Source organism: Cervus elaphus, chromosome X (genome assembly GCF_910594005.1).
Source record: "Cervus elaphus chromosome X, mCerEla1.1, whole genome shotgun sequence".
In the NCBI taxonomy this organism is placed as follows: domain Eukaryota; kingdom Metazoa; phylum Chordata; class Mammalia; order Artiodactyla; family Cervidae; genus Cervus; species Cervus elaphus.
Window position 1 is genome coordinate 77764377 of NC_057848.1, and position 53363 is coordinate 77817739.

At 47.3% G+C, this 53363-nt stretch overlaps 2 protein-coding genes and 2 pseudogenes across 2 annotated transcripts; 2 read left to right on the plus strand and 2 right to left on the minus strand.

Annotated features, from left to right (window-relative positions):
• Positions 1-6906: 6906 nt before the first annotated feature.
• On the plus strand, positions 6907-8551 carry LOC122689948 (heat shock transcription factor, X-linked member 3-like). Its single transcript, XM_043896798.1, has 2 exons — positions 6907-7454; positions 7846-8551. The coding sequence occupies exons 1-2, from the start codon at positions 6945-6947 to the stop codon at positions 8437-8439; spliced, it is 1104 nt and encodes a 367-aa protein (XP_043752733.1). The 5' UTR covers positions 6907-6944; the 3' UTR covers positions 8440-8551.
• Positions 7200-10783, minus strand: LOC122689949 (EOLA-like protein). Its single transcript, XM_043896799.1, has 3 exons — positions 10531-10783; positions 9719-9821; positions 7200-7267 (listed from the first exon to the last, which is right to left on the minus strand). The coding sequence occupies exons 1-3, from the start codon at positions 10781-10783 to the stop codon at positions 7255-7257; spliced, it is 369 nt and encodes a 122-aa protein (XP_043752734.1). The 3' UTR covers positions 7200-7254.
• Positions 10784-36382: 25599 nt separating this feature from the next.
• LOC122689498 lies at positions 36383-37860 on the plus strand (annotated as a pseudogene).
• A 1115-nt stretch (positions 37861-38975) lies between these two features.
• LOC122690367 lies at positions 38976-40933 on the minus strand (annotated as a pseudogene).
• Between the last annotated feature and the right edge of the window lie 12430 nt (positions 40934-53363).

Here is a 53363-nt window from a genome sequence, read left to right on the forward strand (position 1 = left end):
AGTTCAACCCCAGTCATCCTGCATGGGGTGCATGAGCTCCGCCAGCCTGAGAGAGTCTTTCATGATCCAAGAAAGAATGAGGGTCTGATGGAGGCACACTTCTTTTGGGGTGAGGTGGAGGAGGAGGAGTTGGAGAAGGAGGAGGTTGAGCAGGTGGAGGAAGGAAATGCAGCTTCCTTTTCCTCCTCTCTCCTGGTCTGGGGCACCCTGGAGGAGGTGGCTGCTGCTGCAACAGCCAGTCTCCCCCAGAGCCCTCTGGGTGTCTGCCCCTCTCCCACTGCCATGGCTGCCACTCTGGGGAGCCAATATGAAGACTATGAATTCATCAGGCAAGATGAAGTGCCAAGCACCTTGCGTGACCAGGAAGACACCAGATCTTCCCTCCAAGATGCACTATGGGTGAAGAAGAATGAGCTGGGGCAATTCCTGCTCAGCAGGTATCTTGCCAAGGAGCCAATCACAGAGGCAGAAGTGCTGAATAGTGTCCTCCAAGATTACCAGGACCACTTCCTGGCGGTCCTTGATCAAGTCTCAGAGTACCTGCAACTGGTCTTTGGTTTGGAGGTGAAGGAGGTGGGCCCCAGTGAGCACACCTATATCCTGGTCCCCACCCTGGGCCTCACCCTCAATGACATGCTGAGGGAAGGGCAGAGGTTGCCCATGGCTGGCATCCTGGTGGTGATCCTCTGCCTGATCACTGTGGAGGACAAGTGTGCCCCTGAGGAGCAGGTCTGTGGAGCACTCAGCAAGATGGGGGTGTGTCCTGGTAGGGAGCACTTTATCTATGGTGAGCCCAGGGAGCTGCTGACCCATGTGTAGGTGTGAGGGTTCCCTGGAGTGTACCGGCAGGTGCCTGATTGCGACCCTCCTCGCTACAAGTTCCTATGGGGTCCCTGGGCCTATGTGGAGACCAGCAAGTTGAAAGTCCTGGATTATCCGGACAGAGTCAGTTGAAGGGTCCCAGATACTTTCAGCCCCTCTGCAGAGGCTGCGAGGGAAGAGGAAGGGGGACTCTGAGCCAGAGCAGCAACCAGGCTCCTTCCAGGCCCACGTCCAGCAGCTTGTCCTGAGGGCAGGAAGGGAGGCTGATCCTTCCCTCTGTGACTGAAGAGGGAGCAGTCAGCCTTCTCAGCAGTGAGAGTCTGGGCCCGTTGGGGAAACCCGGTGTGTGGCATCTTCGTGTTCCTGTTCTCTACAATGACATGGAGACTCATCTCTGTTTTCTTTAGGAATTTCTCACATGTTATTCCTTTTTATGGAAGACAATGCATTCCAGTATCTAACTATGTCATTGGTGCTGATCACACTGTGTTTGTACTTATCCAGTTCAAGAACAAGAGTTTTCTTGTTTGCCATATGATCCAGCAATCCCACTGCTGGGCATACACACTGGGGAAACCAGAATTGAAAGAGACACGTGTACCCCAGTGTTCATCACGGCACTGTTTATGATAGCCAGGACATGGAAGCAACCTAGAAGTCCAACAGCAGATAAATGGATAAGAAAGCTGTGGTACATATACACAATGGAATATTACTCAGCCATTAAAAAGGATACATTTGAATCAGTTCCACTGAGGTGGATGAAACTGGAGCCTATCATACAGAGTGAAGTAAGGCAGAAAGAAAAACACCAATCCAGTATACTAACACATATATATGGAATTTAGAAAGATGGTAATGAGAAAGTCCTTTCCTAGGCAGGTTGATAAGAAGTCTATGGGTCCCAAAGGAGAGAGAGGTCTGGAATTCTCAAGGAGGAAGAAATGACAAACTTTTTTATCCCTCTACATTCCTTGGGATTATATAACAATAATGTATCCTGCTTGAGGACAGTCTCTGGAAAAAGCCTTCTGGCTAATCCTGTTATCTTAAGGTGTGAATTATGGGAGTTGGGTCTAGTGAGGTTTTTACAACCTCCAGACATTCTTTTGATTCACTGTAATAACTAATTAAAGAGTATATAATTCCATTGCTAACACTAGCAAGGGGGTACTCTTTCTGCCCCCTTCTGATGTCTATGTCAGAAGCTTTCTCTATCCCTTTTATGCTTTAATAAACTTTATTGCACAAAAGCTCTGAGCAATCAAGCATCATCTCTGGCCCTGGATTGAATTCTTCTCCAGAGGCCAAGAATCCAGGTGTCTTTCCCAGGGTTCAGCAACAAACTTTCAGTAATGATAACCCTGTATGTGAGACAGAAAAAGAGACACAGATGTATAGAACAGTCTTTTGGACTCTGTGGGAGAGGGCGAGGGCAGGATGATATGGGAGAATGGCATTGAAACGTGTAAATTATCATGTGTGAAACGAATCACCAGTCCAGGCTTGATGCATGAGACAGGGTACTCAAGGCTGGTGCACTGGGTTGACCCAGAGGGATGGGATGGGGAGGGAGGTGGGAGGGGGTTGAGGATGGGGGACACATGTACACCCATGGCAGATTCAAGTCAATGTATGGCAAAACCAATACAATCTTGTAAAGTAAAATAAATAATCAAATTAAAAAAAAAAAGTTTTCCTGTTTGGTAAAACAGACTGGGAACACTTTCATTTTATTTCATGGTCCTGCACAAGATAATATGGAATTATAATTAGAGCAATTTTAGAAATGCGAATTTATTTAGCAGTGATATAATTCATGGAAGAATTAGAAAATAAAAAGTAATAGTAGTGAATTATTGCTTGTTATACTTTTTATGTGTCATTTTGTACAGCTAAGGGATCTTGGTTTATTTGGATTTTCCTGGGTTATCAATGGAAGTAGCAGTTAATCTGAGTCAAGCAGCCCCCTCCTCACTGGCTCATTTATTCCAAAGACTTTTATGGAGCCTCTGCTCCATGAAATGCCCTGTGTTAGCAGTGGGGACACTGGGAGAAGCAGGACACCCCCACACCTAGAGCGATGGTCTAGGAGCCACAGTCACATGAGGTGCATCATGGGAGTGAGGGGAAATGGGACATTGCTATAAGGTGTCCTTTTGGATCTTGGATAAACCCCAGAGAGGTCTCTCTCTGCTGCAGGATGGAAGGAGTCCTGGCTCTTGTCACATTGCTGCTGACTACAGGGACAGAGTAGGTGTTTTCTACCCCATATCTGCTAGAAATCCTGCAGAACTGCTGTCACACTCCCTTGAAGTGATGCCCAGAAATCCATCCTCTCTTTCCTGGTCCCAGGGACCCAAAACTCAAGGTGTTAACTAGCTTTTAATTATCTTCATTGTAAAGGACATTGTAATCAAAGTCTCAACATTTATTGGCAATGCAATAATGGGAAAAAAAGGAGTTTGAATGGAAAGCCAGCTGGGAGACAGGCAAAGAGTGGTTCTTTCTGCTATTTTCTGGACCAGCTTGACTCCTGCAGGAACACTGCTCCACACCCAAACTTCACAGGTCCTCTAACTGGAAATGGGCCTGTCCAGGTAGCCCATACAATGAAGAATTTGCTTGCATTGTGGGAGACCTGGGTTCAACCCCTGGGTCAGGAAGATCCCCCTGGAGAAGAGTATGGCAACACACTCGAGTATTCTTGCCTGGAGAATTCCATGGACAGAGGAGCCTGGCAAGCTACTGTCAATGGAGTTGCAGAGTCAGACGTAATTGAGCAAGTGACACTATGGTCCACTGTGGCCTAACTAGAAAAGTTTCTTAGTTTTATTTATGAAACATCTTGTTTGGTTAATTAGGAATTCCACATCCTATTGAGGTGAATATTCTCTGACCCACCCTGGACAACAAAACAGCCAACCCCATCCAGTGGAGAGCGGAGGAGTGTCTGGGGACAACAGTGTGAGAAATTCCTGTCCTGTCATCACAGGACCAATAGCTCCCCAGCCCTGCGAGCTCTGTCTCATCCCTCACGCGCATCCTGCAGCCCAACACACAGGGCTCCTCACACCCGCTCGCCTCCCAGATGAAGAACTGAGGCCACGGGGCTTGGGCTTCTTCCCAACACCACATGCTAGTGAGGGCCAGGGTTGGCTCAGAGCCCTGGTCTCAATTCCTCTGGAGACCCCACCCTTCCTGCCCACCCCAGGCCATGGCTCGACTTTCTGCCTTCTCACATCTTCCTCTTCTCAGTGCTCCATGATGTCTCTGAGGTGACAGAAAGGAGGCCTGTGTAAGAAAGGGGACAAGGAGAATCAGAAGCACTGTGGGGTTGCTCTGTGATTTGCTGAGAACTGACTCTGCCAGGGGCCAGCATCTCTATCCAGTCCCAGTGTCTCCCACATGAGGGTGATGCCCTGTCCCTGCTGCTGCCACGGGGCTTCCTGCCCAACTGAACCTGCAAGGCTGACCAGCTCCTCACTGAGTGGGGGGATGGAGGACCTGACTGTATGGTCCCAGTGGCCACGGGGATAAGGCCCGTACAGGACCCTCCTCTGATATGGGAGAGAAGGGAACAGAGGCAGACCACTGAGGTTCCAGGTCTCCCCAACAGCAGCGAGGGAGGGGAGCAGCTGGAGGGCCTCTGGTCTGGGGAAACCAGGGCAGGGACACCCAGCACATGGGCAGGAGAGTGAGGCTGAGAAAGGCAGGTCTTGGGCATCATGGTGTTGGAGAAGACACTTAAGAGTCCCTCGGACTGCAAGGAGATCCAACCAGTCCATCCTGAAGGAGATAAGTCCTGAGTGTTCATTGGAAGGACTGATGCTGAAGCTGAAACTCCAGTACTTTGGCCACCTCATGCGAAGAGTTGACTCGTTGGAAAAGACCCTGATGCTGGGAGGGATTGGGGACAGGAGGAGAAGGGGACGGCAAAGGATGAGATGGCTGGATGGCATCACCGACTTGATGGGCACGAGTTTGAGTAAACTCCGGGAGTTTGTGATGGACAGGGAGGCCTGGCGTGCTGCGATTCATGGGGTCGCAAAGAGTCGGACACGACTGAGCGACTGAACTGAACTGAACTGGGCATCATGAGGGCTTGTGTGTGCACTACACAAGTGTCTGAGCCATGGCTGACAAAGACCCCCTTGGTGCCACACAAACCCACTGCCAGGGCCCGGGTGGTGCCTGGAGGAGTGGGACCAAAAAAGCCAGCTCCGTCAAGACCCAGGGGGCGAGGAGGGACCCCGAGCATGGAAGGGGCAAGAAAGGCCACCTAGCCAGGCTGCCCGCAGATGCCATGACCTTCTGTTCCCTTTGGAGGAGTCACCAGGGACCCTCACTGACATTCACAGCCTCCAGAGTCATATCCCAGTCAGAGGAACTGAAGAAAGGCCAGGGGAAGCCCAAGTTGAAGCCTGGAGCTCATCCAGGCCGCCAGTCCTTAGGCAGAAAGGACCCTGGGAGAGCTTCTTCCACACCCTCTTAGCTCTCCCCTTTAAGACACCAGGGACTGGCCCTCACAGAGGGAAAATGACCCTGCTATTGGCAGAACTGGGAGACAGTGTCCTAGGGTCCTTGAATACGGGCCTTTCCAAGGTGCCAGTCTGTTTCCCACATGGTGATTTTCAAGAACAGTGGCCCAGAAGTCCCAGAGAACACGCATCTCCAAACCCACTGCTCTACTGTTTATGTGCAGTGAAGACTGCTGATTCTCACTTGGGTTTCATCCAGTCCTGCACCCAGGCTCTCATCCTTTTTCAAATACAGTTAGACGGGGGTTTCCTTTGGTCACATCTAGCTCAACAAGTCAGACATGTCCCTGGGAGTGAGTGTGTGTAAAGGAGGGCCCTTGAAAAGTGCCTAACCCATAAGCCAACAAAATCATTTCATGGACCTGCCATCTGGGTAACCGAGAACAGGTCCACAGTGGAGGTTAGGAGAGGGGCGGGGGCAGGGAAGATCAGAGCTGGCCTTGAAGAGGACCAGTGAAGTGCTTGTTTTCAACAGAACAGGCTGTACCTTGAGCCCCCAATCAAGTACTTCAAAGGTTAGTTATCCAAATAGACTCAAGTTGGACGTGGGCAGCCAGGACTGCAGGTAGCAGAAGCCCAAGCACCCCACTGACAAAAGGAAACAGGGCTTTCAAAGCAGCCACCAAGGAGTCTGAATCTGGGCTCTGGGGAGGGGAAAAGCACACGCAGGTGTTCCCAAAGTGAACACTCTAGGGCCACCAGAGTGGTGTTTATGGAAAAATTGGAAACTGAAGACAACAGCATGTGATCTGCAGTGGGATGCCATCTGGGGGTGGGCAGACCTCGGGAGACTGCAAGCTCAGTGGACGCCTGGCTTTGCAGTCCCACACAGCATCCTGCGGATTTTGTGTCTCAGGTGCTTGGGAACAGTCAAGTGGAATATGAGGTCGCTCCCACTGTGCTTGAGCACAGCCCTACTCTGGGGAGAGCTCGACCTGGGGGTCGGTGGGGGCAGGACAACAGGACTCTGACTTTGGGGCCAACTGAGCGGGACTGGCCAACCAGCAACAGCCAGCTGGAAGACAATAAAGCCAGAAGAGGGGGAAGGATGGAGGGGCCACCAACTCGGGCAAGGCCAATCAGCCCACTATGGATCCCATCTTCTGGAAGGGACAGTCACCAAGGTCCCATCTGACCCCTGGGTTCTCCCTTGGTGTTCGTAGACCCAGGACTTGCCATGGCCTGGACCTTCAGCAAAGGCCAGCCACAGGTCTGCACATTGTTAGGGCAGTGGAGCCAGGGGCGCATTTGTCAACCCATCCAGGGCCTGGACCCCTGAAACAAGGCACCTGGCAGCAGATGGGAGCCTTTGCAGGCAACCTGAAACAAACTTTTCTGTACTTTCAGACAAGAGACAAGCTGGGGAGCCCACCTCCATCCCCATGCCCCCCTCCCCCACACTGAGCCAGGGCTGCCTCTCCACATCACCTCTGTGACATCATGAAACAATAAGGAAGCTGACCCCCTAATTGGCTGCCTGTCCCATGACTCAGATTCTAGAATCTCCAGACAGTATTTATGGGGCACCCCGACCCTGGTCTGAGGCCTGTTTTCCCTGAGCATTCACTGCTTGGGTAGATAATGCTCCTGAGCTCGATTGGTTCAATGGCTAGTCAGAGTTCCCATGAGGCACAGGCAGCGCTGCTGGCCCCATCAACTGATGGGGAGCCCTCAGCAGGGGACCCCCGTGATTCCTCCCCAGATCCAAATGTGGATTCAGGGGAGGCTTTGGAAAAGCAGGGTGACCAACCTGAGAGCCCAGATCCAGGCCTCCATGACAATCTGCCCCCACAGGGCCCAAACCCAGAAATGGGCAACGAGGATGAGAACAACGCCAGCTTTGGGCTGTCCTTCCCCAGGAAGCTCTGGAGGATCGTGGAGGATGCGACCTTCACCTCTGTGCACTGGAATGATAAGGGAGACACGGTGGTCATCGAGGCAGATCTCTTCCAGATGGAGGTCCTCCAGCGCAGAGGCGTGGATCAGATCTGCGAGACAGACAGCATAAAGAGCTTCATTCGTGAACTGAACCTGTACGGGTTCAGAAAAATCCACCCTTCAGGTCGCTCTGCAGGAAGAAAGAAGATGATGGTAATGTAGAATGCCCTTCCGGGGAGACTAGACTAGATGAGCTGAGTGCTGATGGGTTTCATTTCCCAGGAGAATGTTGTTCTCATGAGAGAGTGGTTAAGGAAAGAGGAGAACACAGGGTCTGTCGTATCCCGCCACCACCCCCCCTTAGGATCTTCAGTGGTGATGCCAGATCCTGAGGGGCCACTTGATGTCAGGGAGGGTCGGGAACACCTCAAGCAAGGATGGCCCCGGGGGAGCTCTAGGGAGTGACATTCCAGGGCCTCATAACCTGCCAGGAATGAAGAGACCTTGTCTCCATACATAGGCATGACCCGATGGTTGTGGGGAGAGTGTGGCAAGGAAGGGCTCTTCTCCCCTCTCGTGGCTAAAGTGATTCATTTCCTTTCAGATCTATCGCAACTCCAATTTTCAGAGAGACAAGCCTCTCCTCCTGCAGAACATACAGAGGAAAGGCAACCCCAGAACAACTTCTCAGCCTGCCACTGGAACAACAGCGACCCCAAAGAGAAAGAAGCGAGTGATGGCGACCAGACACTCTCCCCGACTCCACCACAACGAGTTCACCCAAGAGGCTGGCAACAAAGTCCAGAAGGGAATGCCCACTGCTTGCAGAACCCCCAGCCAGTGCTCATTTGTGTTTTCTGACCTTTGGTCTATGGGTAGTGTAGCCAGCCAGGCTGGGGGAAACCATCTCCCCAGTGAGCAGGGTGGCCCCAGTGGAGAAGGCCCATCCAACAGTGCCACATCTGTGCCCCCAGCTACTGCTGGAAGGGACAGCCCAGGGGAACGGCCTGAGAGCCCCCCAGTGTACCCAGATTATGAATCAGTGATGACTTTGTACAACACTTGTTACTCCATCCTGATGGCGGGCCTTTTAGTCATGGCCCCAGATGAGGCCCCTGAGTCAGAGGAGGAGCAGGGAGATTCCTCAGATTATAAGTGCACCCTCTGTGAGCAGGCCAAGAAAAAGCCCAATCCCTGAGCTGCCAGATCCCTAGGAACACTCAAAAGCACTCTCTTGTAATCAAGAATAGATTTCTGGCTCTAATAAAGCAAAACTCCACTGGAGTAAATAAACAATCAAGTGAGAACTGCAAACCTGTGTTCTTTCTATCTGCCCTTTGTATTCACACATGGCACAGGGTGAGCCAGATGAGGCTGGAAGCCCATGCACCAGACAGGTTTCAGTTCAGTCCCCATGGTCTCTTTTCATCTGAAACAGCAGCATTTCACAGGCTCATCCAAGGATCTGACCCATGAGCTGAGCGCTGAGGTGAACGCAGGGTGGACTGGTCCCTGGGCCTTTCCTGTCACTCAGCAGATGGCCCAGCTGGGCTCCTGACCTTGGGGGTGTCACCTTCCGTGAGTCATGCACCCTGCAGCAGAAGGGGCTCTTCCTGGGTATCCCGATGGTGCCACAAGTTTCTGATCAGCAGCTGAGCATCCCAGCTCCTGATCCAGGCCCCCCCCACCAAGAGGCTGACTGGAAAGCAGGGTCACTCCAACCATCAAGCGCCTTGCAAACACATTACCCCAAACCCAAAGACAAGTACAAGGTTTCAACAAGTGAACACCAGCCCTTGTCACTCTGCCCTCACAGCTGTACTTAGGAGCCTGTCTTTGGATGTGAGGTGGCCAGGCACTGCGTCCAACACACACAGTTTGACAGCCAAGGGACACTTTACAATAGGACAAGGGTCATGTGCAAGGATAAACCGCGGCCTGTTTCTGGGCCTGCGGGCCTCTGTGCCTGCCAGTGCACAGCCCTGCCCCCAGCCTTACTCTGTCACCCCTGGGACACTGTTGCAACATCAGGGAGATTGGACCAGAACAGAGAGGGAAAAACATTAACTGGTTTCCTAACAACACATTTCTCTCAACCACACAGACCCAGCAGGGCCAAAACGAGTGGCAACGCCATCATTTCATAAAGGTCAAAGTCCCGGAGTCTTTTGCTGAGTCCAGAGCAGCATCCTGTGAGGGGAGTCCCTGCCCCTGGCCCCGCGCCAAGTGGGCACCACAGCGTGGGGCTGATTCAGACAGAATCAGATGGGCAAGTCCAGAGCGCGGCAGTAACTGCATGGTATCAGCACGTGCCGGTCTCTTGGTCGCTTTCCTCTCAAGAGTCCAGTCTGGACAGGCCTCCTGCCAAAAGAGGATCAGGTGCTCAGAGATGTCCACCTGGAAGCTGTCTTTCCCCCCTCCCCGCCCCCTGGGATGGGCTGCAACAGCCAGTGGCGGTTGGCGAGCAGTCATGTTACTTCTCTTGCAGGTCGGGTAGCAGGCCTTGATTCTCCAGCTCCTCCACCTGGTCAGGATCTAGGTTTTTGGGACACAGCAAAGTGCCCCCAATGACCACGAGACCTGTGTGCAAAGACAGGACACAGAATGAGAACAAGGTCATTCAAAGTTGCACCTGCTTGAGACTAACACCATATCATGGAGGGAACCCGAGGTGAACTGGGTCCTCTGGCTGAGCATTTTGGAGGGGCTCACCTCAGCAAAGAGAACTCGGGGTGAGGCCAAGTGAGGGAGGGTGAGAAATGAAAGGGAGAGGACTGGTGCTCCACGAACCCACCAGGCCATAGGCAGCTCTCAGTCTGCCTACTGCAGGCCACGAGGACAGAGCAGGAGGGCCCCAGCGGGGGCCCACAGACATCAGGTCCCTAAGGGATTTACCAGCAGACAGGTGTTGCTGTGCGGCCTCACCCCTGGGAGTCAGGGGACTTGCTGCAGGCAGTGGGGGTATGGAACCCAGGCTAGGTGCTTTCCTGCCTCTCATGGTCTCTGCCAGGCACACTGACACGTATGGGGACACACACAGAGACAAGTGCCACGTGCAGAGCTGTTTGTGCCTGTGCCTCAGAGCACGAACAGGGACTGAGGCCCAGAGAGGTGGTAGGCACTTCGGGCCGCCATCTCCCAGCCAAAGGACCCTCACCACTCCTCTGAAGAAACCTCAGCCCCACCTACCCCACCAACTGGTTCAATAGAAAACAAACAAGCACAACCCAGCTGGGGTCTAGGGCAGCATCACGGCCGTATAGGCAGCGCGGGGCAGGGTGTCACTTGCCCACGATCACTCCACAGCTGAACTTGTCCCTGTCCTGCAGCAAGGCCTGGGTCTGGGCGGGGCTCATCCCAAGCCTCTGCTCCAGCATCTCCCACCAGGCCGAGTCTTCAGAGTCCCAGTGTGCGATGTGGATGGCCAGGGCACAGTGGCAGTGGCCACATAGCACGGGCCACCACCACGTTTCCAGGGTCTTGACACCATTTAAGACAATACCCACATAAGGCTTTCCAAAGGACAGACAGCCAAACTTCATCCCCCAGGACTCCCAGGGCCTCATGTGTGGTTGCAGAAACAGAACCACAAAGGCCGAAAGCCTGACACAATGATCTCCAAGTTCACAGTCCTGGTCTGGACCTCAGCCCCACATGCCTAAGCATCCTCCAAGCCTGCTGACACAGAATGCGGAGGGTCAGAGAGGGCTGACTCCTTCCATCCATCTCCATGTGGTCCACTGATAGGGGGTTGCTGATCAAGAGGACCCATTAATCACATGAAGTCCATGGCCTGGTGGGTTCCTGGACCACCAGCCCTCTCCCTTTCACTTTGCTCCCTCCCTCACTTGTCCTTGCCCTGAATTCTGCCATAAGGGTGGTATCATCTGCATATCTGAGGTTATTGATATTTCTCCAAGCAATCTTGATTACATCTCATGCATCACCCAGCCCAGCATTTCACATGATGTACTTTGCATGTAAGTTAAATAAGCCGGGTGACAACATACAGCTTTGATATACTCCTTTTCCAAATTTGAACCAGTCCGTTGTCCCATGTTGAGGTCTAACTGTTGCTTCTTGACCTGCATACATGCTTCTTGGGAGGCAAGGAAGGTGGTCTGGTATTGCCATCTCTTTAAGAATGTTCCACAGTTTGTTGTGATCCACATAAACAAAGGGTTTATAACATGGCAAAAGTAAATGTTTTTTTCTGGAATTGTCTTGCTTTTTCTATGATCCAACAGATGTTGGCCATTTGAACTCTGGTTCTTCTGCTTTTTCTGAGTCCAGCTTTTACATCTGGAAGTCCTTGGTTCACATGCTGTTGAAGCCTAGCTTGAAGGATTTTGAACATTTTGAGCATTACCTTGCTAGCACATGAAATGAGCACAATTGTGCAGTAGTTTGAACACTCTTTGGCATTGCCCTTCTTTGGGATTGGGATGAAAACTGACCTTTTCCAGTCCTGTAGCCACTGCTGAGTTTTCCAAATTTGCTGGCTTTGCAGCACTTTAACAGCAGCATCTTTTAAGATTTAAATAACTCAGCTGGAACTCTATCACCTCCACTAGCTTTGTTTGTAGTGATGATTCCTAAGGCCCACTTGACTTTGAATTCCAGGATGTCTGGCTCTAGGTGAGTGATCACACCGTCATGATTATCTGGGTCATGAAGACCTTTTTTGTATAAGTCTTCTGTGTATTCTTGCCACCTCTTCTTAATCTCTTCTACTTCTGTTAGGTCCTTACCATTTCTGCATTTCATGTTTTAATACAATAGAGCTAGGATTTACTGAAGGGCAAGGCTGATTTTATTGCAGGTGATCCTCACATCTTGAACTGAGATACCAAGGAACTCATGAAAGGTCTCTTCCAAATAAAGACAGCAGTTAAAGTTCCACCTATTCATTTTTTGCTTGTAATTGTTTGCTTGAGCCTGGTAAAAACACTGCTTTCGTTCTTAACAGAAATTTTACAAATCTAAGTGATGAATATGCTCATTACTCTCTGTCATAGGCTGAATTGTGTGCCCCCCTCCAACTTAGCATGTTGAGGCTCTAACCCCAGCACTTCAGGATGTGCTTCTGTTTGAAGATAGGGAGTTTAAAAAGGTAATTAACATTGAATGAGGTCATATGAGTGGGCCCTAATTCTTCTGACTGTGGTTCTTATAAGAAGAGGAAGTTTGGAGAAATAAAGGGACACAGGGTTCGGCATGTACAGAGAAGTTACCATCTGAAGATTCAGGATGGAGACCACCATCTACAAGCTAAGGAGAGAGGCTTCAGGAGAAACCTGACCTGCTGACACCTTAATCTTGGACTTCCAGCCCTCAAAACTGTCAGAAAATGATTTTCTTGGGGCTTTCCTGGTAGCTCAGTAGAACAGAACCTGCCTGCTGATGCAGAAGACACAGGTTCGATCCCTGATCTGAGAAGATCCCACATACTGAGAAGCAACTACCCCATGCACCACAACTGTTGAGTCTGTGCTCTAGAACCCGTGGGCTGAAACAGTTGTAGGCTGTGTGCCCTAGAACCCATGCTCTGCAACAAGAGAAGCCACCACATGAGAAGCTTGTGCACTACAGCTAGAGAGTAACTGCCACTTGCCACAACTAAAGAAAAGACTGTGCAGCAATAAAGACCCAGCACAGTCAAAATAAATTAAAAAAATTTTTAACAACAGAATTTCTGTTGTGCATGCTACCCAGTCTGTGACACTTTGTTCTGGGCAGCCCTAGCAAACTAATACATGCTTCTTCTTTTGTACCTTTGCCTGTTGCTAGTGATGGAACTCCAGGAAAATTGGATCTGCTTGAAGGAAATGGGAGAAAAATATCTTTTGGGAGAAACAACATGTTTGCCTAAAAACTCTGTCTCCTGGCCTAATATTTTGGAGACCTCCTGAGGAAGACTTGTGCAGCAGATCCTGCTCGCGTCCCCTCTGCCTTGTGGCTGCAGCATACGCCAGCCAGACACTACACTGCCAGCATCTCGTCAGTGGCTCAGAAGTTTTTTTCCTCGTGCCTGAAACCTACTTTGTCAGTGCTCAGGGCAGACTGAAAATGTCAGGGAATTGATGCTTTATGACCCATAGGAACTGGAGTATAAACACCCCAGGTCCTTCATCCTCAAACACGATAACTCAGATAACTCTCCATAGGCTTACAGAGTTTTCCTGCAGGATTAAGCTCCCTTAATCTTTCTTGAAATGCACCTTTTCTTGGCTCCCTTCCTATCTCTATGGAAGCTCTCCATGCTTCCTCTGCAAAGCACATCTCCAAAGGAAACTACTTGCTCTAGAATTCTTATTTTCGGGTGTGATTCTGGGGGACCCAGAACTAGGTCCACCTGCCTTCTGTGTGTGCATATGAAACATCCATATTTAAAGATGCTGCTGTGGTTTCTAATTTAACAAGAGGATATACTGCATTGGGGCTTTCCTGGTGGTTCGACAGTAAAGAATCTGACTGTCAATATAGGAGACTCTGTTAAGTCCTTAGGTCAGAAAGATCCTCTGAAAAAGGAAATAGCAACCCACTCCAGTATTCTTGCCTGGAGAATTCCATGGACACAGGAGCCTGGTGGGCTACAGTCCATGGGGTCACAAAAATCAGACATGACTTAGTGACTTAACAACAATATTGCATCTAATTCTTTCTGTGGTAAGGTGGTAAGTGGTTCAGTGGCTGGTGAATCCTGGAGCCTCTCTTTGCAGGAAAGAGTGTTCTAAAGTCCTGCCTTGTGGAAATGCCTTTGTGTCAAATCCACTATGCTGCATTTTTTTCTTCTATAAACACCAAAGCCCAATCTTTTCAGTAGTTATTGGCTTTTTTTGGGAAAACTTTTGAAATGGAAGGATAATTGCTTTACAGAATTTTGCAGTTTTCTGTCATACATCAACAAAAATCAGCCATAGGTACACCCATGTCCCTTTCCTCCAGACCTCCCTCCAGTCTCCCTCCTCATCCTACTCTTCAGTCTGTCTCAGAGCCCCTGTTTGGGTTCCCTGAGTCATACAGAAAATTCCCATTGGCTATCTATTTTACATATGGTCTTGTAAATTTCTATGCTACTCTCTCCATACATCTCACCTTCTCCCTCCTTTCCTCCCCCCATGTCCTTTTTGGCTTTGCTTAGCCTGCACTCTTTTATCACATCTCTGTGATGGGTAGGTGTGTTTGCATCAGGGTGTAGTGGTTTTAATAATAACTTGTCTTGTGCCTGAGCTGCATGTTTCCTTATGGGGCTGGTCTAATATCTGCTGTGAAGTTTTCATGGTCCATGGGGGTGCAGCTGGGGAAGTTGCTTCTATATAGGAGTCCAAGCGACTATGAGAGAAACAGACTTCTGAGGAACAGTGCAAGCTGCCCTGGGTGTGCAGTAAAGCTTCTGCTAAGCCCAACCCACCCCAAACCCTTTCTCGTTGCTCTCAGGCTGGTGTTGAGCATGTCAGAGTTTGAGGTCCTCTCAGTGACTACTCAGAACAATGCTAAGTATGTTCCACATTGAGTAATGTTCAACCTTCTAGGCTCCCTCACTCCCCTGAAAACTGTTTACAGCCAGGCCCACGGTTCTCGAATGAGGAATCCTGGGACAAGCCCATGGATGAATGTGTTAGCCAGGCCTCACTTGACCGAGCATGCAACCTCTGCAGCTAGTTTCCTGACAGGATCATTTGTCTTTGCCCCAAGAGGAAAGATTTTGTCCCAGAAGCTATTTCTCTATTGCATCTTTTATGAATCTTTTGCTATTAGCACACTGATCCTAAGAAGTATTGCTGGCTTAAGGGATTTATGTGAGTGAGCCAGGGTCTACCACCATAGTGTTTAATCACCTTCATTGCCCTGTGATCTTCAGCTCACAGCTGAAGGCTAGAACCACAGGTTTAAAGGGTCATGGGCATCTCATTCCACGCATCCCTGCCAACTTATTTACCTTTTTCTCATTGACTGGTAAAAAGTAAATAGTAAAAGTGCATATTAACGTCTACAGTTTAGGACTCAGTGAGCTAAAATGGACTGGAATGGGTGAATTTAACTCAGATGACCATTACATCTACTATTGTGGGCAAGAATCCCTTGGAAGAAATGGAGTAGCTATCATAGTCAACAAAAGAGTCCAAAATGCAGTAATTGGATGCAATCTAAAAAAACAACAGAATTGTCTCTGTTCTTTTCCAAGGCAAACCATTCAATGTCACAGTAATCTAAGTCTATGCCCCGGCTAGTAAGGCTGAAGAAGCTGAAGTTGAACGGTTCTATGAAGACCTACAAGACCTTCTAGAACTTACACCCCAAAAATATGTCCTTTTTATTATAGGGGACTGGAATGCAAAAGCAGGAAGTCAAGAAATACATGTAGTAATAGGCAAATTGGACCTTGATGTACAGAATGAAGCAGGACAAAAGCTAATAGAGTTTTGCCAAGAGAACACACTGGTCATAGCAAACACCTTCGTCCAACAACACAAGAAAAGACTCTACACATGGACATCACCAAGATGGTCAACACCGAAATCAGATTGATTATGTTCTTTGAAGCCAAAGATGGAGAAGCTCTATACAGTCAGCACAAAACAAGACAGGGAGCTGACTTTGGCTCAGATCATGAATTCTTTATTGCCAAATTCAGACTTAAATTGAAGAAAGTAGGGAAAACCACTGCACCATTCAGGTATGACCTAAATCAAATCCCTAGCGATTATACTGTGGAAGTGAGAAATAGTTCAAGGGATTAGATCTGATAGACAAAGTGCCTGATGAACTATGGACGGAGGTTTGTGATGCTGTACAGGAGACAGGGATCAAGAACATCCCCAAGAAACAGAAATGTTAAAAAGCAAAATGGCTGTTTGAGGAGGCCTTGCAAATCACCCTGAAAAGAAGAGAAGTGAAAAGCAAAGGAGAAGAGTTCCAAAGAATAGCAAGGAGACATAAGAAAGTCTTCCTCAGTGATCAGTTCAAAGAAATAGAGGAAAATAATAGAACGGGAAAACCTAGATATCTCTTCAAGAAAATTAGAGATACCAAGGGACTGTTTCATGCAAAGAATGGCTCAATAAAGGACAGAAATGGTATGGACCTAAAAGAAGCAGAATATGTTAGGAAGAGGTGGCAAGAATACACAGAAGAACGGTATAAAAAAGATCTTCATGACCCAGATAATCACGATGGTGTTATCACTCACCTAGAAACAGATATCCTGGAATGTGAAGTCAAGTAGGCCTTAGGAAGCATCACTATAAACATAACTAGTGGAGGTGATGGAATTCCAGTTGAGCTATTTCAAATCCTAAAAGATGATGCTGTGAAAGTGCTGCACTCAATATGCCAGCAAATTTGCAAAACTCAGCAGTGGTCATGGGACTGGAAAAGGTCAGTTTTCATTCCAATCCCAAAGAAAGACAATCCCAAAGAATGCTCAAACTACTGCACAACTACACCCATTTCGCACACTAGTAAAGTAATGCTCAAATTTCTCCAAGCCAGGCTTCAACAATATGTGAACCATGAAACTGCAGATGTTCAAACTGTATTTAGAAAAGGCAGAGGAACCAGAGATCAAATTGCCAACACTCACTGGATCATCAAAAAAGCAAGAGAGTGCCAGAGAAACATCTATTTCTTCTTTATTGACTATGCCAAAGCCTTTGACTGTGTGGATAACCACAAACTGTGGAAATTTGTTAAAGAGATGGGAATACCAGACCACCTGAGATGTCTCTTGAGAAGTCTGTATGCAGGTCAGGAAGCAACAGTTAGAACTGGACATGGAACAACAGACTGGTTCCACATAGGGAAAGGATCATATCAAGGCTGTATGTTGTCACCCTGCTTATTTAAATTATATGCAGAGTGCATCATGAGAAACACTGGTCTGGATGAAGCACAAGCTGGAATCAAGATTGCAGGGAGAAATATCAGTAACCTCAGTTATGCAGATGATACCACCCTTATGGCAGAAAGCGAACAAGAACTAAAGAGAATCTTGATGAAAGTGGAAGAGGAGAGTGGGAAAGTTGGCTTAAGGCTCAACATTCAGAAAACAAAGATCATGGCATCTGGTTCTGTCACTTCATGGCAAATAGATGGAGAAACAGTGGAAAGAGTGGAAGGCTATGTTTTTGTGGGCTCCAAAATCACTGTAGATTGTGACTGCAGCCATGAAATTAAAAGACGCTTACTCCTTGGAAGAAAAGTTATGACCAACCTCGACAGCATATTAAAAAGCAGAGACATTACTTTGCCAACTAAGGTCCATCTAGTCAAGGCTATGGTTTTTCCAGTAGTCATGTATGGATGTCAGAGTTGGGCTACAAAGAAAGCCGAGCGCCAAAGCATTGATGCTTTTGATTTGTAGGGTTGGTGAAGTCTCTTGAGAGTCCCTTAGGCTGTAAGGAGATCCAACCAGTCTATCCCAAAGAGAATCAGTCCTGAGTATTCATTGGAAGGAATGATGTTGAAGCTGAAACTTCAACACTTTGGCCACTGATGTGAAGAACGGGCTCATTTGAAAAGACCCTGATGCTAGGAAAGATTGAAGGCAGAAGAAGGGGACAACAGAGGATGAGATTGTTTTATGGCATCCCCAACTCAATGGAGATGAGTTTGAGTAAACTCTGGGTGTTGATGATGGACAAGGAGGCCTGGTGTGCTACAGTCTATGAGGTCACAAAGAGTTGGATACGACTGAGCGACTGAACTGAACTTAAATGAGATCAGAAAAGAAGTGAAGCTTTCACTGCTTGAAGATGACATGACAGTGTAAATAGAAAACCCTAAAGATAGTACCAGAAAATTAGTAGCTCTAATCAGTGAATTTAGCAAAGTTGCAGGATACAAAATCAATACACAGAAGTCACTTGGATTTCTATATACTAACAATGAAAAATCAGAAAGAGCAATTAAGAAATCAATCCCATTTACCACTGCAACAAAAGGAATTAAGTATCGAGGAATAAACTTACCTAAGGAGACAAAAGAACTGTACACAGAAAATTATAATAAGACACTAATGAAAGAAATCAAAGATGAAAAAAACAGATGGAGAGAGTCCATGTTCCTGGGTAGGAAAAATCAATATTGTGAAAATGACTATACTACCAAATGCAGAATCGATATTGTGAAAATGACTATACTACCAAATGCAATCTACAGATTTAATGCAATCCTTATCAAATTACCAATGGTATTTTTCACAGAAGTAAAACAAAAAATTTCACAATTCATATAGAAACACAAAATACCGCAGAGAGCCAAAGCAGTCTTGAGAAAGAAGAATGGAGCTTGAGGAATCAACCTTCCTGACTTCAGGTTATACTAGAAAGCTACAATCATCAGGAGAGCATGGTACTGGCAAAAAACAGAAATATAGTCCAATGTAACGAGATAGAAAGCCCAGAAATGAACCCATGCACTATGGGTAGCTTATTTTTAACAAAGGAGGCAAGAATATACAACGGGGCAAAGACAGCCTCTTCAATAAATGATGCTGGGAAAACTGGACAGCTACATATAAAAGAATGAAATGAGAACACTTCCTAACACCATACACAAAGATAAACTCAAAATGGAATAAAGACCAAAACGTAAGACCAAAAACTATAAAACTCTTAGAGGAAAACATGGGCAGAACACTCGATGACATAAATCAAAGCAAGATTCCCTATGACCCACCTCCTAGAGAAATAAAAACAAAAATAAACAAGCAGGACCTGATTCAACTTAAAAGCTTTTGCACAGCAAAAGAAACTATAAACAAGGTGAAAAGACAACCCTCAGAATGTGAGGAAAATAATAGCAAGTGAAACAACTGACAAAGGATTAATTTCCAAAATATGCAAGCAGCTTGAAGAGATGGTGGAAGAATAGGACAGGGAGACCATAAAAGAGCACCTGCAGATAAAAGATTTCATTAGCAGCTCTGCTTATAAATTCTAACCCCTGCAAGTGTCTCCTCCTCAAGCTCTCTTTTTCCCTCCTAAGTGACCAGGTCATAGGAAGAGAACCAGTTGAATGTCACATTTTAATTTTCTAAGAAAGTTCCTCATTGCTGCGCTTATTAACATTACAACCACTTTTAAGTCAATGTATTTAGAAATAAAGCTTGATATGTCATAGTGTTTTCTCTTTATTAGGGCTTGACTTCAGACTTTAGAAAAACTAATTGGGGGGATTGCCCAGAAGACATTCACAAAGTTTGTGGACTTGTAAAAATGTGTGCAAATTTCATGCTACTATCCAATCATACACACACTTGCATGTGTGTATGTGTGGAGATAATTCTTTCTTCTTCTTTTTCTGACTGCATGACTTACAGTCAGCTTAAGTTTTAACAGTCTTAGTTCCCTGACCAGGGGTCAAACCTGGGCACTTGGCAGTGAAAGCATGGTGTCCTGGTTAGGACTTCAGGGAGTTACCTGAAGATAATTTTGACTAAGTAGTCATTGTGGAACTTTATAAGTTAGATCCAATTTAAACATAAAATAGATGAGATTTATTAATGACATATCTAGGTATCTATATCTATAGATATTATATCTATAGATATTATATATATATACATATATATATATACACACTTATATATCTGATAACTATTTGCTCATTGTTTTCATAGACATTATTTACTTTAGCCTTCACAACCACCCCACAGACCAGGTTTTATTATTCCCTGTTTTATGGATGAGGAAATAGGCTCAAAAAGGCAAAGTGCTTGTTGAAGGTCACAGAGTTAATATATCAATAAATGTGGGACATCACATATGTTTTTGATTCCACGTTCAATGTTTGTTCTCCTCCCTCACAGCTGTATTCAGAGCAGAGAGGATGAGGAAGTTATGTTTCAGTGGTTGGTGGTAAAGTAGGTGCTTCAGGAATAACCTGTCTGAAGATTTGGAGTTTGTCTAGAGAGGGGACTATGTGGGGAGAGTTGGTGAAAATCACGTGTAGACCATCGTTTGTTCACCAGGTCACGCAGCTTCCCTGGGCCTCACCTGGGATTGATCAACAGCCACGTGGAGAGCTGTAATTTAAGAGGTATCTCACTGGGTTAGATTCTACACAAAGATCCTGTCTAATCTTCTCAACAACCTGGTAGTCTTAATAATACATAGAACAGATCATGGAGGCTCAGAGAGGGCAAGTAATTTAAGGCCTCTGGGAGGTGGAAAAATCTGGATTCAAACTCAGGCCCATCTGAGTCCAAAGCATGGGTCCTCTGTTCCACCACCCAGATACCTCTAGTAGCCACCTTTGTGGAAAACCCTAGTTCTGTGTCAGGCTGAAAGTGGTGTTAACTCAGCAAAGGTAGCTGGGAAGTGGGAGGGCAGAATGCTTTCTTTACCCTGTCCACATCTCCCTACTTTCTTTCTTTTTTCCTTTCTTTCTTCTTCCTTCCTTCCTTTCTTTCTCTCTTCTTTTCATTTTTTTTTTTTCCCAGCCGTGCTGCATGGCTTCTGAGATCTTGGTTCCTTGAGTAGGGATGGAGCCTGTGCCCCCTTTGCTGGGAGCTCGGAGTCCTAACCACTGTACCACCTGTGAAGTCCCTCCCTCTTTTCTTATTATGGGAGACAATATTTTTTTCTGACCGTTTTTTGGTCTTGGGACCCCTTTACACCTTTTAAATTATTGAGGGTCTTAAAGAGCTTTTCTTTCCCTGTGGGTCATGCCTGTGGATACTTACTATTTTAAAGCTGAAAAGAGCAAAGTTTTAAAAAATTTATTACTTCATTTGATAAACTGATTATATGTTAATAGAAATATGTTTTATGAATAATAATTGTTTTACAAAACAAAACAAAGTTTAGTGAAAAGAATGGCCTTGTTTATCTTTTTGTTAATTTCCTTGATGTTTGGCTAAGTAGAAGTTGCTGGAACCTCTTCTCTGTTCCTGCATTCTGTCTGCTGCAGTGTCATGTGGCTGTAGCCTCTGGAAAACACCAGTGTATCATCTTGAGAAAATGACAACAAAAAAGACACATAGCATTTTGGCATTATTAAGAGAATAGTTTTCACCTTATGAAAACCCTGCAAAGGTCTTGCGGATACCCAGAGGTCTCCAAGCCACGCTTTGAGAACTTCTGCTTTATACAACCACCTCAGTATTCACTAGGGCTGGTGGAAAAACCCAACAGTTGAAACATTCCAGGTGACTGGAATGAAACATTCCAGGTCGCTGAATCCAACCATGCATCTGATAAGGTGAAATTCTGTGAAGTCCCCTCATTTAGATCCTAGAACAGGAAATGGCACTCCACTCCAGTATTCTTGCCTGGAGAGTCCCCTTGGACAAAGGTGCCTTGTGGGCTGCAGTCCACAGGGTCACAAAGAGTCAGACACGACTGAGTGCCTCTCTCTCACACACACACTCACACACACACATGGACTGTTTAATTTCAACCTGGATTTAAATGGATAGAAAAGTCTTTATTATGTTGAGAATAAATTGCACTCTGTAGTTTCCATCTTCAGGCTTAATTCTGTTTAGAATGAATCCAATTTCTGCTCTGTATATTCCAGATAAATGAAAAAAGCCTTGTCCCTTGCTGTCATTTTCTTCAGAAGACCTTCTTTATGTTTAAGGACTTAGGAGACCTTCCTGCTCTGAGTGTTCTCTAGCCCCACATCTCTGTATTCTCATCCAGATCTTCAAATGTCAATTTGAACTCATACAATGTTGCCAGAATGCGCTCAGGCAGAATTTCTCATGGCTTACTCTGTCCTTGGCTTAGATCAAGGCTACAAACGCTTCACATTCACAGACGGGAAAAAACATATTGTCAAGGGTCTCTGTCTTCTGGTTGGGCATGATCTCTGACACGCCATTTACTTTCCCATACCTTCTGCCATTCTGGTCCAGGCTCTGCTGTCTCCAAGGTTTCATCTCATTTGTCCTTTCTCTTTCACCCCTACAGAAAGGCAGTGCTCTAGGTGTAGTGCTTTGAAGTTTGCAAACAATTTTATAAACATCATCTCATTTAACTAGTGTGGAAACTCTGCACAGACCATTGTTGTTGTTCAGTCGCTAAGTTGTATCCAACTCCTTGCCATCCTGTGGCCTGCAGCATGCCAGACTTCCCTGTCCTTCACCATCTCCCAGAGTTTGAGCAAAACTCATGTCTATTGAGTCAGTGATGCTATCTAACCATCTTATCCTCTGCTGCCTGCTTCTCCTTTTACCTTCGGGCTTTCCCAACATCAGGGTCTTCTCTAATGAGTCGGCTCTACATTTCAGGTGGCCAAATTATTGGAATCCGTCTCCAGCATCAGTCCTTCTAATGAATATTCAGTATTGATTTCTTTTAGGATTGACTGGTTTGATCTCCTTGCAGTCCAAGGGACTCTCAAGAGTCTTCTCCAACACCACAGTTCAAAAGCATCAGTTCTTCAGCAGTCAGCCTTCTTTATGGTCCAACTCTCACATTCGTACAAGACTACTGGAAACACCATAGCTTTGACTAGATGGACCTTTGTTGGCAAAGTGGTGTCTCTGCTTTTTAATACACCATTCTATGCACAGAATGCATAGATGTGAGTAGTATAAGGAAAACACAGAAGTTTCCATTAACCTGATTTTATGGATTACCATGTTAATACTTCATTCCTGGGATTCTGTAACCTGCTTTGCTGGCTACCCAGCTTTCAGGGTCTCCCTATTATAAAGCACTCTACATACTGATGCTGCAATCATCTTTATTCTCTGCTGATCTCAACATGCCACCATCTAGAGTCCATTTGTAGCCTCCAACACTCTTGGGGTAATGTATTTTCCTGAGATCTTTGAGACTCTGCATCTGCTAAGACCTCTGACTGACTTTCCTCAACCTAGGATGACAGTGTTTGGCTAATCAGAGTTTTGTTCATTCATTGGTTCATCCACCCAGCATTCATTCATGTGTGTATTTTGTAACATACCATCTCTGATGTGCTAGGCACTACAATGGACAGTAGAGGGGAATACAAAAAATAAGTCATCTCTGCCCTCCAAGGTTTTATAAAACCTTATCTAGGTCTTATATGCACAAGTGGCTCTAATGGTAAAGCCCCTGTATGCCAGTTCAGGAGATGTAAGAGGCATGGGTTCAGTCCCTGGGCTGGGACGATCCCCTGGAGAAGGGCATGGCAACACACTCCAGTATCCTTGTCTAGAGAATCACATGGACAGAGGAGACTGGTGGGCTACAGTCCATGGGGGTCACAAAGAGTTGGATACAACTGAAGCGACTTAGCACTCACACACACATGCAATTCAAATACAAAACTCCCTGTGATAAGAGAGGTGGTGAAAGTAGATTCACAGTTGTTTGTAAACTCTGAGGTTTACCTGAGGAAGAATTAATCCCAATGGGCAGAGCATGCAAGACCTCCAGGAGAGATAATGTTGAGTCTGTGCAAGGACAAGTAGATTTACGTAAGCAGAACGGGTAGATGGGACAAGACTGGCTCAGCTTCCTTGCTGTGTTGTTCAACTTAAGTCTCCTATTGCCTTCTCCTTGTGTCTTCTTGGGCATCTGAACACAAAGATAATTTTTTTTTCTTAACCAGTATCCTAAATACCCAAGGGCCTGGTAAACATGCACAACTGACCTAAAAAAGGAAATTTCCAGCATGATAACTGTCAACGGCATATGAAAAGGCATGGACAGAAAGATTTTGTTTCAAGATTATGAGTGTAAGGAGTAGAAGACAAACTTACAAGGAAGGGAACCAACCCTTATCAGCTGGTCTCTGGTTGGAGTCACCAACGCAAATAGTTTAAGAAAAAATGTGTCATCCCTGAGGGGAATGTTTGCATGATGCATAGCACGTGATATACTACACAAATAATAGCACAGCACCACACAGGTTTGTCATGAACCCTCTGATGGCAGATAGTCTTATTTGTGATTTTTGAAAACTAAAATAAAATGAGTAAGGCTTAACAATTTTAGGTTTGAAGCATATTTCATTATTTTGTGACTTTGATCTCAAGTGCATATTCATTCCATAAGAAAAGATAAAAATTGTATCAAGCACACGCTTCTGTGTGGCATTCTCAGCAGAGGCAGGGTGGGCAGTGCTGGGTTTCAAGTGCAAGCTCTGCCTCTGATCTTCCACTTCAGCCTTAGTCCTGAGGAAGGTCCCATTCAATGCATCTTGATCATTATATATTAAAGCATTAGCAGGCTTGAATAGAGAGGCAAAACTGTATTTAGATTTTGTATTTCGAATAGCTGGTAAAGAAATGCAAAACATTTTAAATGGAGGAAAAATTAAAGCAAGGGATGTTGGGAGGGGATGGACACCAAGGAGGACTCATCAAAGTCCTGGTAGCTGTGGGGTTAGGAGACTCTATGGAGTATAACACGCATAGTGTACATTTATGAGGAGATAAGTAGGTACACAGGGAGGGGGAAAATACAAGGGAAAGCCCAGCTGATAGATACTTTCCTTGGCATTCTGGATAATCACATGGACCACAAAAATGAAAGGAGGAAAAGCAAAGTAAGTCCTTGCTTCCAATTCTATACAGCAAGGACTGGAAAGTCACATGCTGTGTGTGCTCCAAGGGCCCAGTGTAGCAAGGGGTGGACTGTCTTTGCTCCTCTCTGTCCTCTGAGCACTCCAGCCCAGTTTCATCCTTTACAATCAGATATTTGGACCCCACTATCACCATCACTCCTCTCCTTTCTCTTGGGCTCCAGCCCATCCTTTGTTCTTGCTGGTCAGATTTCACTGGGTGGCATGGAGGTGGGGAGCTCCTAGTTTAGTGAGTTGAACTGTTGTGTAAACAAAACTCTCAAATCAGCTCCCTATCTCCTAACTTTTCTAAATTCAGAGCCATTGTTTAAAACAATTTTTGAATAAGTAGTGTGTATTCATGATTAAAAATAATACAAAAAAAGTTATATTTGAAAAAATTTCTCCCTTCTTTCCTTTCCTCATGTAGCCAATTCTGACCACTTGCAAGAAACTTCATGTTTCTTCACATACATGCAAATACAAATAAAAATTTCCTTTTTTTACCATTTTAATTCATAAAGGAGTATAATTTTCAGTTTTCTGAACCATGTGTTTTGGTCATTTATTAGTATGTAATGTGCATGCATGCTACATCACTTGTCGTGTCCAACTCTTTGCAATCCTATAGACTATAGCCTGTCAGGCTTCTCTGTCCATGGGATTCTCTAGGTAAGAATACTGGAATGGGCTGCTATGCCCTCCTCCAGGGGATCTTCCTGAACCAGAGATCAAATCTGCATCTGTATGTAACAAATATCTCTAAACTTAGTGGCTGAAAACAATTTGTTGCTAACACTCATAGTTTGGTAGGTTGATTGGGCTCAGCTGTGTAGTTCTTGCTTTGGCTTCTCACTGTGGTTATGGTCAGACGTGGGGTAGCACAGGGGTCACGGGAAGGCTTGACTGGGTTGGAGGTTCCAAATGGCTTCCAAATGGCTGGCAGTTATGCTGATTGTTGGATTGGAGCTCAGTGGCCAGAGTACCTCTGTATAGACTGGGCTTCTCACAGGAAGCTGGTCTCTGAGTGGGAGCACCCCAAGAGAGCAGGAAGTGAAAGTTACCAGGTCAATGAATGGCAACTTACAGAACTGGCACTGTTAGGTCTGCTGGATTCTGTTGGCCAAAGTGGTCTCAGGGCTAGCCCAGGTTCAAGGAGATGGAGAAAGAAACCCTGTTCTCTTCATGGGAGGGTAGCAAGATTGTATTGCAGAAGATCTTGAGGTTAGGAGGTACTGTGTTGGTCATCTTGGTAAAATACAACCTGTATCACCATCTGAAGTACCTTTCTACTCCTTCTAACACATTTCCAAGGCCAGAGGAGCTTGCTTTTATAATGTCTAATATCTGACCCCTCCCTGTTTCCTCTGATCCCACACATTCAAACTCATATCCTTTTGTAGTTAGGTAAATGCCAGAGTTACCTTCCTGGTATCCCACTTTCCTTGACTGCAAATAGTCAATGAAGCTTTCTTAACATTGGTGTTTACATAATCTTTAGCTTTAATGATGTCATTCTCCTAAGTCAAAATCAGATCTGATATCCCCAGTGGTTTTGTGTGACCTGTGCAAAGTTAACATATATAGAATATGCTTTATTTTTATTTCAACATTGCAAATTCAAGAGATCCAGATGGAACTCCTTTTGAATAACCAGGTCCTCATAGGTAGAAAAATTGGATTCTTTTACTAATATGTTCTAGATACTGAACAAAAGGGAAAAGACTTTCAGGATCTTGTTGGATTTAATGGACAATAGGGAAAATGGATAAATAACATAGACTAATGGATGGTAACACTGGATGGCTAGAAAGCAGACAGGGCAGGGGGCAGATGCGAAGGGCTACAATTTCAAATCCATGGTCATGGATAATCTCACTGAAATGGAGACATTTCACTTAAAAAACTTAAGGAAGGGTAACAGGGAATTCTAGAACTTTGCTTTCCAGTAGAGTACCCTACAACCATATGTGGCTATCTTAATTTGTATTAATTAAAATTAAATAAAATTTAAAATTCACTTAGTCAGGCACAGTAGCCACATTTCCAGGGCTCAAAAGTCACCTATGACTGGTGGCTACAAAGCATATTTAGAACATTTCCACCATTACAGAGAGTTCTCCAGGTCCAGTTCAGCCACTCAGTCGTGTCCAACTCTTTGTGACCCCATGAACCGCAGCACACCAGGCCTCCCTGTCCATCACCAAATCCCGGAGTTTACTCAAATTCATGTCCATTGAGTCGGTGATGACATCCAGCCATCTCATCCTCTGTAGTCCCCTTCTCTTCCTGCCCCCAATCCCTCCCAGCATCAGGGTCTTCTCCAACAAGTCAACAGTTCGCATGAGGTGGCCAAAGTACTGGAGTTTCAGCTTCAGCATCAGTCCTTCCAATGAACACCCAAGACTGATCTCCTTTAGGATGGACTGGTTGGATCTCCTTGCAGTCCAAGGGACTCTCAAGAGTCTTCTCCAACACCACAGTTCAAAAGCTTCAATTTTGGTGCTCAGCTTTCTTCACAGTTCAACTCTCACATCCGTACATGACCACTGGGAAAACCATAGCCTTGACTAGACGGACCTTTGTTTGCAAAGTAATGTCTCTGCTTTTTAATATGCTATCTAGGTTGGTCATAAATTTCCTTCCAAGGAGTAAATGTCTTTCAATTTCCTGGCTGCAATCACCATCTGCAGTGATTTTGGAGCCCCCCATAATAAAGTCTGACACTGCTTCCACTGTTTCCCCATCGATTTCCCATGAAGTGATGGGACCAGATGCCATGATCTTAGTTAGTTTTTTGAATGTTGAGATTTAAGCCAACTTTTTCACTCTCCTCTTTCACTTTCATCAAGAGGCTTTTTAGTTCCTCTTCCCTTTCTGCCATTAGGGTGGTGTCATCTGTATATCTGAGGTTATTGATATTTCTCCTGGAAATCTTGATTCCAGCTTGTGCTTCTTCCAGCCCAGCGTTTCTCATGATGTACTCTGCATAGAAGTTAAATAAGCAGGGTGACAATATACAGCCCTGACATACTCCTTTTCCTATTTGCAACCAGGCTGTTGTTCCATGTCCAGTTCTAACTGTTGCTTCCTGACCTGCATACAGGTTTCTCAAGAGGCAGGTCAGGGGGCCTGGTATTCCCATCTCTTTCAGAATTTTCCACAGTTTATTGTGATCCACACAGTTAAAGGCTTTGGCATAGTCAATAAAGCAGAAATAGATGTTTTTCTGGCACTCTCTTGCTTTTTTGATGATCCAGTGGATGTTGGCAATTTGATCTCTGGTTCCTCTGCCTTTTCTAAAACCAGCTTGAACATCTGGAAGTTCACGGTTCACGTAGGCTGAAGCCTGGCTTGGAGAATTTTAAGCATTACTTTACTAGCATGTGAAATGGGCTCAATAAAGGACAGAAATGGTAGAGACCTAACAGAAGCAGAAGATATTAAGAATAGGTGGCAAGAATACACAGAACTATACAAAAAAAGATCTTCACAACCCGGATAATCATGATGTTGTGATCACTCACCTAGAGCCAGACATCCTGGAATGTGAAGTCAAATGGGCCTTAGGAAGCATCACTATGAACAAAGCTAATGGAGTTGATGGAATTCCAGTTGAGCTATTTCAACTCCTAAAAGATGATGCTGTGAAAGTGCTGCACTCAATATCCCAGCAAATTTGGAAAACTCAGCAATGGCCACAGGACTGGAAAAGTTCAGTTTTCATTCCAATCCCAAGGAAAGGCAGTGCCAAAGAATGCTCAGAGAGTTCTACTGAACAGCATTTCAGAGGTGGGATATTCCATGGAGAGGGGACATCAATTTTATCCTATTTGAAGTGTGACCCAGATAGTCAATGAATTCTTGCCATTTAACATGGATCACTTTCAAGTTACCCAAATCTGGAGAAGGCTATTTTAGATAGACTTAATGTTTCATCGTATCAAGTTCTTGATATGTTCTTGCTGACACATTTGCAACAGATATAAGGTCTTATTTGATCTCTAATAAACTTAGGTACAACAGTTGTGTTACATTTAGAAAACCAACAAACTTAACCTAGTTTCAATACCAGATATCAATTCAGTACTGAATATTGCCCAGATCAACAGGTTTGACATTCATTTTGGTCAGTTTTCTAAATATTGAAAAGTATTTAATTTGTAAGTGCTGATAGTTTTGAATTAATTAAGTCGTGCTTATTTGCAAGTTATCTCAGAAGGATTATTACCCAAAATGGTCCCATTCTGGAGAATGAACCTCAAGGTGCTGCATTCAGGAAACAAATTTGACTTCCCCATAGCCAGCACACTTACACGCAAGATAACTACAAACACACACACAAAGAATAATTCCTGCAAGGCAAAAACAAAAAGATGAAGTTCAACAATTTCTTCAACTTTTTCAAACAAAGATTCCTCTTATTAAAAACAAACAATGTGAAAATGGAAAGACAGGGAATAATGACCACACGAGTCATGGCAATTCTCCCCACAAACACAAAGCCAAAAATAACAGTGGGAGAAAGTTAAATTTACTTAGTTAACTTCATGCTTTCTCCAGGAAATATTTTTATTTTCTCAGTGTCAGAATTCTGAAAAAAGTATTTCATCAAGCAAACTTTTTTCCAACTGCATATGCAGAAAAAAACAGTTTTGAAATTTCAGACATTTCATCTTAACCAATTTTTTTCCCTCAACATAGTTTATAGAAGATAGTGGCCATGGAGTGCTAAAGAAAATCATCTTTCTCATACCCTAGGGTGACTATAGGATGGAACAGAGCTCTGATTATCACAGAAGGTGTTATCAAGTACTGAACAAACAAATGTAATGCAAAACAAGCTTGAGTGACTTACCCTAGGTGATAGCAAATGTGGACCATAGTTCTGGACGTGTCTCTGCTCCAAACAGCCTCCTGCGTTGGGAGGTGGAGAGCAGCTGGCTCCTGTCATGGAGAGTCCCTCCTAGTTATGCAGAGCAAAATAAACTTAGGCAGCTCTGGTAGAAACTTGGGAAGCAGCTGCCTCTGGTCAAGGTCAGTCTGCCATGGGCACAGATTTACTGCCGTGGTTGCCACAAATTGAGAAAGAAGGGGAGAGCCTCAGGAACCAGGCTCCATGATTTCAGACGACACTGCAAAGCTACAGTCATGAAACAGGTATGGTATTGGCATGACAACAGACACACAGACAAGTGGAACAGAAGAGGGAGCCTAGAAATAGAGCCCAGTGTTTATGGTCAATTCATCTATGTCACAGGAGGCAAAGGTACATGACAGGGAAAAGATCAGTGCAGGGAAGAGTACCTCCCCCATCTCTTACCATTGGTAGAATTTGGCCTTTCCTTTTTCAGTTGGCCCTTACTCTTCCCCTTGTGCATTATATCTGGACAAACTGGGAGGAAAGCCTGGGTGCTCCTTCCTTTGACACCACAGGGAGATCAGAACCATGTATGTGGGGGACCACATGTGAGAACTCTCACTTTGGCCCCACCTCTTCTCCATTGTAAAATCCCGGGCCACTCTCTGTTCCTTGCTCTCAAAAGTCACATCACAACTGGTTGAGACCCTTGTCCTGCTCTTTTCAGAACCCTTGGTTCTGAAAGTAATGAACCATTTCTTGAATTCTTGATATGGGTGGAGTGTGTGTGTGTGGGGGTGTCATTGGTCTCCACATCCAAACCAAATTTGAGGTGGACTTTCATTGTCTTTACATTGGTGGAAGTTATGTGCAAGTCTATAGAAATGCACACCACTCCCACCCCACCCGCTCCAACAGACACATACAATCAAGTCAATTACAAACAATATCACAGGAGACATGGCAGGGATAGGAATGGTGGTCCCTATCATATCTTCATTTGCTTTGCTAGTCTGGTGACTGCAGAAAGTGGATGAATTCTGTAGAATGGCTGTATACTCCAGGTTTCACCAAGTAGTAATTCCAGTTGTGGATGCTGTGTGCTGGATGTGGTATAATTGCTCAAGCAGACTAATAAGCCCTTAGGTCCATGTTATGTGGCCATTGATTCAATGAGTACATTCCTTTCTATTCCAACCAATCAGAGAAAGAGGATGAGAAGTAGGTCACAATCATATGGACAGACATCTTTACAGTTTACTCCACTGCTATGTTAACTCTCCTGCCCTACATCTTACCCGTCCTCATAACATAGTACGAGATGGGAATCATCTAGACAGCCCATAGAACATCACTCAGATCAGTTAAACTGACATGATCTTATCGACTTGACAAGATAAGAGATAAGCACATGTGTCTGTAAGACACATGTGCTCAAGATCATGGGAAGTAAACCCAATGAAAATCCAGGGAGCTGACAATTCAGTGAAGCTTTTAGGAGTTCAGAAGCATGCCAGGATGCCCCCTCCATCATGCAAGACAAATCATTGCATCTTGAATCCTCCACCCCAAAGAAGACAGCAGGATTATTGTTGCAGTCCATATATCAGGTGATGCAGAATGCCCAGAGCTGGCAGAAACCTGCAGCACGTCCAGGCTGCAGTGAAAGCAGTTGTGTGGACCATCTTTTATGATAGTCTTCATGGTGTCAGCTGTAACAGTAATGGGCAGGGGTGCAGTGTCATGTTCAAGGCCAGCCCATGCAAGACAATTGCCACCTAGGTCCCTGGAGTTCTGGAGGAAGGCCATGCCATCAACATCAGAGATTATATGTCTTTCTAGAAATAGCTTCTGGTGTGCTTATGGGCCCTGGTAGAGACACATGCTTGACTATGGGACAGCAAATGTTTTGGCTTTTCTCCTACCTTTGCCATGAAAGAGGAGAAGGAGAGGTACTCCCTACCCTCAGATGAAATGTGTCAGTTCAGGTCCTTCAGGAAATCAAGCTGGAGTTGGAAAATATGAAAGATGTATGTTTTGCCACGCATTGCCCCAGATGCTAGAGATGCAGCCTATTAAAAAGCAGACACATTACTTTGCTGACAAAGGTCCGTCTAGGCAAAGCTATGGTTTTTCCAGTAGTCATGTATGGATGTGAGAGTTGGGCCATAAAGAAGGCTGAGTGCCAAAGAATTGATGCTTTGGAACTGTGGTCTTGGAGAAGACTCTTAAGAGTCCCTTGGACAGCAAGGAGATCAAACCAGTCAATCCTGAAGGAAATCAACTCTGAATATTCATTGGAAGGGCTGATGCTGAGGCTGAAGCGCCAATCCTTTAGTCACCCGATGGGAAGAGCTGACTCGTTAGAAAAGACCCTGATGCTGGGAGAGACTGAGGGCAGGAGGAGAAGGGGGAGACAGAGGATGAGATGGTTGGATGGCATCACCGACTCTGTGGACATGAGATTGAGCAAACTCCAGGAGATAGTGAAGGACAGGGAAGCCTGGCATGCTGCAGTCCATGGGGTTGCAAAGAATTTGACATGACTGAGCGACTGAGCAATGACAACAGCAATGCTTCACCACAGATGCTAGATACAAGGGACATCAAAACCACTCATGGTTCCTGCCATTGTGGAGCTTTGAATTGCTGAAGGAATTGCAGGAATACATATGTAATCATTGTGTTAAGTGCTTAAGAAAGGCAAGTACTACAGAATCGCTTTAGAGAAGAACCTAACTTAGATGGGGACAGGAATGCCAGTTGAGGTGCTGTTGGTGAAGGGACAGGGATGCTGAGACATGAAGGATGAGTAGGACTTGGCCAGGCAAAGAGTAAGGAAGGTCGTGCTTAGGCAAAAAGAACAGTATGCAATATGCAGAAAAACAACCTCTACCTCAGCCACCCACTTCCCCTGGTCACTTCCCAGGCATTGTCATCTCCTATAACTGCCCTCTCCCACCTCGATCATCAGTGATTCAAGCATCCCACTCTCTGATTACAGACTCCTCACTGTGGTCATTTTCCAACCTCTTCAGAGCCTTCAGGCATTGATGTTTTCTGTCTCTGTCAGCCATCTCCTTTTTCACTTAATCTTTTTATTTAAACACCCTTACTCAGGTATAATTGAAATGCATATTCTTAAAGTGTACACTTTGACTAATGTTGATATCTGTATACACCCATGCAACCATCATGGCAATCAAGATAATAAACATTTCCATACCCCCCCCCCAAAGCTTTCTCATACCCCTTTGAAGTCCCAGACTTCCCTACAGCTCAGATGGTAAAGAATCTGCCTGTAATGCAGGAGACCCGGGTTCAATCCCTGGGTCAGAAGATCTCCTGGAGAAGGAAATGGCAATCCACTCTAGTATTCTTGCCTGGAGAATTCCATGGACAGAGGAGCCTGGCGGGCTACAGCCCATGGGGTTATGTGGTCAGACACAAGTAAGCGACTAGCACACATATACCCTGCGACCTTGCTAAAGTCACTTATTACTTCTAGTAGGTTTTTCTTGGTAGATTCTATGAGATTTGGGAACTTCCCTGATAGCTCAGTTAGTAAAGAATCTGCCTGCAATTCAGGAGACCATGGTTTGATTCTTGGGTCTGGAAGATCCACTGGAGAAGGGATAGGCTACACACTCCAGTATTCCTGGGCTTCCCTTGTGGCTCAGCTGGTAAAAATCTGCCTGCAATGCGGGAGACCTCGGTTCGATCCCTGGATTGGAAGGATCCCCTGGAGTAGGGAAAGGCTACCTGCTCCAGTATTCTGGTCTGGAGAAGTTCATGGACTGTTGGACTATACAGTGTATAGTCCAACAGTCCATGGTGTTGCAAAGATTTGGACATGACTGAGCGACTTTCACTTCATGAGATTTTTATATATAGAAAATGTTGTCCTCAGCTAATAGCGGTTTTTCTTTTCTAATAATGAATGTTTTTTATTTCTTTTTCTTACCATGAGACAAATACTATTATCTGTCTTAGAAAGGCTTTCTGCTTAGCTCATTAGCTTCTGACTGCAATGTGACAGACTCAGTCCTCCATCTCTTCTTTCTCATTGCAATCTTGGCTCCTTAAGTCTCTAATTTTGTTTCTCTGGGCCTGTGAGACCACTGAAAGCTGCGTTGGTTTTCTGGTCCCCAGATATCGCCATCTACCTGGATGAAGCGTGGATTCTCATCCTCCTTCACTGTGCCCTAGAATTGGAAAATTTCTCCAGAGGAAAAGAAGCTGCAATATGTCAGTGTATCTTTCCATGGTTCTCCTTTCTCCAGCATGTTGGCTCCTTAAGTCCTGATCACTTCAGTAGTTCTCCAATGGCTTTAAACTTTTTTGTCATACTTTAAATAATTGTTTTTGCTATTTAGTAATCTAATGTTATTGTTGTTAAATATTGCATATATACAAAGGAAAAAATGTTCATGTATATTAACAGTCCAATGAACAGTAGAAAATCCCATAAATCTGTATCAGAGAAGAACAAGTCTGACCCCCTATTGAATCTCTTCCTTTAGCTCTAATCTTTGTGCTCTGTCACCTGTGCTTAGTCATGCTGGCTCTGCACCTTCATCTCTTCAATCAGTAAGAGAACATTGCCTATAGCCTAAAATATATAATAGACTTTTTCTCAAGTCTCTGACTCCCAGGCTGTAACCTTAAAAGTCACAACACTTTTCATTCATCCAGAGATAAAAAGTTGCAGAACAGAAAGTAACATTTGTCTTATTGAAGGTTAACAGGAATTTCATGATGTGACCTACCTAGACACCTCCAAGAACAAGGAATTATCACATTTCTTCCAGGGTCTGTCTGGTACCAAGAGGTCTGCAACAACCAGCCACACTCTCCCTTTTTACTATAAAAGAAGCCTGAATTCTAACTCGGGTAAAATGGTTCTTTGGGATACGAATGATCCATTTTTCTCATCTACTGACTTTCTGAATAAAGTCACTATTGCTTGCCCCAACACTTTGTCTTTCTATGTATTTGGCCTGTCATGTGCTTAGCAGTATGAGCTTGGTGTGTTTGCATGCATACTAAGTAGCTTCAGCCGTGTCCGACTTTTTGCAACGCTATGGATTCTGGTCCGCCAGGCTCCTCTGTCCGTGGGATTCTCCAGGCAAGAATACCGGAGTGGGTTGCCATGCCCTCCTCCAGGAGATCTTCTCAACCCAGGGATTCAACCCACGTCTCTTACATCTCCTGCATGGGCAGACGAATTCTTTACCGCCTGCGCCACCTGAAGAGCTTGGACCCGGTAACAAATCCTCCATGTAGATGAGCTTTAGGTACCCTTCACATTTATAGTTATTCCTAGTCCACCCTCATGCCATTATCCTACATTATATATATTTTTAAATTCCTTTAAAATGAGATGTAATTGACATATATCATCATGTAAGTTTAAGGTGTGCAATGTATTGACTTTATACACTTATATGTTGTAATGTGTTACAGCCTTAAGGTTAGCTAACACGTCTGTCAAATCACATAACTATCATTTATGTTTTTGTGGTGGGAATACATCATGTTTTAATGGGATTTTCCTGTTGTTCTCAGACAAATTTGTCTGCCGAAAACTACCCTGAAAACTGAAAAAAAAATTTAATCACAATAAATGGCATTTGCTGAATTGTGATAATGCTCAATGAACCAGGCAAACACTATATCATTTGATTTTCAGAGTAAGGCAAATGATTATTTCCATTATTTCCCTTGTTTATACCAACGAGTAAATAGAAATCTATAAAGTTTAATTTAACTGGGTAAGAACACAAAAGTGAGGAAGCTGGAATTCCCAGTCAGGCCTTTTCAGCTCCAATGCATGTGTTTGAAACACACACACACACACACACACACAGACACATATCTGTATCTATAGCTATATCTGTATCTATATCTGTATCTTTGAATTGTTCAGTGCAGGCATGTAGGCTGAAGGCTCAGGGAAAAGTTAATTTTACAGCTTGAGTCCAAAGGCAGTCTGGAGGCAGAATTTCTTCCTCTTTGAGGGACCTCAGTCTTTTTCTCTTAAAGCCTTCAACTGTATGGATGCAGCCAACATAGATTATGGAGAATAATCTATTTAGAGTCCACTAATTTAAACGTCAATCACATCTAAAAAGAACTTCACAGCAACATCTAGAGACATGTTTAATCAAGCAACTGGGCAGTAAATCCTAGCCAAGTTGACACATAAAAGCAGCTACCATGCTCCCTGACTATATTTTCTTTGTAAAGAGTACAAACAATGGGAAGAATAGAGAAGAAAGAGTGTCACACTCTCAACTCTGTCCCCTTCCCTTCACAGAGATGAACACTGTCGAACTCTCAGTGAACACCCTTCCAATGTTATTCCTTTAACATTCATATATGTAAATATATACATATACAATGTGCTTTGCTTTATTCAAATGGGATCAGTCTATAGGTATTGTTTGTGTCTGGTTTTCTCTCTTGAATGGTAAGTCACATATATTTATCCTTTTATTTACTTGGACAAACATTTATCCAATAATTATAATATTAAATGATACAATTGAGTAAAAACAAAAGTCCATATTTCACCCCCTTCCTGAACCTCACTTTCATCTTCAACAGTAAATACTGTTATCTTTTAAGGAAGCTGACCACTTACTTACCTGCCTGGCCTGTGACCCAGATTCTAGAATCTCCAGAATTGGAGCACCCTGACCCTGGTCTGAGGCCTTTCTGCCCTGAGCATTCACTGCTGGGGTAGAGAATGCTCCTGAGATTGACTGGCCCTATGGCTAGCCAGAGTTCCCATGAGACACGTGCAGCCCCACTGCCCCCATCAACTGATGGGGAGCCCTCAGCAGGGGACCCCCATGATTCCTCCCCGGATCCAAATGTGGATTCAGGGGAGGCTTTGCAGAAGCAGGGTGACCAACCTGAGAGCCCAGATCCAGGCCTCTGTGACAAACCACCTCCACAGGGCCCAAACCCAGAAATGCCCAATGAGGAAGAGAACAACACCATCCTCAGACTCTCCTTCCCCAGGAAGTTCTGGGTGATCGTGGAGGATGTGGCCTTTAGCTCTGTGCACTGGAATGATGAGGGAGACACAGTGCCATCGAGGCAGATTTCTTCCAGACAGAGGCAGATCTCCCCCAGTACAGATGTGTGGACAAGATCTTCGAGACAGACAGCGTCAAGAGTTTCATCTGTGAACTGAAGCTGTACAGGTTCAGTAAAACCCACCCTTCAGGTCACTATGCAGGGAAGAAGAGGATGATGCTAACATAGAAAGCCCTTGCGGGGAGACTAGACTAGATGTGCCAAATGCTGGACGGGTTTCATTTCCCGGGATAACATTTTTCTCGTGAGAGAGTAGTTAAGGAAAGAGGAGAAAGCAGAGTCTGTCATGTTCCACCACCCCCCTTAGACAGGACCCACAGGGGTGACTCCAGACCCTGAGGGGCCACTTGATGTCAGGGAGCACCAGTAACACCTCAAGAGAAGCCAGCCCAGGGGGAGCTCTAGGGATCAACATGCTAGGGCCTCACAACCGGCCAAGAATGAAGAGACCTTGTCTCCATACTTAGGCATGGCCGGGATGGTGGTGGGAAGGCAGGTGGCGAGGAACAGCTCTTCTCCCTCACGATGGCTAAAGTGATTCATGTCCTTTCAGATCTATTGCAACTCCAATTTTCAGAGAGACAAGCCTCTCCTCCTGCAGAACGTCTGGAGGAAAGGCAACCCCGAACAACTGCTCAGCCTGCCACCAGCACAACAACCATTCCAAAGAGAAAGAAGCAAGCGGTGGAAACCAGACATTCTCCTTGACTCCACCACAACCAGTGCACCCAAGAAGCAGGCAGGAAAGTCCAGAAGGGAATCCCAACTGCTTGCAGAATCCCCAGCCGGCGCTCACTTGTGTTCTCTGGCCTTTGCTCTATGGGCAGTGTAGACAGGCAGGGTGGAGGAAACCATCTCCCCAGTGAGCACAGTGGCCTCAGTGGGGAGGGCATGTCCAGCAATGCAACATCTATGCCCCTGGCTACTGCTGGAAGGAACAGCTCAAGGGAACTGCCTGGGAACCCCCTGGAGTACCCAGATTACGATTCAGTGATGGATGTGTACAAGACCTGTTACTCCATCCTGATGGCGGCCCTTTCAGTCATGGCCCCAGATGATGCCCCTGAGTCAGAGGAAGAGCAGGGTGAGATCTCAGATTACAAGTGTGCCCTCTGTGAGCATTTCAAGGACAAGCCCAATCCCTGAACTGCCAGATCCCTCGGGACCGTGAAAAGCACTCTCTTGTAACCAAAAATCTATTTCTGGCTCTAATAAAGTAAAGCAAAACTCCACAGGAGTAAATAAAGAATCAAACGAGAACTGCGACTCTGTTCTTTCTCTATGTCCATGCTATTCGCATGGCACTGGGTGAGCCAGATGAGGCTGGAAGCCCACGCCCTAGGCAACCTTCAGTCCAGTCCCCATGGTCCCTTTTCATTTGAAGCAGCAGCATTTCACACGCTTGACCAAGGGTCTGACACATGAGCCAAGCATTGAGGCGAGCCCAGGATGGACAGGTCCCTGGGCCTTGCCTGCTGCTCAGTAGACATCCCAATCGGGTTCCTGACCTTGGGTTTGTCACCTTCTGTGATACATCCACCCTGAAGCAGAAGGGGCTCCTCAAGGGTCCCCTAACAATGCCACAAGTTTTTGATCAGCAGCCGAGTGTCTCCAGCTCCCAATCCAGGGTCCTCCCCAAGAGCCTGACTGGAAAGAAGGGTCACCCCACCCACCAAGGGCCTTGAAATCCCATGACCCCAAACCCAAAGACAAGTACATGGTTCGACAAGGTGAACAACATCCTTTGTCTCTCTGCCCTCACAGCTGTATTTAGGAGTCTGTCGTTGGATGTGTAGCATCCGGCCAGGCACTGCATCCTACACACATGCCTTGTGAGCCAAGGGACACTTTACAGTAGGACAAGGGTCACGTGTAAGGACACACCACGGCCTGTTTCTGGGCCTGTTGGGCCTCTCTGCCTGCCGATGCTTTGCCCAGCCCCCAGCCTTCCCCATCACCCCCCGGACACTGTTCCAACATCGGGGAGTTTGGACCAGAACAGAGAGGGAAAAACACTAACTGGTTTCCTAACAACACATTTCTCTCAACCACCCAGACCCAGGAGGGCTAAAACGACTGGCAACACCATCTTTTCATAAAGGACAAAGCCCCAGAGACTCTCACTGTGTCCAGAGAAGCACTGCATGAGGGGAGTCCGGCCCCTGGTCCCACACCAAGTGGGCGGGGCCCATTCAGACTGAACCAGATGGGCACGTCCAGGGCACAGCGGTGACTGGATGGTGTCACCATGAGCTGGTTTCTCAGCCACTTTCCTCTCGAGATCCCAGTTTGGACAGGCCTCCTGCCCAAAGGGGAATCATGTGTTCAGGGATGTCCACCTGTAAGATGTCCTTCCCACCCCTCTCCAGGACAGGATTCACCAGTCAGCGGTGATTGGTGAGAACAGTCAGGTACTTCTGTTCCACGTCCGGTAACAGGGCCTGATCTCCAGCTCCTCCACCTGGTCGTGTCCTAGGTTTACTGGGCACAGCAAAGTGTCCCCAGTGTCCATGAGACCTGTGCGCAAAGACAGGACACAGAAGGAGAACAAAGTGATTAAAAGTCACACCTGCGATGAACATTGGGGTGCACGTGTCTCTTTCTGATCTGGTTTCCTCGGTGTGTATGCCCAGAAGTGGGCACTGTTTATAATAGCCAGGGCATGGAAGCAACCTAGATGCCCATCAGCAGACGAATGGATAAGGAAGCTGTGGTACATATACACCATGGAATATTACTCAGCCATTAAAAAGAATTCATTTGAATCAGTTCTAATGAGATGGATGAAACTGGCGCCCATTATACAGACTGAAGTAAGCCAGAAAGATAAAGATCAATACAGTATACTAATGCATATATATGAAATTTAGAAAGATGGCAATGATAACTCTATACGCAAAACCGAAAAAGAGACACAGATGTACAGAACAGACTTTTGGACTCTGTGGGAGAAGGCAAGGGTGGGATGTTTAGAGAGAACAGCATCAAAACATGTATATTATCAAGGGTGAAACAGATCACCAGCCCAGGTTGGATGCATGAGACAAGCGCTCAGGGCTGGTGCACTGGGAAGACCCAGAGGGATCGGGTGGAGAGGGTGGTGGGAGGGCGGATCGGGATGGGGAATACATGTAAATCCATGGCTGATTCATGTCAATGTATGGCAAAAACCACTACAATATTGTAAAGTAATTAGCCTCCAACTAATAAAAATAAATGGAAATAAATAAATAAATAAATAAATAAATAAATAAATAAATAAAAGTCACACCTGCTAGAGACTAAGACTTACCACGGCGGGGAACTGTGGTGAACTGAATCCTCTGGCTGAGCATTTAAGACAGGCTCATCTCAGCAAAGGGAATTTGGGGTGAGGCCAAGCGAGGGAGGGAGCAAAAAAAAAAAAAAAAAGAGAAGTCTGGTGTGCCAGGAACCCACCAGCCCACAGGCAGCTCTCAGTCTACCCACTGCAGGACACAGGGACAGAGCAGGAGGGTCCCAGTGGGGAGCCTGCAGGCATCAGGTCCCCAAGTGATTCACCCGCAGACTGATGTTGCTGTGGGGTCTCACCCCTGGGGAGTCAGGGGACTTGCTTAGGCCCGGCTACAGGCAGTGGGGGTATGGAACCCAGGCTGGGTGCATTCCTGCCTCTCATGGTCTCTGCTGGGCACACACACACACGTGAGTACACACACACCCACATGTTCACACAGAGACAAGTGCCACGTGCAGAGCTGGATGTGCATCTGCCTTATAGCACAAAAGGGGATGGAGGCCCCGAGTGGTGGTCAGGCATCTCGGGCCACTGTCTCCCAGCCCAGAGACACTCACTGTCCCTCTGAAGAACCCTCAGCTCGCCCCCTCCTCCCACCAACTGGTTCAACAGAAAACAAATGAACATAACCAGGCTGAGATCCAGGGCAGTACTGGGTGCCGTGCGGGCAGCACAGGGCAGGGCATCACTTGCCCGTGATCATTCCATGGCCGAACTTGTCAGTGACCCACAGCAAGGCCTGGATCTGGGCAGAGCTCATCCCCAGCCTCTGCTATATCAACTCCTTCCCGGCTGCATCCTCCTAGTCCCGGTGCACGATGTGGACAGCTAGGGTACAGTGCTGGGTCCACATAGCACGGGCCGCCACTGCATCTCCAGGGTCTTGACACCATTTAAGATGAAACCCGTGTAAGGCTGTCGGTCAGAAAGACAGCTGAACCTCATCTCCCAGGGCTCCCAGGGCCTCAAGTGGCTGCAGAAACACAGAACCACAAAGGTCAGGAGCCTGACACAGAGCCGTCCAAGCTCACAGCCCTGGGACGGACCTCAGCCCAATATGTTTGAGCATCCTGCAAGTCGCTGACACAGAATGGGTGTGTCACATAGGGCTGGCTCCTTCTGTCCATCTCCACGCCGTCTGCTTACAGATAAAGGAAAGGTCTTCACAGAGCTGATGGATGTCAAGTGAGCTCATTAGGATGGACCCTCCTCTAACAGGATGGCTGGCCCCATCCGAAGGACACATTTAGAGACAGGCACATAGGAGAATTGGGGTGAAAAGGAAGGCAGAGCTCTCTGAGCCGAGACAAGCCCACCATGGCCAGCAATGCCCTGGAAGTGAGGGAGTAGGGATGGAAAAGACTCTCCACACAGCCCTCAGGAGAGTCAACATCAGCTGACACCTCAACCTCAGCTGCCGGCCTCCTGAACCAATATGGTTTGTAGTTTGAGCCACCCAGCCAGTGTGGCCCTGACACAAAAGCCGTTCTCCAAAGACGACATAGATGGCCAACAGGCACTTGAAAAGATGCTCAACATTCCTAATTATTAGACAAATTCACATCAAAACTCCAATGAAGTATCACTTTACCCTGGTCAGAATGGCCATCATCAATAAAACCTATGAAGAATAAATGCTGGAGAGGGTGGATAGCAAATAGAACCCTGGTACACTGTTGGTGGAAATGTAAAATGGTACAGTCAATATGAAGAACAGTGTGGAGGATCATTAAACAACTACAAACACAACTATCATATGATCCAGCAATCCCACTCCTGAATATATACCTGGAAAAGACAAAACTCTAATATGAAAAGATACGTGCACCCCAATGTTCATTGCAACACAGACAATATCTACAACAGACAAGATATGGAAGCAACCTAAATGTCCATCAATGGATGATTGGATAAAGAAGATGTGGTACACACACACACACACACACACACACACACTACTCAGAAATGACAAATAATGAAGTAATAACATCTGTGGCAACATGGATGGACCTAGAGATTATCGTATTAAGTGAAGTAAGTCAGAAAGAGAAAGACAAATATTCTATGGTATCTAAAAAGATGATAAAAATGAAATTATTTACAGAGAAGATACAGACTCAGAGAACAACTTATGGTTACCAAAGGGGAAAAGCAGGGGAAGGGATAAATTAAGAGTTTGGGATTAACAGATACACACTACCATGTATAAAAGAGTACTACTGTGGTGCTGGAGAAGACTCTTGAGAGTCTGTTGGACAGCAAGGAGACCAAGCCAGTCAAGCCTAAAGGAAGTGAACCCTGAACATCCATTGGAAGGACTGATGCTAAAGCTGAAGCTCCAATACTTTGGTCACCTGATGGGAAGAGCTGACTCACCTGGCCTCCATCCTCTCCCCACCTGAGTCCCTGCTCCTCACACCAGGTCCCCAGTCTCTCACAGACCCAGATGTCAGGAAGTCAGCACAGGCCTTGTGTGCTCTTCTCATCCCAGGAGCTCCTAGGGTTGACACAGGGCGGGGGATCTGTGGGATTCTGTCAGTCTTCCCTCGGGGTCCTGTCAGTCGTCCTCAGGGACCTCACCTTTACTCTGGGTAGGACTTCAGATTCTCTCCTCTCCCATACTAAGGTCCCAGCCCTTACACCATGACTCCAGTCTCTCTGAGACCCAGATGTCAGGAAGTCAGCCCCCTATACCAGGACCCAGTCTCTCTGACACCCAGATGTCAGGCAATGCAGCATGTGTTCATTTGCCCTATGTCCTCCCAGAGCCCACTCTGCTCTGAGATCCAGGGTCCCCTCAGTCTTCCCTCAGTGTCTTCACCTTGACTCTCAAAAGAACTAAGATCTTCCCCTCTGCCCATCTGAGACCCTGCCCCTTCTAACAGTTGTCTAATGTCTCTGAGACACGGATGCAGAAGTCAGAATAGGCTGCCAAGTGCTCATCCCACCACCAGGGTCACCCAGGGCTGACAGAAGGGGCACGGATTAGTGGGGTTACCTTATATCATCCCTCAGGGACCTCATAATTAACCCTGGCAGATCTGGGGATGCCCTTTGTGTTGACCAGAGGCAGGACCCTCACATCAAGGCTCAGGGAGCACAGAGGGTGGATGAGCACATGCTGCATTTCCCGACATCCGGGTCTCAGAGAAACTCGGGCATGGCCTCAGGTGAGCAGAGGGAAGAAGCCCAGCTCCTCCAAGTTTCTACTTGAGGACCCTGAGGGAGGACTGAGGGGACCCTGGACCCCAATCAGAGGAGAACTCAGAGAAGCCTGTAGCTGCTGTTGGTCCTTGGCAGCCCTGGGGTAGGATGAGCCCAAAATGCCTGGTCTCACTTCCTGACATCGGGGTCTCAGACTGGGGACCTTGCATATGGGGTGGGGCCTCAGGTGGGCTGATTCCCAGGTGCTGCGGGTGTCAGGTTGAGTACCCTGACAAGGGACTAGAGGACCCTGGACACCAATCAGAGGAGACCTCAGAGAAGTTCTTCTCTGTTGTCAGTCTGGGGAGACCATGGGGATAGATGAAGGCAACAGGCATGTGCTGACTTCCTGACATTCGGGTCTTGGAGAGACTGGGGCCCTGGTATAAAGGGCAGGGCTTCAGGTGGGAAAAGCCGAGAATCCCATGTTCTGCCCAGAGGCAAGGTTAGGTGCCTGAAGGAGGACTGAGGGGGCCCTGTGTGAGGACTGATGGAACCCCACAGATTCCCGCCTCTGTAGTCATACCTGGGAGACCTTGGGGTGACAAGAGCACACTAGGCCTGTCTGCCTTCCTCACATGTGGGTCTCAGAGAGATTGGGTACCTCGTGAAAGAAGCGGGGTCTCAAAATGGTGGACAGTACAATCCCCGGTCCTGCCTAGAGTCCAGGCTCCATGCAAGGAAGGACTGAAGCAGTTAGACCCCAAATAGGAGGCAGCGATCCTGGCCCTTGTGGGAGCTCTTGGAGGCTATGAACGGGGTGAGCAGGGTGAGCCATTTATTGATTGCTGGCTTAGGGACCTTGAAAGGTGAGGTTTTTTGGGCAGAGGGCAGAGGCTACAGGTCGGCACAGGCTGGACTCCCCAACCCCGAGGGAGGACTGAGCAGACTCCTGCCACTGTGGTCAGTTCTGGGAGGCCAGGCAGGACATGAGGAGGAGCTGAGGACCGAGCATCTCACCAGTCTAAGACCTGCAAGAGGCCCTGGGTGAGTATGGCCGCATGTGGAGCCCCTCAGCCCTTTCTGTTCAGACTTGGACCTTTTTTGACTTTCACTGCAGGCCCCCAAAGGTGAGGGACCAGGCCAGCCAGAGGAAAGGTGAACACTACAAGGGAACCCCGATGTGACCTCCCACCACACAATGGGGGGACCTCACAGAGTCCACCACCCTTACCATCTCAGAAGGCCCATGGCTGTGCCACAGGATACCATCGAGGTGTCCTCTCCATTTCTCCCACAGGAGCTCCAGGAACCAGCAGGGGAAAGCAGAGGTCTGAGGCCCATGTCCTGAGGTCAGAGAGCAGAGGAGGTCCAGGTAGTGCCAGAAGTCAAGGTGAGGATGGTGCCCTGAGTGTGCACGAGGGGCTCCCCATCCCAGAACAGAGGGGACCATGCAAGGCCCTAATCCCTGCACCTTGTAAGTGCCAGAAATCTCGGGCTGTGCTGTCTGCATCCTGGGGAGTCACTTCACTTCCTCCTTCAGGTAGCCAGGGGATCCTCCCCTGTGAGATCTGAGTGAACCCCTCAAGGGGAGACCAGTAAGTGGCCTGAGTCAGACTGCCCAGCATGCGGTTCTCAGTCGAGGCCACTTCCACCACTTCTTCCCCCAATCCCCTTGGTCTTCGTCTGTCCCCTGCCTCACTACTGTCTGTGCTTTGATTCCAGTCGTGCTTGTTGCTGAGATGAGTGAGCTGAGCAAGCACAAGGAAGGCCTTCAGGGCCCAGGCAATGCCCAGGGCCTGGTGGAGGTGCAGCACTTGGGGGCTGAGACAGGGGAGGCTGCATCCCCCTTGGCCTACTCCCCCATAGTGTCCTCCTCGGCCACTGGAGAGGCCTTGCCTCAGGAATCTCTGAATGAGATGGTGGCTAACCTGATGAAGTTTCTGATCCTCAAGTATCAGGCCAAGGAGCTGACCTCACAGGCGGAAATGCTGAAACAGGTCCTCAGGGATAACCAGGAGCACTTCCCGGTGGTCTTCAGCCAAGCCTCGTAGTGCCTCCAGCTGGTCTGTGGCATGGAGGTGAAGGAGACGGACCCCAGGGAGCACATCTACATCATGGTCCCGACCCTGGCCCTCAACTGCCGTTCAGTGCTGAGTGTTGGGCAGAGCCTGCCTAAGGCTGGCCTCCTGATGCTGGTCCTTGGCCCAATCATGCATAATGGAGACTGTGCCCCTACGGAGGAGGTCTGGGGAGCACTCAGCAGGATGGGTGTGTGTGTCGGGAGTGAGCACTGAATCTTTAGGTAACTCAGGGAGCTGCTGACCCACGTGCAGGTACAGGAGGGGTACCTGGAGTACCAGCAGGTCCCTGACAGCCACCCTGCCTGCTACAAGTTCCTGTAGGGTCTCCGGGCCTCTGCAGAGACTAGCAAGTGGCAAGTCTTGCGTTTCTGCTCACGGTCAAGTGAAGGAGTTTGAGGTCCTTCTCACTGCAGTCTGCAGAGGCTGTGAGGGAAGAGGATGAGGTGGCCTGAACAAGAGCAGCAGCCAGGCTGATCCTTCCCTCTGTGATTAAAGAGGGAGCGGTCAGCCTTCTCAGAAGTGAGGGCCCTGGCCAGTTGGAGAAACTGGTGTGTCACATCTTTGGGTTCCTGTTGTCTTTGATGACATGGAGGTTCATCTCTGTTTTCCTTAGAAAATTTTCAAACTGTGATTGTTTTTATAGGAGGCGAAATAAACTTCAGTGTCTTAGTTTTGTGAATGATGTTGATCACAATGTGTTTGTGCTTACCCAGTTCAAGAACAAGAGTTTTGCTGTTTTGTAAAAGAGATTGGGAACACTTCCACTGTGCTTTGTGGTCCTGAACAGGACACAATGAAAGTGGAATTAGAACTGTTTTGGAAAAGTGAGCTTACTTAGCAATAATATTGATGGGGGAAGAATTAGATGATAAAAGTAATTGTAGTGAATCCATGCTTTTGCCCTTCTTGTGTGCCATTCTCAAAAACTAAATTATCTCTGTTTATTTGGATTTGCCTGGGTTATTTAAGGAAGTAGCATACAATTAATCTGAGCTCCCTGCTGACTGGCACATTTATTCTGAAGACCTTTATGGAGCCTCTTCCCTATGAAAGGCCATGTTAGCAGTGGGGACAGCAGGAGAAGCAGGACACCCCCACACCTCAAGTGATGATATAGGAGTCACACTCACACGAGGAAGGTGGAGAGACATCACCTAGGCCCACTGAACAAGGCTACACAGGGCAGGGTGGTGGGGCTCCAGGAGGAGCACTCAAGTGTCAGTGCCTGAGCCAGGGCTGTTTGGGGCTTTGAAAAGCTGGGTTGCTTCTGTGGGAGGCTGGGTGGTGACATCCCTCCGACCTGCAGACAGTGTCTTGGGCGTGACGGGAAAGTCTGAAATGGATCATTGCTGTGATGTGTCCTTTTGCATCTTGGATAAGAGAGATATCTTTCTGGGTCAGGACAGAAGGGGCTGTAATTCTTGTCACTTTGCTCTTGACCACAGGGGCAAAGGAGGGCTCTTCTACCCAATATCTGCCAGGAATCCTTCAGAACTTTGGTTGCAGCCCCTTGAAATGTTTCCCAAGAAATCCATGGAACTACTCTCTTTCCTGGTCCTAGGGATCCAGAACCCAAGGTGTTAATTAGCTTTAAATTATCTTGATTGTAGTTGGCCATTTTAAACAAGGATTCGACCTTTGTTGGGGCTGCAATGAAGGAAAGTAATGTTTGGATGGAAGATCAGCTGGGATAGAGGCAAGGAGTGCTTCTTGCTTCTGTTACTTGTAGCAGCTTGGGTCCTGCTGGAACACTCCTCCACATCCAAATTTCACAGTTCCTCTAACTGGAACTGGGGCTTGCCAGGTAGGTCAAAAGATGAAGAATCTGCATTGTGGGAGACCTGGGATCAATCCCTGGGTCAAGAGATCACCTGGAGAAGGTCATGGCAACCCACTCCAGTATTCTTAACTCGAGAATTCCATGGACAGAGGAGACTGGTGAGCTACAGTCCATGGAGTCTCAAAGAGTCGGACAAGACTGAGTGACTAACACTATGGTCCACTACCGTCTAGGTAGAAAAGTTTCTTAGTACATTTATGAAGCATCCTATTTGGCATATTTGCTCTTCCACATCCTATTGAGGTGCAAATTCTCTGACCCACCCTGGACAACAATGCAGGCAACCCACTCCAGTGGACAGTGGAGGAGTGTCTGGGGGAAACTGTGTGAGAAATTCCTGCCCCGCCATCACAGGGCCAACAGCCACCAGGCCTTGCGAGCTCTGTCATCCCTCAGGCACATCCTGCAGCCCAGCACATGGGGCTCCTCACACCAGCTCGCCTCCCAGATGAAGAACTGAGGCCACGGAGCTTGGGCATCTTCCCAAGACCAGGTGCTAGTGAGGGCTGGGGTGGGCTCAGAGTCCTGGTCTCAATTCCTCTGGAGACCCCGCCCTTCCTGCCCACCCCAGGCCATGGCCCGACCTTCCTACTTCTCACGCCTTCCTCTTCTCAGTGCTACACGATCCTCTGAGGTGACAAAATGCAGGCCTGTGAAAGGAAGGGGACAAGGAGAATCAGAAGCACTGTGGGGTTGCTCTGTGCTTTGCTGAGAACTGACTCTGCTGGGGGCCGCTGTCTCTGTCCAGTGCCAGCGCCTCCTGTGTGAGGGCGGTGCCCTGTCCCTGCTGCTGCCATGGGCCTCCTGCCCAGTGGAACCTGCCAGGCTGACCAGCTCCTCACTGAGCAGGAGGGAGGGAGAGCCTGACTGTATGGTCCCAGTGCCCACTGGGATAAGGCCCTACAGGAGCCTCGGCTGATATGGGAGGGAAGGTAACACGGGTGGACCCCCAAGGCTCCAGGGCTCCCAAGCCACAGCAAGGGAGGGGAGCAGCTGGAGGGCCTCTGGGCTGGGGACACCAGGGTGGGTACTCCAAGCACAGGGGCAGGAGAACGAGGCTGAGAAAGGCAGGCCTTGGACATCATGATGGCTTGTGTGTGTCCTGAGCCACAGCTGACAAAGACCCCTCAGCTCCCTGGCCCCATCCTGCCCATGCTCTGCAGATCCCCCATCTCAGCCCGGTGCTGCCAAGGGCAGATCCATGCTAACAAATCCGTCCTCGGTCCGGGTGCCCTGGACCTCAGACGGCCCTGCCAGGTGTCTTCCCCATGCCTTATGGAAGCCACCTTCCTCCCAACCCTCCCCACTGCCTCCACTCTCAGCAGATGCCCCATCCCCTGCCCAGGGCCTAGAGAAAGAACAAAGGAGAGGAGGAACTATTGGGACAGGCATGCTCTGTGTCCTTGCCAGGGCCTGGGATGGCACCACGCAGGGATCAGAGAATTCAAACCTCAAATAATCTGCTAGGTTACTGTCACCTCGTTCCATGGCTGAGGAGATGCTGAGAGATAGAGAGATAGCACATGACAGCACGGGACCTGACCACACGCACCTCCATCCTTACTTCTTTCCTTGTACCTGTAGGAGGGGTCCCTGTTCACTGGAGCAGGGTGATCGCAGAGCAGCACAGGCAGTTCAGGCGGAGGGCCTGGACCTCAGCAGGGTCTCAGCACCTCGCAGGGAGCCTCCATTTCCACGTGGCGGTCAGGATGGGGAAAAGGTCCCAGAGGAACCCAGCCCAGAGACTCCCGGGCCTTTCCTTCCCCAAGCACAGCAGAGCCACAGTTCTCATAGGCTCACGAGGCCCCACGTGATCTGGTTCCTACCCTGGCGCCCTGCTCTCCTCGCCCCTGGATTCACACCTGGTAGCCATGAAGGCCATCCTTCCATCCTTGGAACACTCCAGTCTGTTCCTACCTCAGAGCCTTTGTAGGGTGTGAGGAATCACATCGTGTCCCCTCAGAGTCAGGTGCTGGAGTGTCAGTCCCAACTGCCTCGTCATGACCTTACAAAGAATAGGTCTTCACAGCGCTGATGCGGGTCAAGTGAGCTCATTAGGATGGACCGTCCTCTAACAGGACGGCTGTCCCCATACAAAGGACACATTTAGAGACAGACAGGCACACGGGAGAGCTCTAGAAAGGTGGAGCTCTTCAAGCCCAGACACGCCCACAATGGCCAACAATGCCCCAGAAGGCAGGGGGGAGAGATGGGACAGACTCTCCCCACAGCCCACAGAAGAGCCAACATCAGCTAACACTTTGACCTCAGCTGCTGGCCTCCTGAACCAACACGGAATGTAGTTGAGCCACCCAACCTGTGGGACCCAGAAACGACTGTCAGCATTTGGAGACAGAGGGTCAGCCCGGTCCAGACATCATTCCGCAGGGGCAAGGGGGGAATGGGGGGATGACTTCCACACTCCCAGTACCTCGGGCTCACTCCTCCACGTCTGCACAACTTCATGTGTCTGTTTTCACACTTACACTTATCCTGATTTAGTCTCCCCTTAGCCAGATTCCCAGTCTGTCAATGGTCACTGTATAGCCACCCAATACAACAGAAAGAGTTATGGAGACAGCAGAATGGACACAGAGTTGCCCTGAAACAACTGTGGCTAAACCACCTTTCATAGATTTTACAAACGAGATGACTGGCATATACCATAATGCTAGGGCCCCTTCCAGGCCTCGAAATGCCAATGACTCTGAAGCTTAATCTTAAGCTTCATTAGCTTCACTGTTCATTTCTGTCTGGTCCAGACACTTACAGAGGGAAATGAAACACTGAGAAAAGGCTTGGGACTCAGATAACAAGGCAGAAGGCAGGGAGATACCTAACCAGAATCAAGGATAAGGCAGTCAGAATGGATTCCAGATAACCAGAATACAAAATTACCTGGGAGTGTGGGACTTCTCTGGTGGTCAAGTGGTTAAGACTTCTCACTTCCACTGAAGGGGACATTGGTTCGATCCCTGGTTAGGGAACTAAGATTCCACATGCCTCACAGAAAGGTCAAAAGAAATAAGTACAAATTTAAAAGTCATCTACATTTACTGAGGGTTCATAAAGTAAAATAAAATTTAAAAAAAGGAAAAAGTACCTGGAAGTGAGTGACTAGCATGTGACCTAAAGAATGGAACAACAGCCTGAGCTGGGACACCACACAAGGACCCAAACTACACAGCTGTCTTTCCTCCATGGCTGAGGTGAGAAACTTGACATGATGTTGAGTAGACACTGAGTGGTAGGAAGAGGAAGCAGTTCAGGGGAGGTGGGCTTCTTGAACCAGCATCAGAGAAGAACCTTGCTGGACCAGCACAGATTCAAGTCAAGTAACACAGAAACCAAAAAGACAGCTGACACAGACAACCCTCTGAGTCTGTCAAGACTGAATTCCTGGATGGTACAGTCATAGCATCCAATGTGTGCCAAGCTTGGTAGGACCTCCTAGGTCCCATGTTCCATGCCCCCACCCTCTATGGGGACAGGGAGCAGGTCACTAGTGCAGGAGTCAGGACTGGCTCCTTGAGGTGGACTCCTGTCTCACTACCATCCACACACTACCCACTCTGCAGTGTACCACTCAGAGCCTGCCTCCTTCTTCTCACAGGGAGAGGCATCCTAGCACAATGAGTGTTTCTACAAAGAGTGGTGCTGTGTCCAATGAGATTACTGACATACTTGCCTTGCTTGCCTGCCTTGCACACACTGACCCCTGGGCAGGGCCCATATCATCACCTGCCAAGTCCAGAGTGGTACAACAGAGTTGATGAGTGCTAAGTGACTCAAAGTGAACAGACAGCACTGGTAAGTGCCTACTCTGCAGAGGCAGCTCTGGGGACACTACCAAGGTAAACTGGGTGGGGTCTTTATCCTCAGTTTGTGGTGTAGCTGGGGTAACAGTGCATACATGCACACACGCAGACACACACACCCATACATACACACACAAAGAAACCGACCAAGGTATCCTTGTACAAAAAGAGTATTATAGAGAGGGTTCCCGAAGTTTGTGCACACGCACACACAGACACACAGACACACACACACACACACACACACACACACACACAGAGAGATACCATCCAGGGTAACAATTCACAAAAAGAGTACTATGGAGAGGGTTCTGGAAGGTTGTGGGGAGGAAGGAACGGTCCTGAAGTCAGCCTCAGAGGCTTCAGGAGGGCACAGGAAGTGAGGAGGGAAGGATCTGCCATGAGCAGCAGTGTGGAGGGCTGGGCACCCAGAGAGTCAGGCTGCAGGAGTGGAGGCCTGGCCATGACCATCGAGGAGACAAGGGGAAGTGCTGCTGCGACCAAAGCAGAAAGGTCTGTGGTGGGGGTCAGAGCCCCGAGAAGCATGGGGAGCAAAGGCTGATCCTGGGCCCAGAACTGTTTTCATTGACCTCATTTGACAGACGGGCAAGATGAGGCCAGAGTGCTGCAGGCACTCAAACACCAAGTTGTGGGAGTCAGGGGTCGCTTCGGGAAAGCTGTGTTTTAGGATTCGTGGTTATACTACCAGGGTGGCCTGGGTGGCAGGGGCTGGAGAGGGATTAGAATCTGCCTGTGTCATGTCAGCAAAGGCCCTGGGTTTAAGAGAGCTCAGGAAGCACTGGACAATCAGGGTATTCTTCCAGAAACTTCTTAAGGATTCTATCTGAGACTCCTCTACTCCTATCTGCTGATTTTGTGCCAGAGGGACCTGAGTGGGAGAGGGGTGGCTGGGAAAAGAGACTCTCACGCTTTGTCAAAGATGTGCAAGGAAGGCTCAGGCACAGGCCCTCCACATGTACCTGAGGTGACCTGAATCCTCTGGGGACGTGACGGGAAGGCAATGCACTCTGGATCAGCACCCCAGACACACACTGAGCTCCATGCCCCCCACGCCACCATCCCTGGCATCCCTCCTCAGAGATTCCAGATTCTAGGAGCATTGCCTTTCCTAAGGACCCTTGTGCTGATCCCCTGTCTGCAGCTTGTCAGAAAGTTCCCCATCTTCTCCACCTTTGTAGACCCCATGCCAGGCACCAAGGCGGTGCTCACACACCAGCGAGTGAGGGGGTCAAAGAAGGAAGAAAGGTGACCAGTGGCCATTGACAGAGCTATTGATGGACCAGTCACCAGACTGTCTGCATCTGGAGGAGGGGGTGGTTGGGCACACGCCGTCTGTGCTTCCAACATGCCTGATGCTAAAGAAGCCCATTGACATGTCCCGGGAACACAGTTCCACTAGACTGTTTTCCTCATTGATTGACCACCAAAGGAACATCTCTGTGTTTGGATCCAGCCTCCCTGGTGTTCAGTCTCACCTTGCTTCCTCAGATGGTGCACATGCCACCTCCACCCCCATGGGAAAGTAGACATTCTTCTTAATGAAGGGCTCAGGCAATGCCACAGAGCACACAGCATTCTCCTGCCAAATTCCACAAAGGATACATGACATTTCAACACACTGGCTACTCTAGCAACTGGGCTTTTGTCTCCTTGCTAAAGTGGGTTCCCCACCTTAGCCATGATGTTACTGAATTGAAACAGACACAGACTGACAAGCAAAGCCCCACAGACTGTCAAAGCATCCAGTCTTCTGGACACACACAGGAGGAGTCCAAACAGAGTGCAGAAGACAGAACACTCTATCAACAGTGAGCCTGGAGCACTCAACTCAGCAGTGGACAGAAAGGATGGAGGCCACTTACATGAAGGTATCTTTGTTGATGCCACGTCATTATGAGTATCAAGAAAGCACATGGATGCCAGACACACCAACAGCTGTCCACAGTTCTGAACCTTCACTTAGACCTAGATTGTGGAGACAGGCCTCAGCCAGGGCCTGAAAGCAGGTCACTTGTTTCCATCAGAAGTTCCCTTAGAAAAGTGTCCATTAACTTACCTTGTGGCTCAGATGGTAAAGGATCTGCCTGCAATGCAGAAGAGCCAGGTTTGAACCCTGGGTCAGGAAGATCCCCTGGAGAAAGGAATGGCTACCCACTCCAATATTCTTGCTTGGGAAATTCCATGGACAGAAAAGCCTGGTGGATTACACTCCATGGGGTTGCAAAGAGTCAGACATGACTCATTGACTAACACTTTCACTGTGATCCAGACTACAGCCAAACCAAAGTGCAACTCTTCTTAACAAAGTGGAACAGTTTCTTAACCCAAATTGTGTTATTCGGAAAATATTTTACACATGTTTCACATGTTTCATACACTCACAATTGAGAAACAAATACTTTCTCTCTCCTTCATATCTCAGGTCAGTTGCCACATCTGTATAGTTGAGGATTTTGCCTTTAATAGCA

Coding starts and splice junctions, on each gene's coding strand:
- LOC122689948 (XM_043896798.1), top strand. CDS start 6,945: ATGCTCCTGAGCTCGATTGGTTCAATGGCTAGTCAGAGTTCCCATGAG. Junction 7,455..7,845: donor CAGGAAGAAAGAAGATGATG/GTAATGTAGAAT, acceptor ATTTCCTTTCAG/ATCTATCGCAACTCCAATTT.
- LOC122689949 (XM_043896799.1), bottom strand. CDS start 10,783: ATGAAGTTTGGCTGTCTGTCCTTTGGAAAGCCTTATGTGGGTATTGTC. Junction 9,822..10,530: donor CAGCTGTGGAGTGATCGTGG/GCAAGTGACACC, acceptor CTTTGCACACAG/GTCTCGTGGTCATTGGGGGC.